The 57,380-nt window shown below is 42.0% G+C and overlaps 5 protein-coding genes and 1 long non-coding RNA gene across 6 annotated transcripts in view; 3 read left to right on the forward strand and 3 right to left on the reverse strand.

Annotated features, from left to right (window-relative positions):
• LOC134095271 (beta-2 adrenergic receptor-like) overlaps window positions 1–7,029 on the forward strand; it is an 8,227-nt gene extending 1,198 nt beyond the window's left edge. The window contains exons 2-3 of the mRNA XM_062548721.1: window positions 5,007–5,433; window positions 6,083–7,029. Coding sequence (XP_062404705.1) covers window positions 5,148–5,433; window positions 6,083–7,029 — 1,233 coding nt within the window. The 5' untranslated portion in view covers window positions 5,007–5,147. The remainder of the gene's footprint in view (window positions 1–5,006; window positions 5,434–6,082) is intronic.
• Window positions 7,030–16,330: 9,301 nt separating this feature from the next.
• On the reverse strand, window positions 16,331–25,043 carry dhodh (dihydroorotate dehydrogenase). The gene is made up of 9 exons (XM_062549806.1): window positions 24,955–25,043; window positions 24,033–24,245; window positions 22,793–22,992; window positions 20,056–20,138; window positions 19,476–19,663; window positions 18,794–18,907; window positions 18,019–18,172; window positions 17,503–17,662; window positions 16,331–17,339 (listed from the first exon to the last, which is right to left on the reverse strand). The coding sequence occupies exons 1-9, from the start codon at window positions 24,970–24,972 to the stop codon at window positions 17,183–17,185; spliced, it is 1,287 nt and encodes a 428-aa protein (XP_062405790.1). The 5' UTR covers window positions 24,973–25,043; the 3' UTR covers window positions 16,331–17,182.
• Window positions 25,044–26,181: 1,138 nt separating this feature from the next.
• On the forward strand, window positions 26,182–33,134 carry pkd1l3 (polycystic kidney disease 1-like 3). The gene is made up of 16 exons (XM_062548723.1): window positions 26,182–26,260; window positions 27,262–27,312; window positions 27,536–27,649; window positions 27,809–27,840; window positions 27,937–27,988; window positions 28,099–28,166; window positions 28,976–29,097; window positions 29,385–29,499; window positions 29,589–29,717; window positions 29,930–30,149; window positions 30,516–30,694; window positions 30,799–31,029; window positions 31,141–31,242; window positions 31,528–31,706; window positions 32,306–32,452; window positions 33,029–33,134. The coding sequence occupies exons 1-16, from the start codon at window positions 26,182–26,184 to the stop codon at window positions 33,132–33,134; spliced, it is 1,926 nt and encodes a 641-aa protein (XP_062404707.1).
• A 25-nt stretch (window positions 33,135–33,159) lies between these two features.
• LOC134096077 (polycystin-1-like protein 2) lies at window positions 33,160–36,903 on the forward strand. The gene is made up of 7 exons (XM_062549827.1): window positions 33,160–33,218; window positions 33,844–34,031; window positions 34,296–34,431; window positions 34,531–34,726; window positions 35,141–35,354; window positions 35,653–35,737; window positions 35,902–36,903. The coding sequence occupies exons 1-7, from the start codon at window positions 33,167–33,169 to the stop codon at window positions 35,946–35,948; spliced, it is 918 nt and encodes a 305-aa protein (XP_062405811.1). The 5' UTR covers window positions 33,160–33,166; the 3' UTR covers window positions 35,949–36,903.
• Window positions 36,904–38,435: 1,532 nt separating this feature from the next.
• Window positions 38,436–45,916, reverse strand: ist1 (IST1 factor associated with ESCRT-III). Its single transcript, XM_062548694.1, has 10 exons — window positions 45,792–45,916; window positions 44,783–44,893; window positions 44,516–44,696; window positions 44,311–44,398; window positions 44,090–44,173; window positions 43,877–43,987; window positions 43,223–43,432; window positions 43,026–43,136; window positions 42,423–42,468; window positions 38,436–40,839 (listed from the first exon to the last, which is right to left on the reverse strand). The coding sequence occupies exons 2-10, from the start codon at window positions 44,868–44,870 to the stop codon at window positions 40,673–40,675; spliced, it is 1,086 nt and encodes a 361-aa protein (XP_062404678.1). The 5' UTR covers window positions 44,871–44,893; window positions 45,792–45,916; the 3' UTR covers window positions 38,436–40,672.
• Window positions 45,917–52,469: 6,553 nt separating this feature from the next.
• On the reverse strand, window positions 52,470–54,958 carry LOC134096233 (uncharacterized). The gene is made up of 3 exons (XR_009940726.1): window positions 54,568–54,958; window positions 53,686–53,929; window positions 52,470–53,174 (listed from the first exon to the last, which is right to left on the reverse strand). It is a non-coding gene; the product is annotated as an uncharacterized LOC134096233 (long non-coding RNA).
• Between the last annotated feature and the right edge of the window lie 2,422 nt (window positions 54,959–57,380).

Here is a 57,380-nt window from a genome sequence, read left to right on the forward strand (position 1 = left end):
TTGTTGTCAAAAAAGCTGCTTTTGATCCGCTGCTCTCCATTAGTTGCCCTGTTTGATGTCCTACCCACTGGTCACTCGCTACCGTCCCACTTTTGGGAGCTTGTGGCCTTTCTCACATTGTTAGCAAGATGTATAATATTACTGCACTGGAAGAACCCCTGCGCTCCCTGGATAAGGGATGCTATCTATTTTATGATGCTGGAAAAAATCAAATACTCCCGCCGCAGGCGTCCTGCAGCACCTTGCCTAAGTCTGCTTTCCCAGTATAAGTAGCATGTAGCACAGCAGCTCTTTGATTTGAATACATTTGTTGTTGTACTGTAGTTGTTGTTTTGTCTGTCTTATTTAGGTTTTCTTGTATGTCCCTTGTGTGTTCCTTTTTATTATTATTATTATTATTATTATTATTCCTTTTATTTATTTTCTTTTTCTTGTCTTTTCTTTAAAAGGGGTAGGTGGGGTGGGTACATTTTATATTAGTAGTGCCTCACTGAAAATGAATTCCTGTATTTCCTTCCCTCCATATTTGAGAGGACCTTTCATATTTGTATATTGAAAATTTCACAAATAAATCATTAAAAAGGGGGGGGGGGGGCTGCTTTTGTGCAGGAAGGGAGAAATAGAGGGAGAGCGGGAGACAGAGTGAAAGAGTTAGAGAGAGAGAGAGCAGGGATAAAGAGAGCACGTGCAGGCCATGTTAGCGCAGTCACCCCAGGCTGAGGGGGACCCTGTGCTGTGTGGCATGTCCATTATTCCAGATGACCATTCGCTACTGCAAACAGCCCAACTCCAGAGTCTTGACCTAGCCCTCGGCTCACTCCCCCCGCCCCCCCCCCCCCCTCACCCTCTCTCTCTCTCTCTCTCTCTCTCTCTCTCGCTTTCTCTCTCTCTCTCTCTCTCTCTCTCTCACTTTCTCTCTTGTGTCCACCAGGGAGGAAGCCTGTAGCTCGTGTGGCCCCACTAGTGAGTGAAATGAGTGAAGCGTTCATGAGGTCCTCTCTCGGTTCATGTGTGGTTCGAGCGTGCTGCCCTGCTTCTTGTTGCTTGTAGCAGGCTTGGGCTATTTCAGGCTGCCTGGCGACCAGCTTCCATTTGTGACAGGGAAGATTCTTAGATCATCATCTCAGAATTAATTTGACTGAATTTCAGTTGCTATCGACTGCTTTTATTTGGGAGGATCCAGCAGGTAAACTGGTGGAGTTAAAACATGTGTCCAAGCACAGTACAGTGCATGCATCAGAAGTCGGGAGGAAGCATCTGGCTTCTTGAAATTATTCTATCACCACCAAGACATGCAAGCATGAATAAATAGATAAATAAATACATTATAATTAATATTAATTAAAGCATAAGCGAGATGCACTCTTGAGTCTTTTTACTTCTTTGGGGGAGAGCCGGGTCAATTGAAACACGGGACGAAAGTAACACAGCGATTTCCTCGAAAACCATGCACATCTGAAATGTCATATGTCGTCAGTTTGTTCAACACACAAGACTTGCCAACCACGGGAAATCTCGTGCCATGACGTCATCGAATTCAAACGCTATCCCCGCAAACCTGTTTTTGACACCGGCAAGTAAAATCTTATGTGCGGTAATTTTTTTGTGATCACAACTCGTGTTTATTGTTTCATGCAATGATCACATGACCATACGAGAGATGAATCATTACTGAAACATGTCTGAAAGTGTTAAATGTCAGCATTTTGAGGTTTAGAAGCAAAATATGTTTAAGTGTTAGTTAGCACTGTCGGGACGATTGAAACAGTTGTTTCAATCGTCCCACAATATCAATGCAAAAAAAAAAAAAATGTTTCAAAATAAAAGAGGAAGATCAATTGTGAATCCTTCAACAAGGCTTACAACAGGAAATAAGTAAATTAGATGGAAATGTAGTCATCAGCATGGTATAAAATGAAGAAATGTGAGTTTAATCGAAACGTGTATCTCGACATTGACGCACATGGAAAAATAATTTTTTTGACCTACTTATATTTTGAAGAATCAGGTGAAATTTTAGCCATGACAAGTACAGAAGTATGTTGTTAGGTATGTTTCATAAAAACTAGAGTGAAGTGAATGGTTTCTGTTTACAATATGCTGTTTCATTCGTCCCGCACATGTGTTTCAATTGACCCGACTGGGCGGGTCAATTGAAACAAATGACAACTTACGTTCAAAGTTAAAAAACAACGCGATCACTCAAGGTGTATATGAAATTACACTGGTAACTAAGAGAGGGCACATGTGAGTTGTTGATCATATGACAAAATTATTTGTATCCCTTTTACCTGTTTTGAAAAAGACGTTAAACTGAAAAGTGTTTCAATTGACCCTGCTCTCCCCTACTAGCAATTAAAAGCTCCAAATGTGGGCTTGGGTTTTCCTACTGTTTTTTTTTTTTTTTTTTGTATTGCCTTTCAAGCAACTGGGACCACTAATTGACAGTGCATGCAAAAAACATGATAATTAATTCGGTAGTGTCTGCTTCTGCACACGGCCTCGCTCAGTTGCTGCGTTTACATGAGAGCTTTAATTCCGAATAAAACCAAGTTAAATCGGAATAAAAGTTAATTCCGCTTTAAAAGAGACCATGTAAACGCTTATTCCGCTTGAAAATGATTATTCCGAATTAAACTTAATTCCGATTTAAGTGGTTGGTTTATTCCGATGTTAAAGCGGAATTAACTCCCCTCCTTGATCATGTAAACCTTTATTCCGATTAAAAGTTTATTCCGTTTGTTTGGCGCATGCTCGTACAAGGAGGAAGAAGAAGCGCATGCTCGTTTCATGGTTAATTAGGCTCCATCTTCTTCCCCCCTTCTCCGACAGTCTTCTCCTCCTCAGCTAGCAAACGTGAAGCTTGACAATATTCTCGAGCTGCTGGCTAAATAGTAGGCCTATTATCAGAGTTACTGTGAAACCCGTTTTCATTATGTTATTGTTCATGCTGTAACGTTAACCCGAGATGACAAAAAAGTTGCTAGCCAGCTAAAGTTTGTTTTCTTCCGGTAGACCTTATTAGGCTACGTTCATGCGCCGCCTGTCCAATCGGAACCCTTCCCGACCCCCAGACGTTCAGCAGAATACAATAAAGCGTAATTAACGTATGTTCCATGTAAACGCCAATTCGGAATTAATATTTCCATGTAAACTCGAAGGAGAATATTTTAATTCCGATCTATTTAATTCTGAATAAACTAATTCAGAATTAAAAACATCATGTAAACGTGGCCACTGATAACCCATATCTTATTCAGCCATGATTCCCAATCTGTATGCAAAGCTGCATGATGATGAGGAGGAGGATGCATCCGCATGGCTTTTTTTCTTTTTTCAAGTCTAATTAGTGGAGTTAGTGAATTAGTGTGTGTGTGTGTGTGTGTGTGTGTGTGTGTGTATCATTGTTCCACAGGGTGCTCTTTGGAAAAAGAAACATCCCATATGTCACAGTGTGCTTGTGTGGGTGTGTATGTGTGTGTGTTCGGTGGCTAGATGCAGGCCAAACTAAACATGCACTGCAGTCCCCAGGGCCCCTTGTGTGTGTATGTGTGTGTGTGTGTGTGTGTGTGTGTGTGTGTGTGTGTGTGTGTGTGGCTGTGGCTGTGCTGTGCTTGAGCCTAGCAGGTGCATTGATGCTCACTTGTTAAGGTGGGTCACCAGGAGAGATAACAGTTGAGGTGACAGCCGGGACTTAATGACTGAGGCATCACACGTTTCACTGCTCCTTCTCTCTCTCTCTCACAGTCACCTCTCTCATCAAATATCAATTAGGCCTGGTTCACACAACCACCTTACAACGAGTATGAAACATCATTTAGCAACCATTGGATGACACTGACAGATTTAAATTGGTTTTGTTAATTATTTTTCTTTTGCTTATATAAACTGTCAGGCCTTGCTGTTGAGCAACACATCTGGAGGCTTCAGATTAAAATGTGTCCAAGCTGTAACTGCTTGATCTATTTCTAATGTAATCCAATCCTTGTGTACCAGTACACAAATCCAAAGTAGATAAATAACTGCAGGCTTTTGGCCTCCTGTCTCTTCTCCCCCTGGGCCACTTCCTCCTAGTATCCCAATTTTCTGATATTTTAATCCCCCTTTAAAGCCTTTGTTTTTGGGTGCAGTTCCTGTTCCCTCTTCCTTCTCCCAAACATCCCCAAATGTGTCATGGCAGTCATAACGGCTAAATCCAGAGCTTTGGTTGTTCAGGTCTGTTGGCGTTCCTGCCAGTCGCCCTTATTTTTCTCGATGTCTGCCTCCTCGGGTTTGTCCTCGCATTCCAGTTGAGTGATTGCTCAAGGAGACTGAGAGGTGGACGCACCAGTTTGTCAGCTGAAGGAAAAGTTAAGTACAGGACCTTGATCGTGAGAATTTGGGACATTGGCATCACTCCGAATGCAAGCTAGAGAGACGTTAAGAGAGTGGCTAGCCAACCGAGAATGAATAAGGTCCAAGAGTTCTTTCGACAAAAACACCAACAATGTCTAGAGTCAAATGACCATCATATGATTCTATATTGTTTTCATAAATAATATGTTATTATTTTTGTGCATCAAAAGATTAACTCCATATTATTAAGTTCTAAAAACTTCAATTGTAGACACATCAGACAGGCCTTGTTAATTCTCGATTGGTGAACGTGCTCAAAGAGAATGTTGGAAACAGGGACATTTCATATGCCTGTCAAAGCCTGTAATTCTTACATCACCCCCATCCTGCAGCCATTACCTCTGATTGCCCATTCTCCCCCGAGCTGATGCAACGCTTTTGTTGTACTGAGGGGGATTCAATTTGAAATGTCTCCAGTCCACACACAAGCAGGCATTCACAGAAAACCACAGTTAAGCCACAATAGTCTTTCCTGGTTGGATTGAAACTGTCATTTGCTTTGTATTGTTTTTTTTTTTCTTCTTAATCATATTTAACGTTTAATATGGTCATATTTACGTTTTGCATATTTTTTCTCTCTCTTTCTCTCTCCTTTTCTGTCAACTTTACAGGGACATCATTTAGCTCTTCACAAGATGATACGGAGGAGACATACTTAGATTCCAATCCATCCTCCAACCCAAGCACACACACACCCCACAAGTTTTCCTCCAGTCAGCAGTGTGTGTGAGTGAGTGTGTGTGGGGGGGATCATGACGGCCCTCCTGGCCAACCTGAGCATGCCCTGGGGCACGGAGGCACTGATGGGCTCCACAGACAGCATCAACCTGACGGCTCCCGTGCCCGTGCCACCTGACCAGCGGGACGGGCAGTCCCAGGCGCCGCTCTGCACGCTCTGCTGCTGCGGCCTGCTCAACCGGACGCTGGCCGTGGTGTTCATGGTGAGCCTGGCGTTCGCCATCGTCGTGGGCAACGTGGTCACGCTCACCGTGTTCATGCAGACCCGCCAGTCACGCACTCCACAGGGCTACCTCAAAGGTAAGAGTGTCCAGACTGGACGCATAAGGTCTCTCAGGAGAGCATGTGTCAAATTCTGCCTCTTTGACTTTCCCATATCAATGCTGTATCTGTGAAATAAACAATGAATTTATTAATTTGCCAGTATTTGCCAAGTTGTAAAGTGTTTGTCAAGTTTTTTACCAAGTTTTAGTGAAGTGGTTAGAAAGGTAATTTTTTAGTCCAGGTGGCAGGTGCATTATAACCAAAAGAGCTAGTGTGGTTCGCTTGCTACATTTTTCAGTGTGTGAACCACAGCAGTCTTTTCCTCAAAGTTTTAATCAAGTGCAAGAATGTTGCAAAGTAAGATGGCATTGCTGGCCTTTGCTGAGCAGATTGAATGCCATAGCCTACCTCCATCCTTCAGAGTGCCATCAATGCCACCAGAGACATAATAGGCCTGATGGGGTTGTATGTAACTTGAAGGATTGTATGGAACCTCCTTAGTAATAGGACTAAATCAATACATGACCCATCATTTCGCCCTCATTGTTGATCTACTGAATAGAATCACTGGATCCCCAAGGTATCACTCAGCCTACTAAACTTGTAAAGCAGAAAAGTGATGGTAAGCTTGGCCTTGATAAGCTCCTATCCAACACATGCCCTACCCTCTCTTTTCTCCCAACAGTGTCTCTCGCCATTGCTGACATGTTGGTCGGCGTTTTGGTCGTGCCATTTTCCGTCTACACCGAGATCTCGCTCATGGTGACCAGCGCGCCCCCCGTGTGGTACCAGTCCGCCAGGGCGCCCGCGGACCTGGCGCCGCCCGCGCACACCAACCTGTCGGCGCCGTGGCAGCCGTGCATGCTGATCGGGCCGGTGTTCGCCGGCTGCACCTTCGTGTCCATCAGCACCATCTTCCTGATGACGGTGGAGCGCAGCATCGCCATCCTGCGGCCGCTGCACAAGGACACGCTGGTGACGCGGCGGCGCGCGCTCCTGCTCATCCTGCTGTCGTGGAGCGGCAGCTTCCTGCTGGCGGTGGCGCCGCTGGCGCTGAGCCGCAGCTTCACGCTGGAGTACAACGCGTGCAGCCGCATGTGCAACTACGCGCCGCTCTGGGACGTCTCTGGGACGGCGGGACCGCCGCGCGACGCCCACGTCATGCTCCTCTTCCCCGCCTTCGACTTCACGCTGCTCGGGGGCACGCTGGCCGTCAACATCATCTCCTTCACCAGCATCCGCCGCTACTCGCGCAAGCGCAAGCTGCTGGCGGAGGGCAGCCTGGGCGGGGAGAGCGGCGGAGGTGGAGGAGGTGGTGGAGGTGGTGGAGGAGGTGGAGGAAGCGGGGGCTGGTGTCAGCACCGGCCGTCCTTCTCCGACATCAAGGCGGCCAAGACCATCGGCATCCTGACGTTCGCCTTCACCGCGTCCTTCTCGCCCATCGCCGTGTTCGTGCTGGGCAACGTGGTGGGCTACGTCTGGTGCAACTTCTCCTTCTTCGCGTTCTGGATTCTGGCCGGCAACAGCTGCTGCAACGTGGTCATCTACAGCGTCAGGGACCAGCGCTTCCGTAAGGGAGTGACACTGCTCTTTCAGAGGGACCGCTCGATCCCCATGGGGGAAAAAAACTGAAACTACTCGACCAGAGACAAACCCCTTCCCTCCACTTTTCCCCCTAAACAAGACCATACACACACACACACACACACCCACACACACACACACACACACACCAGGTGCCCTTCCTCTGATCACATGGAGGATGGATAATCATTCTTAACTCAGTAGGGCTTTGAATACTATCTCAACTTCAGGGACCATTTGGAAAACTATGGATTGGTTGCACAGTTTTTGTGTTGACAGTTTTCTCTTGACATTTGAGGCACAACTATGACGGACTTCACCTTTGCTTCAGATATTACAGGGACAATCAAGAGCGATATTTTGCTGTGCACTTTACATTGATATGAAAATGGCTTCTTTTCCTTTCCAGAATCATGATCATGTTCATTTAATGTTGCATTTTTACACAACTACTGTGTATTTTTATAGTATTATTTTTGCTATGATTGTCACTCTAACAGTGATGTGATTTTGTTATCAACATAAACATAATTGAATGCACTAAATGGATTTTTCAACTTTTCGTACAGACTCACTTGCAGTAATCATGGTTCAGAATGACATTGCAACAGAGACAAGCTAAGATAATTGCCTTATTGTTCAAATCTTCATGCATACAGTACTGTATGTAAGCCTTCAAGAGAAAACCAACCTGTTCACAATACCAAATATGTTCCGCCATTCCTACCTATCCTTTTGACTCATTCTGTTGCATTTACTGTTGTCTGTCAAATGTGTAGATTTCTTTATGTGTTCAATGATGGGCAACATGTTGACATGCAAAAAATGAACAGGTCGTATGTAGATTAGGTATCAATGAATTTCTTTCGGTCTTTTATTCAGGAGACCTCTGTTCACAACTGCAAACATGTAAACATTTCCAGACCATGCTAACTGTGATGAAAACTTTCTTTTAAAAAGTAAATAGGATTTTGTTCTGTTGTTTTATCTCTGTCTGTCATGGTCAATACTCTTAACTGTGTAAACTTGTATTGCATTATTGATCAGATGATGACCTCAGATTTTTAAAAATAAACACCTCTGAAAATCATTGCTCTCTCTGACGCGGCGCAGCCACCGACACTAACACCAGCAGACAGCTCTGGATGTCTCTCGGAGCGGCACAGCTGAAAGTCTTAAGCTCAGCAGTCACAGTTGCGACAGACTCGCCATTAAAACACATTTCTCCCTCAAACCCATCTCACTGACTCTGTCTGGCCATAACCTCTCACTCCCTCCTTATGTAAGGCTGGTCGGGGGGGCTGGGAACTTGCTGATTTATACGGTAATTGTGTTTTGATGATTCGCGAGATTCAAGGCCTCCCGTTACCCCGAGAAAAAGCATGAATAATTAAAGTCAAAGCTGAAGTAGCAGTGACTGGGCACCAGCCGTGACGGTGATATTGGAGACGATATTGCCTGCAATTTCAACATTCTCATGTAACTAAATTATATTATAACTAAAGTGTTTATTGTGAGGGATTGTGCAGAAGACACAGGGACACAGGTAGAAGGGTTCAATAAAAAAGATGGGTTTATTTCCCAAAAATGAATAAAAAACAGAATTCATTTCTAAATAATGTTCTGGGCCCAAAATGAGGTTGACTTCAAAGAACTGTAAAACTTTCAAACAGAATAGACATTCTTCTCCAACACTAATTCCCAGACTGTATAATGCATGCATGTAGACAAGAATTCGTGCAAGTTGGAGGAGGCTACAATGCTCCTAACGTGGTGTTCAGTTGCACCATCATGTTTATGTTAAAGGAACACATAACATGCTGTTTTCAATCCATGCAACCCATGGGTCGCCAAAATTTTTTTCCCAAGAGATACGTTCTACTTTGATCAAGTGGACAATGGTTGAGAGCTTTTATGTTAGTAGTAGCATGCCGTGTATTCACATAGCTGATCTCCACATAGCACTTCAAGTGCTAGGTTATCAGATTTAAGAGCATCATCCTCAAACCTTTTGGAGAGCTACTTAGGAACAGGTGGGGAGCTAATGGTAGCTCATGAGCTACCTGTTGTAGACCCCTGATGTAGTCTATAATGTACAGGTATGAGAATGATTAGAAGAAGACATTGCCGACAGTGCATTCTGGGAAATACAAATTGAATATCACAGATTGAAAGAAATATTTCTTTACTGGCTTGTGAAAAGGTGTGATGTGATACCAGAGATTTCCTTGTCTTTAATAATCAGTAAAGGAAAAAAAATCCATCCACTCTGTTCCTGCAAACCAATATTGACGGTCTCTTCTTGAAAAGGATTCAGGAGAACCCAAGAACCCTGAAATGTTTCAAAGGAATACGGCATATGTTGGCTCATATTGGCTATGGTTGAGGAGATAGGAAGGAAGCAAAGCATATTCCTCCTGCAGCAGTCCAGATGAGATACATGATCTGACACATGGGCAGTCACATGATGCCAGTGCTGCACCGTGACAAGCAAAGTGCTAGATGATGGAGGAAAAAAAAGAGTTAAAGAGAAACTGAGAAAGAGAGACGATAGAGGGAGAGAATGAGAGAGAGCATATAATGCCATGCAATTATGCTTGGCTGATCGTTGTATGAGGAGCAACCAATGAAACTGATTGTTTGAATCTATGGTCAGGCTGTGGTTCACTGTGGAAGCCTCTCCTCATGTCAATATTTAATGGAGGCTTTTAGAAGCTTTTATTTCTTTTCAAATGAACATTGATGCAGGCATTCTTAGCAGCAGGCAGACAGAAAGAGCAGATAGTTGAGGGATTAAACCAAGATCGATATGGAACCAAAGCCCATGCATCTGGCAGACTATTTGTGTTAATTTGCTAGACCTTTGACAACAATCTTTATTCAATTTGCCTTTCCAAGAAGCATTTTGTTGTTCACCATAATGGATGGATTTTTATTACCGACTGAAAAGAACAATGCATCAGCTAGCAGGGAGAAAAGCTGCCTTAAACAACCTTTGAATATTTTGCTCAATTATACTTCTTCATGTTAGCATGCAAAAATAGAATAAGATGCTCACACAACTGATTTTCTCATGATAACTCTCTTCACTGTCCATGGAGCAGGGTGTTCTAACCTCTCGGTCCTATGTGTGTGTGATCATCAAAGCTCTTACCTGCTTGTAACACAGGTGTTCACCCCCTCAGCAAGCTGGGGTGAGAGCGGCACTCCGATTGATGTTCCCCCGGCACACAGACGCACTGTGGCGGCCGTGCCTATTATCTGCATGGTGGAGGACACTACAGCCTAACAGCCGCGGATAATTGCAGCCTCCTTCACTGCCCCTGGTTGTACCTTAGCAAGTATGTCCTCAGTGGCATCCACCTGATGAGATATGCATGCCATGCCAAGCAAAGTGCTCATTAAAGGAAGTGATCGTATCATTATTCTATCTGTAGACCGCCTGCATAAATGCATGCACTGGTTGCCAGGTTCATGGAATTGAGGAAATGCACTTGAAAAAAATAAACAAATACAAACCCGATGACCTCAATGACATTTGTTCCTCCTTCGGCATATGGGGGGGGGGGGGGGCATTCAAATTTAGCCGAAATAAAACAAAAAGTGAACAAAAAAAAATGTTCTGACTCATTGTATTTATCATGTAATATTATTGTATATATTATCTTATAGAGGTAATCACACAAAGCTATTAAGTACAATTGTGCAAATTGTGGTTGCTCCAAGATTTTATGTATTGTTCAACAGGAAAGTAAATGGTTTGGACGTGTTCCAGACTAACTTTCTCCCCTAAAGGTCTTGGGGAGGTTTTATTCAATCCTGGGAGAGATGACTTTGGACAGAAGCAATCCAAGCAATCCAACCTCAACACATATTCAATTTTCAGCAACCTTGACGAGCCAGCACACCTTGCATCCCTCACAACCTAGTCTCTTTCACACACACACACACACACACACACACACACACACACACACACACACACACACACACACACACACACACACACACACACACACACACACACACACACACACACACACACACACACACACACACACACACAGCTACAGGTAACAATTTGTCAAAGAATGAAAGAGTGAAATAAAAAAAATGCTATATGCTCCAGTAAGCTTGCTTAGGAACTCAACAAATAATATACAGAGTGAACAAGAATGACTGAGCCCCAGGGGTCAGACAAAGCTGCAACAGATGCTTTAGACAGAGAATCCTATGGCTATAGAGCTGGACAAATTGTAGAGGAATAAATGTGTTGAATGGCTGCTTTGAAATGAGCCGTGTTACCTGAGATGAATTCAGCTTTGGTCGCAAATGCACACGTCTTTGGTCTGACACAATTGTGAGCTGGCAGCAAAAATGGGAAGCTTTCCAAATAATGAGGCATAGCACTGTTTCTAAAACAAATGCTGCTCATAAACAAATAAACAGTCGAGGACGGTATTCAGAGAGATGACCTGCAATAGATTCCTAATTATTTTCCAAAGCCAATGGCTGCTTCACTCGTCTGATCTTCCCACTATCAATTCTGTGACATTCCTTAAGGACTGCCATTCATTAAAGACATTAAGTAGAATAGGCTGCTCTCTGCCCGTGTTTGTTTAAATAAACAACTGCAACAACAACAACAAAAAAACACAATTTCAATTTTGAATAAAAGACGCATCCCAGGGCACTGAGAGGGAACGCATTCCTCTGCTCCCTGATGTGAGGAGAATAAAAATCAGTTCTTTGAAAACGAGGTTGGGGGCAAGGACGGCGTCTAGGGCAGATTGCGAGGCCGCCTGCGTGATGAGTCAGGCGCGTGTATTTTTATTTCTTTGTGTCTTTTTTTGGGGCGGCGGGGGAAGGGGGAGGGGGAGGGGGGGTTGATGAGTTTTTAATTATTTAGGAAACCTCTCAGGGGGAAATGCTGTGTTTAGGGAACATCGTAAAGACAGCCACCTGTGGCCCTGCGCTGCATTTGGGCTCAGGGGGAGGAGAAGACTGATTTGCTCCTGGCTGATGACGAAGAGTTCTCCTGCTGTCTTTTTCAGAAATGAATTGCATAGCCATTGTGTGGTAGGCCTAAATATAAAAGCTCAGGGAAATTAGATTTTTTTTTGTTTCACCTTGTTCAAATCAAAAGGCAATGTGAGAAAACATTTTAAGCACTGTTTTGGTCTGTGAGGATTTTTTTTAACCACATAAGACACACGATAAATAAGAATTCTCTTCCTGATGAAGAATAACTAAGTACAAATGGGGAGTGAGCATATGGGCACTTCAACACTTATAAATTGTTTCTTGGCGCATGCAAGAAAATTGAGGGCTATTTCTTCACACAGTCTGGAATTATTTCACACTGTGACAGTCAACAACCTGGTGCTATTTAATACATTCTTTCAAAATAACACTCCTTTCTGTTTATGGACACGATAGCATCATCAGCAATAAACACAGTGAAGGTGCTTCAACAAACTTAAGACCTGAACCCATACACTGGCCTAGAGTAGGCACAAGAAGTACAGGCAGTAATGGCTAGTTAGGGTCAGTTAACTCATCAGACTAATTCTCTTCTACCTGAACACAATATGGCATCCCAAATCCAAATCTATCATCAACTCTAAAGTAAAAGTCTGTGAGTCTTTCTCTCTGTCAACATAGTACTCTTCAGGATTAGGGGAAAGCTGGTGATCTCAACGCTAGCCTAGGGTGCATCCAGAGGGAAAGCGAATCAGTTTGTGGGGTAGGGATGCTGTGGGTCACAGTCTGTGCCACCCACACCTGTCGCAGACTTAGACTGACACCATCTCCACGGCTCTCTGGAGTGCCATCTGGGCAAAGATCCCCAACGGGAGGCGCCTCAATCACACAATTTAATCCATTTGTGATGGATACTTAACGTTGGCGTGGTGTTTTGGTGGGAAGTTTGTTTACACTGCCTAAAACCACTCAAAAACAAAGTCACTGAGGGACAAAAAGTTTTCCTCAGAATCAGGAACTGACACTGTGCTAGCAGGCTGCCACTGAACATACTCCTCAGCGCAGTGGTTCTGTTGTGCCGATAGTGACGGCCATAGTCCATGATGTATAGTTTATTTAAGGTCCTTGTCTCTGCCAGCATCCAACTCAGTGCCAACCACAGAGCCAGCTGTCGTCATCAGCCTGTCCAGTCAAATGTCATCTCCCCAGCCCACCACAATAGGAATGCTGGCCAACTGGAGTAACATCAGCAGGAGTTATTGAGTGCCGCGGCGCAGCCTCCTCAGGAAACACAGCCGTCTCTGCCCCTTCCATGTTGAGAATATCAGTGTTTAATGATCCCAGTCTATCGTCCAGCTGCAGCTACAAGTACCTGACAACCTCCACATCAACCAACCCACTAACCGGTTGCAGACAGGGGCTCCAGAAATCCACAACCATCTGTTTGGTCTTCGAAATATTCAGCTGCGGTTAAGTAGTCAGATAAAGACATGATGTGTGTATCACACTTTGTTTTTTTTTTCTACTTTGGTCTTTCATAGTAGCGTTCACTTTTTAAATAAACATTTTCTATTTCACACATTTGTCAACATTGAATTCCCAATATTCCCAACGACGCAAAAGGAACGAGCCGTTTGGATGTGCAGTCTACCAAAGTGTCGGCTGCCTTTCACACCTGCAGTGTGGTGGGAACACTGGGGAACGGGCGGGGTGAGAAAACGACAGCTCGATGGGCCTCTCCGTACACCAGCCCCGCGTGGGTAGCCCACAGTAACCCGCCGGGGTCAGCGCTGTCACTTCTCATCCGCTCAGCCGGCCGCGGCAAATCCTGGACCCCCTCCGGGGTTGCCATGGGCACTGTGGATTATGTCATCTCGTCTCGCCGTCCCCGCGTCCCCCCGGTGAGCGCCTGCAGACCTGAGGCCGCGGCGGAGAGAGAGAGCGAGCGGGCGAGCGGTGGCGGGCACCCAGGGAGCAGGCACAAGGCCGCCTTAAATAGCCCAGGTGCCTGTTACATGTGCGGCGGCCGGCGCTGCCCGCTCAGAGCCACGCTTGGATTCAGCTCAGGTCTCAGGTGTTGATGAAGGGCTAGGGCAGGTGCACTTTTTATTGTCACTTTGTGTGTGTGTGAGTGTGTGTGAGTGTGCACAGATGAGGAAGATATCTTAATCTAGGAGCGGGCTTCAGTATATGGTTGACGAATCAATTTCTTGCAGAGTGCAAAGGGCAGAAATATTTCCGACTTCACAGTACAAATAAAAGTCGGAAGGTAAAAATTGGCAATCGGGTTGGCAATTATAGAGACCAATACACATTCTTGGAAGGAATTGATGCATTCAATAGAAACCATTTCCACCCCGATCATCACACCTCAATCAAGGTAGATCTGTCTTCTCTCTCTCGCCAGATTTTCCGAGAATAGCCCCAGTGGCCACTTACTGGGGACATTAAATCACAGAGACATGGCCTTTGTACAGCCCGGCATGCTCACCAACTGTCCGAGAGCATTTCTCAGGAAAGATCATGTATGAAGGATGAAGGCACATCGAGTTCTCTTGCCAGAGAGAACTGCCGAGGACCTATAAACGTCAAGTTTACTCTGCCTGCATTTTCACTGAGGATGGCGGTGAGGGTTAATGGTCTACCGCAAGCAATTTGAGCACAAAAAAGCGTGTGCGCACAGACACACACACGCACACACACGCACACACACACACACACACACACACACACACACACAAAGACTACTGTTGCCAGGAGCTGAGAGAGTTCCTTGAGGTAAGTGTAAACTGTGACGCAACATTTCCTGCTGTCAAGGGGAACACAGAGTGAGGGCCTTCCAGAGATAAGAAAACACATCCTCTCTTTGCTATTTATCGTCACAGTGATGGAGCTCAAATCTGGCCTGAGTTGCTGTTGGTGATTTACTTTTCAGTGCTGACTTCTGCAGGCAGGAAAGGTGGGAAGTGTGGCGTGTCTTTGGGGCAGAGATCTCTAAGACTGGCTTGACAGATTATTCTTGTGACGCAGAGAGAAAAGAACAGAAAGAGGCCAGACAGATAAATACAGAGAAAGTCTGGAGAGTCAATCTGGTTCACTCCACAGAGGATGAAGATCAATGCAGTGTAGAATCATTTGCAGTACTATGTGGCATATAGAGAATCCAAACAGAATTGTAATGATATGCTATGCTATTCTTGCTACTACTACTACTACTACTACTACTGAATTACTATACAAAAATATCTCTACTTTGTAGAGGAAATATATATTGCTAATATGATTGCTAATAAATGGGCATAATTACAGCCCTTGAGGATAAAAGAACACAATTAGCTAGACAGTTCTCTGATGGCAGATGAATGGCCAATTGATCTGCTGCTCCTTACCATTTGATAGCGATCGGAATCAGATGGTGCTGTAGCCTGGGGAGACCGGGAGGCCGTGGGCAACAACAACCGAAAAACTCCAAATCTATTCTGAGATCGTCACAGGCAGTTTGTTTGACATTCACCAAGTCACAAAGCAGGTCATGCCTCGAGGAAATATGTTAGTGTGCAATGGCACAAACACCCATTCACACATACAAAGAGAAACAAGAATAGTTACAAAATATCCTCAGGAGTTTGGTGGAGGCTCAGACCTACTTTTAGCAGCTGTCTACAGAGAAATACATGTAGTGACGTATCTCTTTCTCTCTCGCGCTCTCTCTCTCTCTCTCTCTCTCTCTCTCACACACACACACACACACGCATACGCACAAGCTCACACAAAAAGATACTTTAGACACTTTACTTTAGACAGACAATAGACTCAAAGGTTGTAAGGAGACAGACAATGTCCTTAGAAAGAAAGGAAATTTGAGGTGGATGTCTTTTGTCGGCTCTACAGTATTCCTACGGCAAGATGAATTGAACAGAACTGTTACCTCATGTAGCCTCAGATGTCTTTCATTATAGTGAGGCTGGCTAAATTCTTCTCTACCTAACCCTGTGGCCTCGTTTCATCATGAAACTTCACCTTCAGCAGTGATTCCAGCATTTCCTAACGGTGTTGCAAGCATTTCCATTTCCTGTCATTTTCCTTGAGGTCAAAGACCTTGAGGAGGACAGCACAAAGAAATGTGTTACGGGGAAGAATGTGTCAGTGTTAACAGAGTTTTAAAGGGACACTGAGATTTATGTAACATCAATGTATATCAAACAATTCACAATTACCTAAAAAAATCTGTCTGGACATTGTGTTATAGAATGATGATAAATCAGGGTAATCGGTCAGTGGAAGGGTACTACAGATAGTAGAAATAATTTAAAATTGAACAAATCACAAAGTTCTACAACTACATTAGTCACTTATCAACAAATACAACAAAGAAATATCCAAAATCAGGATCACATATAAATATGTTTAATCATGTGTTTCACTGACATTTCGCCATGAATTCAATTTAACTCGTTCCACTTCTTTTATGAACAACTCATTCAAGTAAATGGCATGAAACTGTACAAAGCTCAGCATGGTGATAAGCGGGTGTTCTATGAATACATGTCTATTTGCTAAAAAAACAGCACTGGTTGGTTTCCTCTCATAACTTACACAAAGGTCATCCCCACTCTGTGCTTGTTCAAAGCCTCTGCATAACTTAAATACATACTTAAATTAATGTTTTACACTAGGCTAATTAACTGTGCTCTGCACGAAGAATGATTCTTGCAAAGGCTTATTTGGTATTTGGCGAAACATGAAACCTCTAAAAGGTCATTGAAGGACTTTTTTAAAGGCAAAACTGAACAGCGGAAAGACTGCTCATTTAACAGTATATACTGAATTTTAACCCTAAATTTAAATCGTTCCTGTTGGGTGATTTTGCTCACGTTATCTTTTCTGCTATACACACTATGTCAATACATACTGCTGATAAATCCCATAATCATTCCAAAGATGTCATTAATCATATTGCACAGTGCAAGTGACACACATTCAGTGACTTACCATAAATCTAAACATACATCTATTGTCAATATTGTTGGACCAACATTATTTTACAATATGCACAATATTTGAAACATTTCAAGAGAGTCACTCTCTTACATAACCTACCATGAGCACCAAGAATACCTTGGTAGGTATACTGTTTTGTATGGACCAGTGAGACAATGGGACATCTGTATTGGCTTCAAGTAAGGACAGGACTTCAGATAAGGCTCTGCTTCCCCCTCTAACTGACCGCTGGATCAGAGGCGCCTGAGACTTGGTGAGCTTGCTCTCTGTCTAGATTATGTGCTAGTGCTGCCGTTGCATTTGCCGCTGTCGTACTGCTGGCCGGCCTGTGATCAGCTCCCACGGCTTCAGAGACACTCGCAAAGCCTTGTTCCCTAGAGACAGGAGAGAGAAGGGGGGGGGGGGGGGGGGACCAATATCAGAGTCTGTCATTTGCTATCATGTGTGTCTCTCTTATATGTGTCCCATCTGCGTCTCCTTCACACACATGAAAGCAGATATGCTATGCTATTATTTGATCCTTTTTAAAACACTCACTTTAAAAGCTGATCCAGTTCCCTTTTGATCTTGGTGATGACCGGAGGCCCTTGGTACACGAGCGCCGTGTACAGCTGGACCAGCGAGGCTCCGGCGCGGATCTTATCCAGGGCGTCCTGCCCGTTGGCTATGCCACCCACGCCAATGATGGGTATCTTCCCTGCGGGTAAACACATAGACACAACATTACACCCAAGCTTTTTTTTTTTTTTTTTTTTTTAAATAAAAAAAATTCAATCACAGCCATCCTTTCAATTAAGTTACTCCTCACCAAATAAAGTGGAAACTGGTCACTAGAAAGTGGCCACCTCTAGCTAATGCCAATCAACGACATCAAACATTATCACAAGACACGTGGCTCTGATCAAACCAAAGCTGGTGCAGTTGTGTCAGGGGGTTTCTGTAGCATTAACCCCGAGCAGCCCCAGCCCTGTGCTAGTGTTTGGCAGTAAACAGAGGGAGTACAGTATGTGTGTGTGTGCGTGTGTGTGTGTGGGGGGGGGGTCACCAGCCTACCTTCGGTCATGCGGTACATGTCCCGTACCACCTCAGTGGCCATGGTTTTGAGCGGCTGACCACTCAGACCGCCGACCTCTTTGCTCGAAGAGTCCTTCAGCGACTCGGGACGGGACACGGTTGTGTTGGAGACGATGATTCCATCTACACGGAGCTACATTGCAAAGAGGGAAAAAAATAAACTGTAAAGAAAGGAAGAAGCACATACATACAGTACATACAAAGAGTACATACACAAGATGGGAAGCATTCCTCTAGCCTGCTTGGAATGAAATCAGCATAGCAGACAGACATGCTACAATTACACATCACTTCCTGTGATGATATCCAAGGTTTACATTCAAACACTTGCCTCTGCCTGGTTTGACCTGCCGTGCTCTGGGTATTACATATGAATATCTGCACCTTCTCCCGTAATAATCGGAGATCAGAAACAGGCGGCCACATCTCCTACATGATTACATGGTTGGGATGCTTTCCTCTAATGCACTCCGCTTGTCATCTTCATTGAAATGACAAGGCTGCAATTGAAGGTCATTTCAGCACTAAGGCTGGAGAATAGCATGGAGACTACCATTATGCAATGCATTCCAATGCACGATTGCGCAAGGTGTGAGAATTATAGTCTGGCACCAGACAGAACAGAGCCAGTGACTATACACACACACACAAGCCCACACAACACATATACACACAGGGGCACCCACAAACACACATGCACCCATCCTCACACACACAAACCCCTGCAGGAATTGTGTGACCCTTTGGTACTGACCTCCCGGACGACATCAGCGATGTCCTGCTTGTCCTGAGCACAGAGGTCAGGAGCGATTTTGAGCAAAATGGGGACCTTCCTGCTTCCCTGCAGCAGGTCACGCTCCCTCAGCACCTGCGACACAAGAGAGGAACACACACACACACACACACACATACAAACAGACAACACACATGTACACAATTCACACACAAACACAATAATACCACAGAAGAACATCCCACACACACACATACACACACACAAAACATCATTAGGATGTGATGCAATCCTATGCTAGTGCAACTGTAGGCAAGCAATAGTTTAACTAATAGAGCACGCAATAGTTTAACTAATTCAAATGCAGAATATTTAATGTCATTCCTTCGTTAAGTGTGCAGATTAAGTGCAAGGTGGTTGCCTTCATTCATATGCATGACACAAATGCATCTATAGCATGATTCTGAGATAATGCTGTGAAGGTCGTCTTTCTCACACAAGCACACAGGCAAAGCATCATTACAAACAATCACAATCAAAATCACATACATTCAGAAATGTATACACACAGAAACACAAACAAAAACCCGTCATACAGATGTGATGCAACACTCAACTTGAGCTGTGCAAGGAGGTTGCATGCATATGCGACTCAAACATCTTCACATTAACGATGCTGTCAGTTTGTTTGTTTTTCTCTCACCTTAACCAGCAGGTGGCGCAATTCACCCTTAGCCTGCAAGTTCCTCAGACCTGGTGTGTTGGGGCTGCTGACGTTCACCACCAGGTAGTCCGCGAGCGGGCCCAGCGCCTGAATCCCCTCCAGGTAGTCGGCCACCGTGTCCTCGGTCAGCTTGTTCTTGCCCAGGTTGATGCCCAGAGGAAGGCCCACTAAAAGTGCATTCAACATAAAATGGTGGTGCCTATTTAGGTGGGTATCTTTCCTCTGCCCTCTACAATATATCCACACACACACACACACACACACACACACACACACACACACACACACACACACACACACACACACACACACACACACACACACACACACATGTATGTATGTATGGGTATGTATGCATGTGTAATACATGTGTATATTTGTATTTATTACAGTATGTATATAGACAATTATATTCTACAGGCTACTGTAACAAATGTTTCTCTAAAATGGGAAACGAATCAGATGGAAAGTCAGAATTGGAGGTGTCCAAAGCTATTGTGTTTTAAAGTGTTTTATTATTTTAATGTAAATGATTCTTACGGTCAGTCTGGACTGTTACCTTTTGTAAGCTCTGCTTGTTTTGTCTCCCTTGCTTTTAATCTCTCCAGAACTTCAGAGAGGCCACAACTGTTGAAGCCATACCTGTAACACAGACACAGACACAGACACAGACACAGACACAGACACAGACACAGACACACACACACACACACACACACACACACACACACACACACACACACACACACACACACACACACACACACACTGTAAGCCCTAGAAACAGTGGGATTCTTTTTTCAATAAACTCATGCTGTGAAAAGTAGAAAATGTACACATGCATGCCAACCATAACCATTTAACACACTATGAATGAGAATATTGACATGAAACTTGCAGCAAGCAGCAACTAATCGGATATGCTTGTTTAGCGGCTTACTTTAGCCTACACCCAAATGCATTTGTGTGTAAATGTAAAGGTGTTTACGTGTGTGTTTGGGGGGGGGGTTATGAAGCGGGGGGGGGGGGGGGTTGGGGGGGTTGTGAAGGCCAACCTCTTATCTGCATTTCCAAATATTCTGGAGGAGCAAGACAGTGGCTGTGCATTAACCCATCTCATTAAAACTTGTGTTTCCCATAGAAGTCCTTCCACTTCACTTGTTTATATCAAGTATTCTTCCCACAAATCAATACGCATGAAGAAAACAAACCAGTTCGTTTCATACCACTCATAAGCCTTTGATGCAAAAGCACTCAAATCAACATAAGTAGCTTTCAGGCAACTGACTACACGGAGGGACCATGAGGGGATTCACTCAGTCATTTAGAAAGTCAAGGGCACAGATCAACATTAAGATGTTTGGAGATGATTTTACGGGGCAGTGCAAGCTATTGAATATGCCGCCATCAGAAGAACTTAATGACCTTAACACCACATTACACAACCGCAAGACAAGACATCCACCTGCAAATGCAAAACTCAACCATAAAAATAACAAATCAAGCCACATACAGCAAGTCATAAAAGCAAAACTGCCTATGATAATTTTAAGGGCGCCACATTCTGCAAAACAACTCAGAATGTTCACTCCCTGACGAAGGCTTCCAGCCGAAACGCGTCGGAGTACGTTTTTAATCAATGAATTGCCAAGTAGAATAAAGGCTTTTTAACATTTCTACTAGATGAGTGCCTTGGTATCTTTCAATTTTTTGGACACTTATTAAGCCTTTGACCAATGAGCACCATCTAGCACCACATTTTCCAGGTAGCTCTCCAGCTCAACAATCTTTCTTTGACAACTCAGAATGTATTCAAATCGATTCTTCACCTTTCCCTCGCCTGCTCTACTTTGAGCATGGTACAGTAGGTCCACCGGGAATGTATGACAGCAAGTCTATCAGTTCAGTACATGAGGCCTGCCAAACACTAGGTGCTTGGTGGCACGTGGCATGAGGGCATCAGAGAAAAAAGAATAGAAGAATAGAATAGAATATATACTTTTTTGATCCCGTGAGGGAAATTCGTTTCTCTGCATTTAACCCAATTTAACCGAATTAGTGAACACACACAGCACACACAGTGAGGTGAATCACAGTGATTCACCTCACTGTGTGTGCTGTGTGTGTTCACTCGGGGAGCAGTGAGGGGTTAGGTGGGGTTAGGTGCCTTGCTCAAAGGCAAGGCTCAAGGGCACCTCAGCCGTGGTGGACTGGTCAGGGATCGAACCGACAACCCTCCGGTTACAAGCCCGAAGCCCTAAACAGTACACCACGGCTGCCCCAATAATAACAAAAATAACTTTATGGTAGAGTTGACTGTGTCTTCTACAGTAAAAAGGGTAGACGCGCAAGCCTATGACTTGGTACACATCACCGGCATTTAGGACTGAATTTGCTATTCAAACACATTGACGCAAAAAAAAACAAATCACGCTGCTTGAATTTGTGTGTGAAGACTCCAAAAAGCTTGCCTGATTCCCAGTACTTACAGTAGATAACTATACATACTGAATCTAAACCACTGGACTACAGTACGTAACATATCTGGAGTGCACTACCATTTAAAAGTGTTGGGGTGTAAGCAAATAAAGGATCCTTTTACTTAAGTACAGTTTATATGACCTAGTTATCAGTTGATTTCATTATTTCTAACCATGTCAATGATTGCAATTGTGTCAGCATAGTATCAATGCATTTTCCATTCATTTTGCTATATTTTCTCGACAACCCCAATCTCTGTATGTTGTAAAGTATGTATCTGTAGTGTAAAAATGTATCTTGATGACCAAACATTAAAACGGTAGTACAAGATGCAGTGGCCTTGTATTGTAAAGGTAAAATACTGTGTATAGCAGACACATTAACAAACACAAGAACATTTCCTCTCTCAATAAACCCTTGAACACTAAAGGACAATATTGACTGCATAGCAGAGAGCAGAGGAGAAAATTACAACAGAGCAAATGGCTAAGATGCAGAACAAAAATGCCACTTGTAACAATTTGGTAACAAAGGGCAACCGGGCAACCATTAATGTCGAGCCCTGATATCATGTAATGCTATGTGGCCTATACGAAGCTGACCACAAATAAAGGATACCCCGTTAACAAAGGTACCCAATGCAGAAACACTCACTGTCTATATCTATGTATTAGTAAGCAGACCAGTTTTGCTAAACACCTCCCACACTATGGTACACTAGTGTCTAATTCCAGATTTGCAATCTATGCCCCGCACATTGCAGGTAAAGGACCAGCATTTCTAAAGATTAATGAACCACATCATGAGATGCCCACCTGTTAATGACTGCTTGGTCGCTGGGCAGGCGGAACACACGTGGCTGAGGGTTTCCTTCCTGGGCCTTTGGGGTTACCGTGCCAACCTCCACAAACCCAAAGCCCAACTTGTACAGGCCATCCACTGCCTCTCCATGCTTGTCAAAGCCGGCTGCCATCCCAACAGGGTTTCTGAACCTCTGACCCATGATGTTCACTTCCTTAACACAGAAAAAAAAGGAAAACAATTCAGACAATCCACACAAGTATTTCCACAATTAGATTCTTTTTTTTTTTTAATGAGCATGAAATGACTGCAGATCATCCATCTATATCAGCTTTTTTTTTTTTTATCCCAAACATCCCAACACAGTTCAAAAGTTCTGATAAAAACAGGCAAGTTTATGAGTGTGGGTAAAGAAGTAACTGGAATTGAGTAAGAAAGCTTCCCTTTCAAACTGATATTTTTCATGAAGACCTGCAGTGGAATAACATTTTAGTGAGGAAAATCTCACAGAGGCTTCAAACAAGAGCCTTTTACTCTTTATGTGACACCTGTCCTTAGAGAAAAGCAAACAAACATAAAATACAAACAAACAACAAACAAACAAGCTTAAACAGCTTGCCCTTGCTCATGTGGATGAGAAAAGTAATATCTGCTGAAATATCTACCATTACATCCATAACTCTAAGAGTAAGCCTTATTATTAAAAATGTAAGCCGCTTGATACTGACATCCACATACACTGAAATCTCATGGAAAGAGTCCACCACAAAGACCGATTTGAGAGCTACATTTTGAAAGTAGAGTACTGACTGAAACAGCCGTGAGATGAAATATTCTATTACTTAACACAAATCTATTGTGCATGTCTCTGCAACGTAAGGTCATCAGGAAGTGTACAGTGAAATACTTTTGCTCCACAACAGCGAGATCTCCGTCCTTGAAAAACTATTTGTTTTCTGCTATATGAATACCTGAAACACTTTCCAAGCCAAGTTTTGGCTTAAAATATTTGTCATACTCTTTGGGGATTTTGAATAGAGTTTTTACTAGCCACAAAACTGACATGAAGTTCAAGGTAAGCCCCTTGGTAAGTCTACTTGGATGATTAACACACACAACATTTTTAATTGAAACAATTAGCCAGAGATGTAGAGTTTCATCTAAGCTTGATGAAAGATTGGCAAAACTCTTAAAGAAGAATCTGAAGACCATGCATGAGACTCATAACCCCCATCCCTTAGTTCACACACTAACCAGTGAGGTTGGATCCTGGTATCTGTTCAGAGGTACCAGACCCCATTTCAGGAGCCCCACCGACAGAACATGGGCTGTCTCAGGGCCGACCACCTTCTGAAGCAAGGGCATGAGATTGTTGGCATAAAAGCGCTCATCTCCAACAGCAGTGAGGTATGAGGCAAACATAAAACTGCCAGCCCCAATTATACCGGCGGCTTCCTTCAGTTGTTTCTGTGCAGGATAAAAACAAAATAGATAGATAGATAGTTTATTGATCCCCAAGGAGAAATTAAAGGTCCCATCAGCTTAAGACACCACACACAACATGCACTACAATGTAAACAGGATGATAAAATGTGATAGTTAGGATATGATGTAGCACATAGTTCAAAAGAGAATGTCCCCCTACACACACAACAATGCACACTCCTCAAAACAACTATGAGAGATGAAGACATTTACAACTAAGTCTGGTGATTTTTCAAGTTCCGTTTTATATGAAAATCTATATAACACATTTAAAACACAACGAACATACACTCAACATTAAACATTGCCTTTTGTCTATGTGGGTATGATACTTTGCTCAGTTTTCAGAGGATGCCAGTGAAGACAACTTCTTTCCTTGAAATTATTATTCTCCAGACATTTCAACACTCCATGCCATTTGACGATATGATAAATCAACACTTTATAACGTTATATCACAAAATTATTATATTACTCAAAAGTTACCTAACACAGCTAGCTGGTTAGCTATGTTAGCAACATAGGTTATCAGGTTATAAGTTATGTTAGCTCGCTCGCTAGGTTATCGATGTTCATTCAAGATACATCTATACTTCAATCAAATGGGCGAAGGGGATATGAATGAACATTTCAGGATAAATAGTGTTTAAGTCATGCCTTTACTATGATCATACAGTGATATTGTCATTACCTTCAGTTTGCCCGCCATACCATTATATCAGAGAGGCATGTTCACGTTGCACAACTTCAAAACATAGGATAGCAACTTCCGGGTGTTGATCTCGCGTTAGTCTGACTGGCCTGACGTCAACGTTTATAAACACAAATCTGTCCTGAACTTTCTTTTAGGTCTATGGTCCTGAAGAATGTTAGCCTACATTTCTTGTAAGCCTATTGTGGGTAAATGACAAAGAAATTCAGTTTCTTTGTCATTGTCTTTGTCAATTCAGTTTCAGTTTCTCAGCCTTCGGCTTCGTGCCTGCGGCGAACCACAGCCGTGGCGATATTGGCCAACAACACCACTCCCACTCGTGCGATAATGCTTAATTTTATTTTATTTTCTTGCTTGGGTCTCTCTTTTCACTCTGCATTAGGCTAATGATTCTGTTTTGTGGGGGCCTATATGGTCTGATCTTTGTTTTGAACTGGAAACATATAGATTAACCCTACAAACTTAGCTTAAGTAAAGCTACTTAAAGTTAAAGGGATGTAGGCCTAACAGTGTTTGTAGGCTATTACACATTTATTTGTAATATCCCCTTTTTTTGGTGGAAATGAACAGTTAGACATTAAAATGAACAGACATTTTCATATGTGTAATTACTTCAGTCAATAGCATAATTTGGTCCGATACCTCAAACATAGCACAGATCCTAAAAGGTTTTGGTATGCAGTCACTGTAGTCTTTCAGACACTCCATGGTCCTCTTTGGAATGGTGACTCTCTACCAGCGCTTGTTAAGTTTGTCTGGGATGGAGTGAGAAGAAAGTCCACTTTGCATGTTGTTTGAGTTTGCGTTGCTATTTTCCTAATCAAGTGATCTCACAGTCACTGTTTTTACTCACAGATTTACTTGTTTTGCATAAGTTGAGCTGGAGCAGACGTTTCCTCACTGTCTATTTTACTTGCTGATATACACAAGTGTGTTTGTTTTTGGTCTCTGTCAGAAATGTCCATTTTAATGGTTTTCTGTGTCTTTTTGTGGATCGACAGATGTTCATCTGCAGATGGAAATGCATGTGCTGAGCAGTCGAATGCCTCTACAGGAAAGCCAAGGACTGAATTCAATGATGTGGTTTACGAGTTCTCCACCAAGGCGATGCCCTGGACTAAGGCTAATGGTGCCTGTGAGAAGCGGGGAGGACGGCTTCTTTGGGCCCTGAGCTGTTCGATTAAAGATGTTCTGCAGGACATGACCATGGAAAGAGGTAGAAGATCAGAGGCCTGGTGGGTAGGCAAGAGCCTGATGGGCAGATATGAGGAAAATCCATTAAATGGTGAGTAAGGGTGGTGATCATAATGATGACAGTGATTATGATGATGATGATGATGATGATGATGATGGTGATCAGAATATTTTAACTTGTGTAACAAAAAATACTGTGTTGGTGTAGTTGGTTATGGTTAGTTTGTAGTTATAAATAGAATAGTTGAGAAATAAGGACAACATAAAGTGACTTGGCAGGTGGACGTCCTGACTATATAAATTGACTGACAGTGTTCATCACAAGCAGAGGACTTTTCTGGAGATGTGTGAGTGTTCACTGGACTACTCCATACTAGGATATAAACTACAGTTGTCATTTGTCAGGGTCACTTAGGGTGAGAAGGGGCGTCTGGACATATCAAAAGTGTTGTTTTTATGAGGCAAGGAAGAGGTGTGTTGTGATGGGCAGGTCACCACTGAACATTTCACGATCTGCAGGTTGGCTGTCAGACCAGTTTAGAGAAGAATGACTGGAATAATCATGACATTTCCCAGTCATTTTCACAGTCCTGCACATACTATGGACTGTATTTTGCACCACATGTCACACAGAAAAGATGATGATGATAAAGAAAGAGGATGTATATTTTGAACACACACAGACACACAGACACACACACAGACACACACACACACACACACACACACACACACAGTTTCAATTTATTGTGTTGCCACTTGGTAGGCCATTGTAACTATGTACCTACTTATTATTGTTGTTATTTGTATCAGTAATAATATTATTAGTATCATTGTTATTATAAGTCTAACAATAGCAACATACTATTCATAATGTGACCTTAACTACGGGCACTGGAATAGCTATTCAAACACTGCTCTACAGTTCTGTGAGTGTTCTAGTGCTTTCTGCATTCATCAGAATGCATTCATTACCTGTGCTACAAATCATGCTCTTTTTGTTGAAAATAATAAATAAAAATAAAAACTGTTTTCCCTTTAGGTTATTGACTTTTCTAAACAAATTGATTCCCTTTGTATTTGTTTAACTAGGTGAATCTACTGGAAAGAAAGTCTTGCGAGGGAGAGAGGAGGATGCACCTGGTAAGAAAATCACAGCAGCTGCAGTCTGACTCAGCTCCACATGCCTGAAGTAGAGGCAGAGCGTCTGATGCAAATGCATGGTCATCCATCCTCTCTCATGTGCTCCCATAAAATAACATTTCCTAAAATTTAAAAGCGGGTTTGAAAAAAATAAATACATCATAATATTTTCATATTGTGTGATTCAAGTTTAAAAAATCTTTTTTATATATACATATATCAGAGGTGAATACTTTGAACAAGACATCCTACTACTGCTCATACGTGGTCATGGATCCATTCAAACTGGCAACTACACAGTATTGCACCATGAACCTTTCTTACATCTGTCAACTAGGTAGGATATTTTCTGAATAATACTATTCTGTAATGTACCTCTGCACCAGATCTCACTTAACTCTTACAAAGCAACAAATGCTGAACTGACAAAAACATAAACATAGCAACATAATTCACAGAGAACATCTTTTTAAAAATTGTTTTGTTATTCACATAGATCTGAAACCTTCAACACAACTTCAGAGCACTGTGAGTTATATATTTATATATCATGCATTGCAGTTGTTGGTGATTTTGCTTTTACTGTACTATCAAGAACACACAAATCCCTGTTTATCCTTATAGAGCAACACTAATCAGACATCAACTCACAGAGCCAGGCGGAACACCGATAATGGTCAGTTGATGTCATTTAGCTTTTTTATTGAGAAATGTGTAGCCTACCATTTCTGCTTTGATTTTATTAAAGGTGAAACATTAATCCACCTCTTCTTTCTCTTTTGGCAGAAATTGACAGAATTTTGAATACAATGACAGAAGAACTAGAAAGGGATAACCATGATGCTTTCCTAAAGGTCAGATATCATTAAGACATTGTTACATCCTTTGTTGTTACTGCATGCATTACTGTCATATGAATGCCCTGTGCCATATTCCTGACAGGCAGCTGTTAACTTACTAGACACGCTAGAGACAATGACAGAAGGACCCCCACACATCAAGATGGTATGACATGGCCATTACATTGTTTCCCGTGTAAACTACTGTTGGCACATGGTGTTGGTGGATGGTGGCTAAGTAACATGTTCATTTCACACTGTCAGAAGCAATATATGGACCTTCTCCTCAAAGCGGCTGGCCAATCCAGTCCTCTAGAGGACAACCAAATCCAATTGCTCCTCAGCTGCACGGGAGGCATACTTTCCTACATGGTGACTCGATGTAATCACGGTGTAAGCTCAGGTGACGCTGTTCAGGAGGTAAACTAAAAATCATTTTGTGCGGTTCAGAGATGATATCCTGTATATAGAAAGCCTTTATTTTATATAGAGAGCATTTTGTGCTTTAGCAGGTGCAGGGAAATTATCTGTTGCTATTATGTTACTGGGTATAATAGCAACACCAAGTCATACAAAAGCAGCCAACCATGGGGTTTAGCCTGCTTGGCCTTCTGAAGTATTTTTCATGCAAAATTGGACAGTCTTAGACTGGTGTGTACAAGTTGATATTTTTTATTGTTCTTCAACATGTTTCTGCCTGCATTGAAGTTCAGTTTCAGAACAAGATAGGGAATCTTAAATCAAAATGGACACACTTGTGAAAGAACTGTTTCTTGATGAGGCCAACCAGTGATGAAGTTCTGTCTTTGTTGTGTCCCTCTCAGTATGATGACATATTGTCTTCGGTGTTGGGAATACATGGAGCTGTCACGCCTACAGGGGGCAGTAGTGGACCAAACAATCAAATTGTTATAAAGACTCCAACAGTCACCATTTATACCGGCAGGTTTGTAAGCACAAACTTAAAGTATCACCAATACTGAGGGCCCTAAATAATAATAATAATAATAATAACAGGCAAAGTGCAAATTAACCTGATGTCTTGAAGTGCATAAATGAAAGCTGTTGTTTGTGTTTAGAATCTTGGTCATGTCATTAAATATTTGGCCTCATTTTTAAATTGAGCTTTAGTTAGACTTCAAACCTTTAACTTTGGCTGTCACATAAATTAGGGGCCCATGTGTCATTTCTGTGGAAGGTTGCTACCTGTGTTCTCTATATTATGTTCTTTAGTCATAGCCCAGAAGAGTTGAAGAATAAGGTGCTTGGTTCAGAGACGGATGATGCGTACTTCAGGTTGCCCTCCTCACTTGGATTGCCGGACAAAAATGCCTCTGTCACAACTGAGGTTAGAGATCCACTGTGTTGTCATGATGGTGAAACCCTGTTCATGGTGCTTGCAAAAGGAAACTGATGGTCATGGCTGTTCGTTTTTAGATGTATAACTTCAAGGAAAACCCGTTCAAAGCGGAGTCAGTGGAACCTATCAGTGGGACTGTAAGCAGACTGGAGCTGAAGGGCGTCTCAGGCGAAATCAGTGTCAGTAATCTAGCTGAGCCTATTGAGGTACATGGTGGCTTTATTTTTCCATCTGAAGCGAGGAATTTGTTTCTGGCTGGTTCGTGCCACCCTAGCAGCACAGATAATATATGGATAATATACAATGCAACAGAAATGTAAAATTGGCCAAAAAACTAAATTCATGAATATATGAAATAAAATACAGTAGGCCATTTTGCTCACACTGTGGTTTAATGTTCATGTTCCCCCTGAAACAGTTCTTTCTGTCTCGTCCGGATGCATCAGTGCCTCCCACCACAGAAATGAACGTTGAGAATCACGTAGCCATCATCACATCATTCAATGTCACAGACCCAGACACAACAGTGGTCCTCACCATGAAGCCCAACAAGGATGTCATTCTGCGGCTCCTGTTAGCTGAGGGCTCCTCGCCTAACGACACAACATATATGGAGGAAACTTTCTTGACTTCCAGAGGTATGATGAAAATATGTGGTTAAAACTTAGGTAAAGGTAAATATCAAACAGCAAACCCTGCCCAAACGCTACAGTAATTCAGTAATAAATCAGTTCAGCAAATGTGGTGGTGTGTCTGTCCAGCCAACAAATTCATTGCACCGACCCACCCATGTTTGCACTTATTGCACTTGCTTATGGTATTACAGTATGTTGTCAAAATGATTTATATTATTTCAATTGGCCGTGTTATCAGATCAGGTTCATTGCACTGGTCAGGCTCTTTTAAAGTCCTACATATGCTACATACAGTATGCTACATATGCTATTTTTCATTATACCAGTTACTGCTTTATTTTCATGTTTGTTGGGTGTTTTGTCGACCAGATAACTATCGCTGGTTGGTGACTCCAGAGCTGCGCGGTGGGATTAACGGCACCTGGTTTGTGAATGCCAGCCTCAACTCCAGCTGGACCGAGGACCTCCAAGTCGCAGTCACCATCTTCACCACCAAGTGCATGTTCTGGGACAAGGACATTGCCGCATGGAGCACCTATGGATGCTCTGTAAATATTGTTTTGCATCATATGAACATGCTCTCTCTTTCATACGTCTTTACATATTTAGGGTTGCTGTGTGTGTGTGTGTGTGTGTGTGTGTGTGTGTCTAGGTGGGGCCGAACACAAAGCCTGAGTTGACCCAGTGCCTCTGTAATCACCTGACATTTTTCGGGAGTTCCTTCTTCGTGGCACCCAATTACATCGACCTGTCTCGCATAGACGAGTACTTTGCCACTGTGTCGGAGAACTACGTGGTTGTGGTCCTGCTGAGCTGTTTCTTTGGCCTGTATTTATTAACTCTACTCTGGGCCTGCTATGCAGACAGGCGGGCATTGAAGAAGGTATAGTGCTTCAACCCTGACCCCCCCCCCCCCCCCCCATTCCCCTTCACTAAAAATAGACACACTGAGGGATATTCAATGTCTGATGCGTGTCGGATTTGTGCTCCTCAGAGAAAGATGACACTTCTGGAAGACAACCATCCATGTGCCAACTATAATTACATTCTGCACATTCAGACGGGCTATCGTAGTGGGGCAGGCACCTCTGCCATGGTAAGTGGCAAGGGAGATGCAGGCTGAAAATCACAGATAAGCGGTGATTCTTTTATGTATTTTATTTGTGTCGTGTCGACAACAAAAATCCCCAATAAACTTGCCAGATTCAATGATGTGGTGACACCATGGAGTCAAAACAGTCACAGATTTTAGCAGGACATGCATTCAGCATGATTTTTTAGTATGAATATACAAGATGCTCTAGATTAGAAACCTAATAATTTCGCCATTAGGCACCATATTGCTTATGTTTCTTTATGTGTGTGATGACTTGTCTCCTAGGTGTCCATTGCTCTGCAAGGGACGGAAGGAGAGAGTGAGGCCCACCAACTCACTGACCCGGACAAGCCTGTGTTTGAGCGAGGCGGCGTGGATATGTTTGTGCTCTCCACGCCCTTCAGCCTGGGCGAGCTCCAGGGCATCCGGCTCTGGCATGACAACGCAGGAGGACACCCCGCCTGGTGAGGAGGAAACCCGAAGACCCCACTTTAGTCTCAGCCCCTGAGTTGAAAAGCCTCCAAAGTGTTCTACTTTTAATGACCTCTCAGCCAGGTTTCTAAAATCTTTTCTGACCGCCGTGAAGATAATGCTTCAAGTTAGATTAAATGTAAAAAAAAATTCTTTTCAATTATGATACATCTGTGATATGCTTCATAGTCTTAAAAGGTGGATTTTTTAGGGAGTGACATTATCTTGTCATTATCCACTCTCCAGAGAAGAACTTGGCCACTTTTTCATCTCAGACATTTCAAGACGGTGTTTAAACGTGACAGTGCTGACCTACCATTTCATTCATCCTTTTGTTCCGCTTACCCACACAGCTCCCTGCCTTTGTCTCGGCAGTAGCTTAGCGAGTGAATGAAGCTGATTGTATCTGCGCTCTGATGAAAGGTGTTTGCCACACACTAATGAGCAGTGTGGCTTAAGTGACTGCACAGAGGAGCAGAGTACATTATCGGCTCTCACAGCAGTGTGGTTCCGTTCCCCCCAGCTCGTCAAACCAAGCGCTGATGAGAAGCATTGCATTACAGTAATCAAAATATGTCTTTTCTCTTGTTAGGTATCTGAATAAAGTCACCATACAGGACCTGCAGACGCGTAAAGTCTGGCACTTCCTGTGTTACACTTGGTTGAGCTCAAACAAAGGAGATGAGCTCATCAAGAGGACCTTCACCCCAGCCAAGAAAAATGAGCTTGCCAGCTTCAGGTGGATACCCTCATTTTTTCTTTATAAATTATTGGGTTTCCCCAGCTCTGGCATTCACATAATTTACATAAAGTACATAAATTAAGATTAAAAAACAACAATACAACAATACTTAAAATAACAAAAGTGTTTTTGATGGATGAAATAGTGGATTAGATCTCATCAGCTGTCTCGTAAATAAATACAATAATAAATACATGCATGCACACATGGATACCCTCATTTTAACTAGCCAATGAGTCATGGTGTTCCATGGTTCACTGGTCTGGAATGTAACATTTATTAAATACCATACCTGTCATGTTATGAAGTAAGAGGTACAGTATTTTGATCATAATCTGTACAAAAGATATCATGTTTTCAAGGATATGTGGAGTGTATTTGCTCCACACATATGGTATTTTAACATACTATACAAATATTTTAGATGCCCATCAGGTGGATTTAAGAACTAAATGCAAATACACAAGTACTTTCTATTTAGTGGCAAAAAAGTTCACATTTAGTAAACATTTTAAACTGCCTTCACACTTTTAAATAATAGCCACTCTCATTCCTCTCAGCAACATCTTCCAGACACGCACTCTTACCGGGTTCAGGGACGAGCACATCTGGATGTCCATCGTGGACCCGCCGCGGCGCAGCCCGTTCACCCGTGCCCAGAGGGTCTCCTGCTGCATGAGCCTGCTGCTCTGCACCATGGCCATCAACATCATGTTCTGGAAGGCTCCGGTCGACGAGAACTCGCCCGTTATTGTCCAGATAGGTGAGTCGGCCTCTGCTTTGCTATGGTCAATGAGGTTCTTAGGTATTGTGTATTCTGACAGGACAATTACGAAAACTTGCCTGTTATTGTCCAGATACTGTAGGTGAGTCAGCCTCTGCTATGGCCAATATGGTTCTTAGGTATACTGTAGTCTGCCAGGACAATTACAAAAACTCGCCTGTATTGTCCAGATAGGTGAGTCAGCCTCTGCTATGGTCAATGAGGTTCTTAGGTATTCTGTATTCTGACAGGACAATTAAGTATCGGGTATAGGTGGACAGTACTATTGAAATGGTGCTGACTCCAGAAGACTGGGATTGAGCTATAAAATGAAGGGGTTTCATCATAATGGATCGTTCAAGGTTATTTTCATAACATTCACATAATAACACTTAACCATTCAAATAGGGGATTTAAGCCATAAGCCCCAAGAGGCCATCATTTACACTGATTTTAGAACAGCCAAGGGGCATTGTTAGGCACGACGCGCTAGCAGAGAGTTTTTTTTAATTGAAAACACTTCAGAACTGGCAGCAATGACGCGTGTTTGCTGATGTTGCCACGCCACGTGTTGCTGTAGCACACTGTCGCTGTAGCAGCGCATGATGTCCCTGTGACACCCCAGGTACGTTGAAGATCACCTGGGCGGAGGTCATCATCGGTGTGGAGAGCGGCCTCCTCATGTTCCCCATCAACATCCTCATAATCACCATCTTCCGCAGCATCAGGCCACGCCTCCAGCCACCAAAGGCCCCGCAGAGTGGCACACAGAACCAGAAGGCTGTGGCTGTTGCCATGCCAACTCTCCTCAAGGTCCGCTTTGAAATGATGGCCTGTGTGTGTGTGTGTGTGTGTGTGTGTGTGTGCGTGTGTGAGAGAGAGTGTCTCATGAAATCTTACAGCCTTGAGTCACTCTGCCGCTTCACTGTGATCTCCCCTTCTCTTTAGAACTGAATGTTCAATGCATGGCGTGTGTTTTTTTTCTGACATACCCTCCCTGGCTCTCAAGGCTTCAATACATATCTTAGAAATGCAACACCACTGAACAACTGAACAACCTTGCTGTCATTTGACCAGGAAATTGAGGAGGTGGTGAATATGCTCAGCAAAAGCCCCAAAAACCAAATCAAGCCGCTGGCAGGGACGTTGCAGTCTTCTGCAGACCTCTCCGCAGCTTTGGACGTCATTCATACGGTTATTCATGTGATGCAAGGTCTGCCATCCACACAGTTAACCCATACATTATTCATATACATTGATATGCTTATAGATACGCACTGCTACCCCTGAGTCCTTACCCTTGGTTCCTTAGGAGAGACTGAGAGCGATCACCATTGGGTCCACTGCAGCCATTTTGTGCTGTACTCTCTGGCCCGCCTGTCCGAGTCCCTGGAGCGGCTGGGCGCCGGGGCCTTCTCCTGCACAGAGGAATACCAATGCGTCAGGAGCATGATGGGATTGCTGCTGAAGAAGGCAGAGATGGTGGCCATGTGTCACACCACTCAGAGGTGGGACACAGGTGCACACACACACACACCCACACACACACACTCTCTCTCACACACACTCTCTCCCTCGCACACGCACCCTCACACACACACACACACTCTCTCTTGCACACGCACTCACAAACACAAACACACACACACACACACACACACACACACACACACACACACACACGCACACACAGACACACTTTTATTATTTTACTTAGCTTTTCCATTTGGATAAATTCTAGTGTAAGCATGTGAGCTTGCACGTGTGTGTGTGTGTGTGTGTGTGTGTGTGTGTGTGTGTGTGTGTGTGTGTGTGTGTGTGTGTGTGTGTGTGTGTGTGTGTGTGTGTGTGTGTGTGTGTGTAAACTTTCACCTGCCTGTGTTCCTCCACGTGAGCCTTCTTTCTTTGACCCTCTCCGTCAGGCCAGTGCTTGTGGTGCACAAGAAGAAGTCCAGCTGCTGGCTCCCCTGGTGGTTTGTGTTTGTGGGCTGGTTCCTGCTGTTCTCCATCAGTGGCGTGTCCACCTTCTTTACCCTGCTCTACGGTTTCGTCTACGGGAAGGAGATGTCCATTCAATGGGTCATCTCCCTCGGACTGTCACTTTTCCAAAGCATCTTTGTCCTGCAGCCACTCAAGGTATGACCTTCAGCTCAGTAGTCTGACAGTTATTTCCTGGAACGGTCACAGCTATCTTGCCGGGAAAGAACGGTAGAGTTAGGAGGAGGAGAACTCTCAAATACTCTCTTTTCACATCAGAAATACATTCTTCTCACTTGGGTATTCCTGCAATCAATATCCAGTTCAGATATTGTGGCAGTTAGGTTCTGTGAACTCAAATGAAGATGAGTATCATCATCATAATTCCCGGTGTCCCTCAGTTCAAAGGCGAGCGAGAGTGTTCCATGTGAAGCTAATCCTTATGGTAATGTTGCAGGTGATAGCCCTGGCAATCTTCTTTGCTCTGATCATGAGGCCAGTGGCTGTGGAGGAGAGCGAGGAGGTGGGGATTCTCCTGAAAGGTAATCTTTACCCAGCGCAACCTCGGCGCTGGATCAGTGAGAGCTATTGAGTGATTATGTGCTATGTGTTACGTGTTTGTGCGGCATGTGGGTTGTGTTGAAAGCTGTTCAAGAGGGTGCTTTAAGTCCTCTTTTCTTTTCTTTTTTCTTTTTCTTTTTCGCAGAGCAACAGAGGAGACGTGAGCAGTACACCGGGAGGACAGTGTCCTGATGGGAAACGGGACTGCAGGGGATGAACTAACCTGAGTGACCCAATCTGACATGTAAAATATATTTATTTTAGCTCAGACAGTTCACTGAAATAATGGCAATGGCATATATGTATCTTGCTTTCATTATGTCTTATTTCTCCTCATTGTCTTATTATGAACTTAATAATTAAACAGGCCAAAGAAATGGATATGCTAATATACAATTTTAGTAAGCACTGTGAAGTTTGTCTATTGAAAAAAAACCATTGTGGCCTATTGACTGTAAATCATAGAAGACTTGGCCATTATAGTTGCGTTAGTATGTGTTTATATCTTTCCAAATATAGTGTACTATTTCTTGCATTAACTTCTATCAGAACAATTGTCCCATGTCTCTTGAATTTACAAAGAATACAAGATGTTTTCTCTGACATCATTTAAATAAGGGAGTCAAGTCACTACATAATGATGTACACTAGCCTACTAACAGAGAGACGAAGACCACATTTGAGATTTAATCTCAGTTTCTAAAGATGATTTGGGTAATAACATCAAATAAAAATAAATTGTTTGACAAATATTGTATCGCATACTAAACTGAGGCTGACTACAAGCTCAGCAAGCTACATGTTCATCGCTTAATATTCTGTCCAAGAGCACTTATTCGTCTCTCTCTCTCTGAGCAGCCTATTGATTATATGGTGACAGTGACTGCTACAGTTAACACTCTCATGAAGACTATTTTTGTTACATAACAGGCATATTTCTCTAACATATGTCCACCACTTACACTTCCATCACTCAGAGATGAGGGAGGGCAACAGCATATTATTTGTGACTCATACTGTACTAACACTGAGAGACCATTTCTCTGTTTGAGCTTGTGTTCCTATTACATCTGATGACTTCCAAAATAAATCTGATAAATGTGCATTATTATATGGCCATTACTGTTAGGAACACCAGAGCACACACAATTTCCACTCAATTTTTGGTCTGTTCTCATTAAGCTTTTTGTCTGCACTGATTACAGCATGTACCGGGCCAATGCAACATGTTATATGACTAACTATAATACTATAAGACTTAATTTGTATTCAAGGAGATCTGTAAACCCAACACAAGATAGTAAATATGTTTGATACATTTGAATGACCCCTTTGTGTTAATCAGTTAATATTTATAATTGTCGTTAATCCATTTTTCTGGTGCTGAAGATATACCCTGGTTGACACCAAACCAATTTTGAAATTCAAATGAGCTCTGAGATTTGTCTGGTCTCAAGGCCACAAAAGATGGCAAGATGGAATGAGTTCAACTGTGAAGCAGGCTATATTAGTACTACTTTAATAGAAATTATTAAAAAAGAGTTTTAATTAGTGTTACAACGTCAAAATCACAGAATCAAACAAAGCTCTTGTTAATTAATTTGCGATGGCATAGCTGTGTCCAAAAATGAAAGGGATCTGGAAAATGTTCTGGTAGCATGTGACACTTTAAGAATAAGGTTGAAGCTCAATTTCTTTGTGAAGCCCAAGCTCTTCACCACTTCTAAATGGAAATGGGACGCTGAAAGAACAGTAATTCACCTGGGCATTTTAGAATTATGGATGGTCTGAACTGACATTATAGAAAGTGTCATGGCTGTACAGAATCCCTGCTGACAGACTGATTAAAGAGAATATTTTATTATGTGGGGGTGTTAAAGGATATCACCATGGCTGTAATTTGGCTGTAGGTACAGTACAGGTTCATTGTAATCCTTCACTTCATGAGTTATGTACCAGTAGTACCCATGAAGCAAGTCTGCCATCTACTGGCCATAATCAGATACTGCCTGCAAAACTTAGCAAAAATAGATATACTGTATGTATATCCAAGCCAAGGCACTCAAGTTTTGAATCAAAAAACCTCATTAGGCTAGTTCATTAAACACCGCCATCGCCAACACATTTCTGCCAAACATGACCCATCCCTGTTCTGCCCTGAAGGCCTTGTTTGGCCCGAAACATGTTAGTGGTGTTTTTATCGGTTCAATAATGAACGAGCCTAATTAATAAAGCTATCCAATTCCAAATCTTGAATTAAAGTGCCTTTGATCTACTTGTTTTTGTGAAGAATTAATCTTCTTTCACCAAAGAGCACTTTCGGATAAGTGAGTTTGCCCTTTTGAGCCCTCCTGCCCCGTGTCTTTAAGATTCTTGGTGTTTTAAGCCCCCCAACGTTGTCTTCAAGGCAGAGCTGCCTGGTAGGCGCTAGAATTTGGCATGGGTTAAGATTAGGGTTAATGCTAGGTGCCTTTAAGTTGACATGGCAGCGCTGCCTGGATGGCGTTGGGGCCTAAAACACCACCAAGCTGTCATTAAGCTGTTCATTTTAAAATCTCCAAACCGCAGTGGAGTCATTCTCACTTTCTGGGATCACATCAATACAGTACATTCAAATATTACATTTTCAAATTGATTTTTTTTTTTTTACCATAGACAGTGAGGAAAAATCAAGCGTCATCTTGGAAATGGGTCTTTATTAAACCATTGTTTTGGTTACAGGAGAGCTTTCTTAAAATGAAATAGTATGAATGAAGACAAAAATGAATAGCCATTCCTACATTTTCAACAAGACTTCATAAAATTATTCCCGACAAAACTGACAGGTTTGCTGTACAATAGTGTTATAATTATATTATAATATAATTATGTGAGTACATGGGAGGATTAGTTTACATTGCAAAAGGGCCGATTTTCCTAAATTATCTTCAATATGCTATACAAAGGGCTAAAATACAAAGCAGTGAAAACCGGAAGTTGTAACTGCACTTTTTCTTACGTTACCCAGTCTCTCCCACAAACAAAAAAATGGAGTGCCGTGAAAAAGGAAAGTGTTTCAGTAGTCTTGGTGGATGCATCATGGTGTAGCCTTTTAATTGTACCAGGGGACGACACAGTCATTTTGTCACTACAGGTAGAACAGAAACAGCAAGGCCACTGATAAAAGATGCAAACTAAGGCAAAGTCTTGGCCTGGGTGAATATCCATAATGCACCATTTCGGAGTAGGACTGCAAAATCAGAGTTTGGTTCAACCGGTTATAGGTGTTAGCCCAGATCTCATATTTGCTGGAGGCCACAAACTCAACCCAGACTTACGGTCGCAGTCTGTTTTGACTGCTTAATGAATAAAATCTTGATAAAATTCACGGTGCACGGTGCCCTCACATCTAATGACTGAGGAAATCAGACATGCTTGCCAACAAGATGAATACAGCTAATACACACAGAGAAGTCAGTTTAAACACAGGCTTGGAGCGGAGCCTTTAGCTAAAACAGTAACAAAAAACGGACAAACACTCAACAAAAAAACGTTCAACTTTATGTCCTAAGAAATTAATTTTCTGCTAAAGTGTCACTTAAAACCATTGTCTAACTCATTATATCGGTGGGAAAAACATGGCACAAACAGAAAACAGTGATGCAAATTTTTCTGTTGCTTTGGATATTCTGACAACTGTGCTAGCCATTCAAACTTCAGACAATGTCTAAATGGGGGAAGGGGGGGTTAAAATCAATTATTACACAGCACCATCTTGTCCATCTAACTCTTTATAGGATATAACAATCAACATTCACCATCACCATTGTGCAACAAACAATGTTCTGTAATGCACTGGAAGTGCAAAACATGGAGTACATTAAATAGGCTATATGACCGGAAAGCTTTCGGTTTTCAGAAAGGTTTCCTTCAAAAAAAACAAACAAACAAAAATATATATGGATAGCAAACCAAGAAGACCACATTAGAAAATAAAACAAGACCTCAGTGATGTAACTTTTTGTATTGATCATACATTTCCATGATGCAGATTCCCACTGCTTTCTGATTTCTATGATCGCCCCTTTGTCCCTCATTTTTAGTGACTGCTTCATTTCAGCTTGTAAATATTTGCCAAGCGAGAGAATGCGGTCAACAAACTACTCGGTTGGTGCACCTGTGCTGACATATCAGGAAGCACTGGGCACGAGTTCAACAAATGGCACCAAACGAATCCAGTCAGACAGGTTCTTCTCGTCTGATATGGTGATGATCGGAAAAAAGCTTTACGTAACCTTTTGGGTGTGACGTCTAAATGCGCTCATCTAGTAGGCATTCAAGAATGCAAATTTGGACCGTAAAGCAGAATGCTTGAAGCATTGCATTGCATTTCTGGACACAGCTCAGATTACTAACTGGAGGAAAACATTCACTACTTCCTTAGAGGAGATGGGATGGCAACATGGGGATATCCATGCATGCTGCATTATCTAAATTACAGACGCAGAACATTTATGTCAAAAAGGCCATACTGTATGTTCAAAGTGCTTCTGTAAAAACAGTTTATATATGCAGACTTAGAAAGGGCCTGGTTAAGTATAAAGTGTAGCTGTAGATATACAATTTACTTCCTGACAGTCTAAATTCACAGATAGCCTTGGTCAGTCAAATCCTTCAATTTGCATTTCGAAAGAGAAAAGATATATGAACCTTCACCAGAAATACACGGAAACGACGCCAAAGAGTGCTTGGATGAGGTATGTCTACACCCAGACCTGTGGATAGAGGACAGTGAGGAACATTGGGATCCGCAGATGAGGGTTTTCAGAAGGGGAACTGACCAGTTTTTTTTGTTTGTTTCATTTTGATTTGTGTTGTCTTGATGGCTGCGGTAACTCTGATTCGAGTGGAGTCACAGAGACACAAGAGCCTGGGGTTTAGGTCTTCTTCTTCAGCTCCTCGAAGCGGCGGGTCAGGTCATCGAAGTCGATGTCGTCTGAGGCGGCGGTGTTCCCGCCGAACGAAGTGGCGGGGAGTGTGTCGGGGACAGAGGGCAGCTCCGGGAGGGCGTTGTTGTCGTAGATCTGACTTGAGGGGCTGGGACCTACAGAGAGGTCAAAGACAATCAGAAACGAGTAAATGATGACTGACTTTACAAAACCTTGTTGCCTACAATGCTCAAAATTTAGGGGGAATAAAACAGTCAAAGAGGCACACTCAAAATAAATGTAATACAAATAAACATATTTTGTGGCTTTGCTTTTATTCAGATAGGGCAGTAAAGGATAGGGCTGAAAGTTGAAATGTAATCAATATTACATATTAATGCAATTAGCAAATGGCAAAGGCTGTAATTATTTGACTGTGACCCAATGGTCAATAATGTCAATAATGGCATTTAATTTTATGTGATCCTTGACAGAAAGTCGTGCTCATCAATCAGTAGTACCATGCTCTAGGTACTAACTAATCGCAAACCCAGGCGAACATGTTGGCAATTTGAATTTGCTCTACAGGTGTCTCTGGAAAGGATCTTATTGACGCCAGTTTCTAAACTTCCCTTACGATTTAGATAAACACCAGTGAGATTAACAATTTATATAAACACCAGTGAGATTAAATTTAAATTGTGCATTAAATTGGGGCAAACACATTTTTCTTGCAAAATAATGTTTTATATGCAGTTGTTGACTCAATTCAAAAGAAAATATGTATTCTTTGATTTCGAAATCGATGTCAATGGGCTCCTTTGCAGACCGACCTGACTTCTCTAACAGGTTCATCTAGGCTCACCCAGGCAAAGTGTAGCCCACTATGGCGAATTTGTTTGTATCCAACACATTTTTGTTATGATTGTCCCACCCGTCCACATTAGACCATCATAGCGGAGCAGTTTGGATCTGCTGGTGACTCCAGCTCGTGTTGCACCTGAGCCGTATTGGAAAAATCATTTCACGTGACCATGGCCATGCGGTGCCTTTCAAGAAGCAAAACATTTAGCCTATATGTATTCATTTGACGACTACAGTGAATGGTATCGGAGTAATAGCTTGACAGAGTGAATGGTTGTGAGATTTGCATGTAGGGATAATAATGTGGGCACACGTCGTATCTACTTCGAAACTGATACGGTGACTGGACGCGGAACGGATTTGTTCGTAAAATCTGTATTAAAACTGACTGGCGTAGTGAGGCCTTGCAGTCACACTTTTAAGAAATGTATATATATTTTTTGTTTTTTATCCTTGGATTGGTAGATAGCCGTTCATCTTTAGATGTAATCGTAATGCTTCGACACATGTTTTAAATGTATTACAAACTCAATCTTGAACTGAAACTTGATTTATAGTGCAATTAGATATTTTCCCCAAAGACAGATCAGGAGATGACTACGGCACCTGGACCCAAATGTGATGTGGACACAGCAGCCACTTACACCCCGAAAATCATCATACAATATTCACATGCAAGACGAGATGTGTACGAGGCTTATTGCAGTGGATAATCAATATATACATCTGCTTTTGAGGTAGAGGTATTTAGTCTAAATTACGATGGAACCAATGTTTTCAAATCACACCTCACATACTGTGATTACATTGAATTATGGTACCTACAACAACCTGTGGTTTGCACCACACTTCCTACAGTCAATAACAAAACCAGAAAGAGTTGAAAGACACTGACCTGTAGCCTGGGGTAGATCAGAGGGTTTGATAGACAATTCATCAATCTTCACAGAACACACAGGAAAGAACAAAGTTGTATTAGTGTTTGCTCAAATCTTCCTAAACTCAATATGATAAACACACAGATGACTGATGAGTTTGTGAGTTAGACAGTGTGAATTAGTTGGTTAATTAATGAAATTGCTTGCGTTTGGAGAAAAGGTGAAAATGGGTGATCTTCTCAAAGGCTTGCAGTGGTGTGTCAAGGCCAATGAGAAGAGTGGTTAGTGGTTAGTGTTCTTACCAGAGAGATTTTTAAAAAAAAAAGTTATTAGCAACACTACCATCCTGCCATGTTCTTACTGTTGTTACCCACTATCCCTGCAGGATTCACTCTAACGTTGTACATCCTGTATCTAAGTCACCACATGCACATTCCCCAAGTGCTTCTTCCACCTAGAAAAACAACTTCCACAGGCATTCCCTGAGGTGTAGCATCAGATAGCCCGAAAGCAAGAAATCAAGCTAGGGGGATATTATAAACAGCTCTTCCCTGAGAGTTGAGATTGTGGACTCCATCTGGCAGGTGGAATGGGGAGGGGTGGGGAACTCGTTCACTTACAGACTCGTAGGTGGGAGGGCAGCTGGGCAGCTGTGGGGGCTGCCCTCCTCTTCCCGGTGCCTGGAAGTTATTAAAGCCATCATAGGTACCAACAGGACCATTAAAGGGCTCCTATGGGAGAGGGTGGAGAGATATAAATACTCCCAAACACAACACATTTGCACTCGTAGGATCACAAACAAAATGGCTGGTCTTACAGCTCCTTTGGGAGGTGGGTAGCTGAACGCGGAGGGCATGGGCATGGGCATTGGCATAGGCATTTGCATAGCACCAGGGGGCACTGTGAATCCACCACCACCACCACCGCCGCCACCTCCTCCTCCACTGCCACCGCCTCCGAAGCCACCCTTCTTGAAGTCGCTGTCAACGTCAATAAGGTCAGCCTCCTCGCCTGGGGTCACCTCCGGCTACACGCAAATTGATAAGAGAAAAGAAAGATTTGCGACATTATGATACAAATTCTTTATGACTCATAAAAAACATATGCTTTGGGGTATTGGAAGCATAGTGGCTAAGGACCTGGGCTAGCATGCAGTAGCCTGAAAAGTTGTAGGTTCAATTAAGGGGGGTTCAACAGGAGGCTTCCACCGTTGTGCCATTGAGCAAGGCATTTAACACCGAGTAGTACCTTGTAATACAATTGGCATATGTGAATCGCTTTGTTTAAAAGCATCTGCTAAATTAATACATGTAGTGTAAATGTTCTGTCACGTCAAGATTTAGAGCAAGTGTGGCCTTTTAACTGTGCCATAAAACTCTTTAAAATGTATGTTGTATCTGAATGAAATGGTAGGTTTGAGAGTTGGCATCTCATCCCAGCCATTACATAGAATAGAGTAGCTGGTCCTCACCCTGACCATGGCATCAGGTTCATATGGGACATTGTAATTCTTGGCGATCTCTATGAGGTAGCGCTCCACAAGGATCTTTGGTGGGGCCTCTACACTCAGTTTATGCATGAGCTTCAATGGAAAAGGGAGGAAAGATACAGAGTGTTAATTTAACAACAACAACAGACATGTAAAACAACTTAAAAAATAGTATTTATAGCCTCTTCTTCTTACCCGGTCATTGACTGTCCCAATCTGGTTTGTTCTGCAGAGCTTACCATACTCTTTGCTGTATTTTGCACAAAGCTGGTCAGACACCTGGTATTAAAAAGACAACACAATTTGAATAGAACCATGAATAGAGCCACACATATGTATATACTATTAAGCCAATAGAAATAAAACATGTTTACTGTACTTTATCATAACTAAATGCAACTGTTGCATGTACTCACAATTTTGAGCTCTGAGACTTCTGACTGCAGTCGAGGAGCAGCCCAGATGAGAGTGGATACAGCCTCCTGCAGGCCCGGATCCAGCTCTCTGAGGTGGGAGAGATGGACATGATCAGTCCCTGATATCCAACCAAATACAGTATACACAACACACAGGTTCAAAAATATTCATGGGTCAATTTAGTATTGGTTTAGGCCAACTTACTTCATTGACTGAATGAGGCCAAAGCGGGCTAACAGTAAATCGCAGTACAGCTCCAAGATCTCCATGGCTTCCACCAGGTAGTCCTCTCTGATGATGTGCTCGACTCGGATTCGAGCTCGCTCATCTTTGCCTGCTGACAAGTAGTCTGCAATTTCCTTCCTAGCTTTCTGTGCCAATTCGGCTGTGGAATGAGATGTTGTGTTAAGAGGTATAGAAATGGATACTCAACACGGCATTACATTAAACACGTGACAGTGTAATACCCACTTTTCTTTTTCTCCAGTAGTTTAAGGCGGTTGATGACTAGTCGGAGATTTACTCGAAGTCTCTCCGCTTTGAATCCACCACCAAGCATGATGGATTGTGTGTTGTCTTGGTCTAAAGATAAACATCGGAAACAAAGTCAAAGTGGAATAAAGGATACTGCTAAAGGTAACGATAACGTCATGTGTTGAACGTTTCCTTGTGACTCAGGAAAAGTAAACACGCCCAAGCAGGACATCGAAATGTCGCTTCACATCAAAATGTTCTGCTGTGTCTTGCTAGCCGTCAAACTTCTAAATCTTCAATTTTAAGGATAACAAATGACAGTCAGCTGTCAGTCTGATACAAAGTCAACAAGTGAAGCATTCGGTCACTTCCGTGTTCAGCATGGGGATCCCCTGAACTGGCTAAGGAACTAGCTGGGCACAAGCGCAGCGCATTGAAAACAATCACCTACCGATTCCTAACCAACACATCTAACAGCTAACCAAGATACCATTGAATAATGCCCACCATCTCCATAATTATATATACACTGAAACATTATAGTACGTATACTATACTATAGTATAGTTATGTATGTTTAACCGCGAACTTCGATTCACCGAAACACAGCCTGTTACGTTCCAATTTGAACGCTGTTTTTCTGCTAGTTTTGCTTGCGCTATTCTTTCCCATGACCTAATAACGTTCAAAAGGATCAGCAAATCAAACCGTAGAATTAGCTAACGTTAACATCTTACATGTTTGATAAGTCATGAACCTCCTTATAATAACCGAAACATGACGACGTAAATGATTTGCTTAATCATACCAAGCTATCAAATGTTAGCTAGCAGCTACACGTAAAAAAATAGCCACGCTAAGAAGCTTTTAACCAGAGTTACAAATGTAAATTCTAGACATACACACTTAACACCATCACCACATCACACCGTGGTTAAAACACGCAAATAATCAATTAAGACAAGTGCCATCTGTCAATATTGCGTGAAAAGTTTGAGTTGCCTACCTTTGTGTTCGGGTTAGAAGTGGGCAAACACAGCTTCCTGACAAGCTAAAATGATAACAACTGTACAACTTCCGCGAAACGCAACGCTTTACGTATTACGTTTTGCGTGACGCATAAGTTCCATTAGGTACGGGCGTACCACAGTAGTGCCCTATATGTGGAGAGTATCGCCAGAGACGGTTTATAAAGCGAGACGATTCATATGAGGGTAAATTCTGGTTTCATTATGACGTAGGGTTCGGAACTGCCACACCCATTTAGGAGGCAAACGGGAGGTCCGTGTCTATGTATTCCTATGGAAGAAATAAACATCATCTCGGATAATGACTAATCCCTTAGCCCTACATTCAGCAATGCAAGTAACGAACCCATATTCCACAAGCCACATGTGTTTCTAACATTTCCACATTGAAATTGTTTTTTTCAGCGAAATAAATAAAGAGAAAAATGACTTTGTTCGTGATCTGTCTCTGTCTGTTTATGTCTCCGCTGAGCTCAGCGCTCGTGCAGGCTACCTGTTGACAACGGCACACCTGAGAATCGTTGACAAAATAACGAACTTTTGGTAGTACAACCAAATAGTATCTGCCTAGTATAACTAGATAATAGTAGCCTACCTTAAGAGTTATTGAATTGAAAATGCCGAAAGCTTGCTCGGCAATTGGTTGTTCGAACAGGAAGAATGTTTCTGTCTTCTCATTCCCAAAAGACGCAGAAAGGTGCGTAGTTACATTATGTAGGTTATTAAGTAGGCATACATATCGTTACACAGTTTAAGATCAGGTTCATAACACATGTTTTGTATGTGCATAACATGACACTTTTTAAATTATGCTATCAACTCAAATAAGTACCTGCTAGTTGTTAACATTAATTAAGTAAAGTTTACACATGTAGCCTAAGTGTGACCAATAACGCCAGCCAAACCTTAACGTTGGCTATATGGCAAAATGGCAACAAGTTACAGTGAGAAACTCAACCAACTCATACATACCATACAGCACAGCTTAGAGTATAGCAGGATTTTAAAGTGTGTATGTACATCAGCTCATTTTGAAAGAGTATTCCACATGCGTCTTGAATGATGCACAAAGACTAGTAAAAATTTCTTTATACCATTTTATTGAACTACTAGGAGAAAGAGGTGGCTTATTAATATCAGGCGAGCAGATCTGTCCATTCATCTGCCCCAAGCCACTCTCAGAAAAGGAGGTCATGGAGTCTGCGAAGTTCATTTTGAACCGAACATGATTATCCACATGGTACAGTCTCATTTGTTTGTCAACTACATCACAGTTCACCTAAATAACCACACAACAAATATTTGATTAAGGAAACAGGATATTTCTGATGGTAATGTATTTTGCAGCAACAAAGAAAGCGTTTAACTGACAATGCTGTGCCAACCCTGATTAACTGCCCTAACCCCCCTCCATCAAGTTGTGGCAGACGTCGTGTCTTGAGAAGGATTGAAAATACTGGTAGGTATTGCCCATATGTGTGGTTATATAGTATAAAATAGCGGCAGCTGAAGTGCAGGCCGTCTCTCCATTCTTCTAGGTATCGAAGGGCTAGTAGTGTCAACACCATCAGCCTCTGTAACATAAGAAACAAAAACAAAAGGTTTAATATAGGTCCAATCCAATAAACACATTCCTAAACTTTGTAGAAAGCCTTCCCAGAAGAGTTGAAGCGCCTATAACTACAATACTGGTGGTATATTAAACCACATGGAGTAAGAATGGGATGTAACTTGATACATAGATAGAATGATAGATAGATAGATATGACATGAGACAGTAACAAGTTAACATAATCTTTTAAAGGAGAGTATGAACAAGCAGATCAAATGAATGTCCGAATGGAAGAACACCTAGAAGAAATAGAAGAAATAGAAATGAATGTCCAAGTGGAAGAACACCTGGAAGAAATAGAAATAATTGAGGAAGAAGTGGTGGAAGTAAGGTGGTTTTAATAACTTAATAAGTAAATACTCAATCATGCAATGTAAAAGATTGACTGTTGATGATAGTATCACATAAAAGTCTAAATTCATATAGATAACACCAAATCACTTGGGTCAGCTTGAGGAAGAGCTGAGGCTGGAAAGGGAGAAAGTATTGGAGCTTGAGCAGAGACTTCGGAGAGAGAAGGAGAAAGGAAGACACCTATATTTACAGCTTAAGAGAGAGAAAGACAACAAAAGGAGACTGAAAAAAAGACTCCAAGCTCAAGTCAAAGAGCTCAGGTCTAAGTAGGTTTCCCTTGTATACAGACAAGACGGTGTACATATGTTGTGTGTTCTTCTGTCTTCTTCTGACCTAACCTAATAACTTTGGTTGACATTCAAGGTTAAAAACTGAAGAGGCTAAAGAAAAGCTGTGTGACGCCCTAAAAGTTCTCCCACCAGAGTCAGCAGACTTTTTGAGCCTCCAAGTAAAAAAAAATAGCCCGAAAGGAAGAGGGAGAAAATTCCCTGCCTCTGTGAAGCAGCTAGGTGTTCAAGTGTTCCACCACAGTCAGAATGCCTACAGGACGTTGAGGAGGCATTTTGTTCTTCCATCTCCTGCAACTCTGCAACGGTTTATAAACAAGAATGTGGGCCATATCCAAGTAAGAGATACAGCAGAATGTTATTTCAGATGTTTTTAAGATTCATTTTATTAATGAGCTAGTGTTCATCTGCTTTACAGCCAGGCTTCCTAGAGTCAATCCTGCAACAGATGGCACTGCTTGCACAAACTATGCAGCGATCGCAGTTAGTAGTGTCACTAGTATTTGATGAGATGGCTATCAAAAAACACCTGGACTACAACCGAGCCCTAGATCAGATAGATGGGCTGACCTCTAAAGGCGACGTGGCCAACCAGTCCATGGTGGTGATGGCGAGAGGTGTGGCCTCAAAGTGGAAACAAGTGAGGCTTTATGTTTAGTTTGCATGCCTAGTGGTTCTGTTCATATTAGACACCAATTAAAACTAATTACTGTCTCAACACACTTCCATCTACTCACTTCAGGCCATCGGATACTTCTTAGCCAAAACTGCTCTTTCCGCAGAAGAGACAGCTGACATTTTATCAATGGCTGTGAGACGACTTACACAGATCGGTTTCCATGTGAGTTTGAATACTGTAAAATTAGAATAAAGCAACTTATTGTCTGCACACATGAGATAAAGGTCAAGTTAACACACTGTCTCTTTTACGGCAGGTCATATCTGTGGTCTGTGATCAGTCAACAACTAATTTGAAAACACTGAAGCTATTAGGAGCCAGCCTTAACATCACAGACAGCACAACTGATGCCCACTGTATATCAGTGGACGGGACAAACATTCCCCTGATATTTGATGTGCCACATCTTGTAAAATCAGTGCGGAACAATCTTAAAAAACATGGCCTTACGGTTAGTGTTACAATCAAATTACACATAGTTTAACTTCTTAAAGCCCATTTCTCGATTCACAAGCAAAATATCTTTAATCACCTTTTACTGTCTGTTATGTTATGTTACAGATAGGATCAAAAAAAATCCAGTGGAAACACTTTGAAATGTTTTATGACATCGACAAACAGAACACTGTCCGGATGGCTCCTAAAATAACTTTGAAGCATGTGACCCTACCACCATTCACAAACATGCGCGTTCGACTGGCAACGCAAGTCTTCAGTCACACCGTGGCAGCTGGTGAACAACTTCTTATTGTCTTTAAATGCCATCGTTACACCAGTGCATGCTTGTGTTTTAAGTCATACCTGTCCCCTACCTACTAAATGACCTACTAACCTCCTTGAATTTCCCCTTGCGGATCAATAAAGTATCTATCTATCTATCTATCAATCTATCTAAATGTGATAATACTACTGCAACCACATAGGCATGAAGTCCATGGTGGATCTAAAACGTCTTCCAGTTGAGGTGCTAACAACAGCTAACTTTTTTGAAGATATAAATAAGCTGTTTGACATATTGAATTCACGGTAAAAATCTCTCTCCACATGTATTCCACTCACAACATTGTTAATATTAGTCAAATTGTTATACAGTAACTGATTGGAAACACAAACACTTACCTCTCAGAAGCTGCGTTGATTCCAATCCGTGGCGACGACCTCTAGGTCCAGGAAGCAGGGCACAGATGGACTACCTCAGGCAAAGTCTGCAGGAGATTTCATCTTGGACCTTCAGGTTGGCAAGAAAACAGTACATCAGGGTTCCCACTCTAAGTCAGACTTCACAATCATTACTATAATAGATCATTGTCTTCTCTGTTTAATGCTACAGACCGAAATTCATTCCTCCTTGTCAGCGTGGGCTGATCCTCACCATCCGCAGCATAATGCTGCTTGTCAGCCAACTGAGGGTGGAAATACCTGAACTGAAATTTATCTGCACGGCTAAATTAAACCAGGACTGCCTGGAGGTAATAGCCTTACACACATACAGTACATACGACCACAGAAGCTATCCAATCTCATATCTGACATACTGTATATCACTCACCCTCTCTTCAAAAGAATCTGTTCTCCGTGATCCGTGGCAAAGGAGGCCACAGGTTCAACCCGACCAGCAGGGAGTTTGCGGCAGCCATCAAGAGTGCCTCCATTGCTGAATTAACAACTGGCATGGGGTCCAACTGTTTAACAGACAATAACAACAGTCTAATCAGTGAAATCAGCAATAGGCCGACTACAACTGGCAACCACCCCTCTGAAATTCCCACAACATCAAACTCTCAGGCAAGAGCAAGCAAATGGTGATCTGACACTATACACTATTTTTTCACTGCCTAGCTGAATAGCTGAATAGAGGGTGCATTAACCGTATGTTATTTGCACACATGAAGTAGATCCAATTTGTTTTATTAATAATAAAAGTTACTCGCAATCTACACTTCAGTGTATGTTACCATCATACCCTGTCTGTGGGCTATCATGAAAATCATAATGAACTAGCACATACTCACAGAGAATGTTATGTAGTCTGTTTCAGAATGGGAGGACATCTCGGAGGAGGCTGAGATACTGGAAGTGATGGAGGTCACCTCAGACTGCGTTGAGGAGGAAGTGCTAACCTACATCTCTGGGTGGCTCGTAAGAGAGATAAAATCAGACCCTCTACTCTCCTCCTGCACTGATTGTGAAGAGCTCCTGGTCCACATCCCACACACCGACCACAACTACACCACCACACTGACCGATTCGGCTACATTTCTAAAAAGAAAAAGATACACACACAGCGCAAATTTAATACAGCCATCACAATTAATGACAGACACCATCATCAAAATGGAGTCCAAATTAGCTCCTCTAATTAAAAGGCACTGGGCAGACCGTGACCTTGGCAAAAAATTAAAAGAACACATAGAGTTGTCAGACGTGTTCAACAACATGTCACGTCGACATCCAGAGCACAGCTTTGCTCTACAGAAAAAAATCCTACAAAAATACACAATGTGTAGAATCGGTGCCGAGCTACGGAAGGAAAACCGCCGAATGCAAGAGGAGGGAACACGGGCGAAGAGAAAACTTCAGTGCTTCACTGGCACAAAATGACAAGAATAAAAGCATAGTTCAACACGAACTAAAAAAAAACCCGTCCTCTTGTGTACATACATTTTCCAATCATTTTCCAATCGTGTGTTATCTTGTTAAAAATATTTTACTGAACGTAAATCAAGATAGCATGTAGCTAATTTACCTCAGATAGATCACCCGAAGATTAACGTTAGCTCATTTGCGTTTCTTCATTATTATTAATGTGAAAATCATAGCTGCACTAGGCTACCTATACAAATAGACTAACATATTTCTAACTAAATAATAAACCTAGCGCACACACACATACAACATCTTGACATTAGTTTGTGAAACGGAACTGTAAACTTACCTGGACAACAACAGCCTTTTCTTTTTGGCACGAATCACTTCTTCTTCGAACAACCAACGTCGAACTTCGTCACTGACACCAGAGCCCGTCTGATTATGTCGTCACTGAACACGCCCCTTTAGGAGGCAGGAAGTGCTGCTATTTCGTTCCATTGAAAAACCCCTTTATGATTCATCTTAGTTACTATACGATCTTTGGTATCGCCAACTCAAATCATGGGCGCCATCTTTACGACCAGAAGTGACGTCACATACGTTCGTCTCAATGATGGTCAATAGGGCGAATATGACATGTTGAAACAAATAGCTTAACATCGTCATAAACAAGCCTATAAATGTTATAATATGCATCACTATTCATTAAGATGTAAATGCTGTTGCAAATACGCTGCATTATACATTTTGAAAAAAATAGCAAAGACCAGATAAATAGTGATAAACGTTGCCTAGTTGGAGCCAGCTAGCTCTGAAAACGCCTACGAGGCGAACTTCGTTTATCCAATTTCTTACAGCAGTTAAATATTAGTCTGAGGAAACAACTTGAAATAAAGCAGTAAGAGAAAGCTGAAAGCTTCATTTTGGTGAAATAAGCCTGTTTAGGGCACAATGAATAACATCTTACCTTACTTAAGCCAGCAATCCCTACATGTTGCAGCAACTCTTTGAATCACTGTTAGATATGACGTCAGACCTCCAGATTCAGGCATACAATGTATTTCGACCGTGCATGAGGCAAGACTAAAATATGCTATTTATTTTCTTTTTTATCAATAAGTATGTTGTTTCAATAGACTCTGGGACAGTAAAAGAAAATAGTTTTAATTGAACACATGTTATTTAAAAAATATATTATTATCATAAAGTTAGGCTATTATTATATAAAGTTATTATTATTACAAAAGCTACATGGAGGTCACCATTAGTTTGACCTCAAACTTTTCCGTTAAATAATAACTTACCCTTATGCACAAAACCTGCCAGACAATAATCACATTTTTCCCACTGCCATCACTCAATCTATTGGTAGGTGCCTTATGTATATTGTGGTGCTCTATAGTATGCATCTTCTGACTGCATACTACTGTATGTCTAATTGTTCCAACAGCTAATGCCAGTCAAATTCCTTGTAGATATACTTGGTCAATACAAGCTCATTCTGATACTAAAACACACAAACTTGCTAGGTTTTCAAAAATATTTTTCAATAAAATATATTTCCATTTATTATAATCAAATTAAATAATCAAAGACAACAATTTCTGACTTGTGTAACAAACATTTACAAGACCATCAGAATCTAGGCCTATATGAAATGCAATATAAGCATGAGGGATGAGGATGAGAGATCTCCATGTACTCTTTTCGGGTGTCACATTGTTGTCCTCCACCAAGTCCATCCCTTCATGGTCCTTTACATGGCCTGATTAGATGACATGGAGTTGATCAGCTGTCTGCGGTGTCCTCCCCTCAGACCAATTGTACCTTTGTTCTCGTCCTGCATGTAAAATAATGAAACTCTTGTCATTAAATGGGTAGATGTACATAAAAATACCACTATTTCTACCACTGTAGTAAGGACTGCTCTTCTAAAAAATCTGAAATGTGCACAGGTTGTCATTAAATGTGTATGCTTCTACACCACACTCGTTATCTGTCGCGCACTCTCTCACACACACCCACAAAACATGGGACACAAAGGGAGCAGACCGTGAATCTCCTCTCTCAGCCTCAGACTTGGATAATACAAGGCAGTGCCATTTAACACCACACACGCTACATCCTCCTAATAATTTTACTAATGACATCATAGCAAAGTGTACCTGAGAAACTGCAACTAAGTGCCTTAATTAACCAAAAATATAAACATAATAATGTTAATGGTAGAACACGATGAAGAAAGGAAGCTGTTGTTTATCTTGACTTAAATTGATCCAGCTGAGGAAAGTACTTGTTCTTTGGAAGGAATTTCAATTTGTCTGAATGCAATATTGACACCGATCACATACCCTGTCTGTGTATAGTGTATTGTGCACACTGTGGTGGAGACTTGGGTCCATGTTGGGTCCATGTTGACTGGGCTGATTTGGTGATGAGGGGTGTCAGGCATCAGGGGAAAGTTGCTGAAGCAAGGAGCAGCAGCAGTAGCCTACAGGATCTTGAGGATGTTGAGGCGACGGGGCAGGGACCTTGAATCAGCAGACAGCTGTATCCCTCTTACTTCACCAGCCACTGACTCTTCTCTACCTTCATCTAAAATAATGAAAAAGACAAAGAGGGAGCATATTATTTACTATGATATAATACAGACATAATTCATCACCTTAAACCATGATTCAATAAAGCATGGCACACTCATTAGAGGGCTGACAGATTGAAGTATAGCCTACACAACCAGTGTAGAGCTGAAGTCTGTATTGACACCACTTAATAATTCGTGATTAGCACACCACCTACCAAGTTTGACAGATAGCTAGCAAACCATATCTTCAAACTATGCTGTGTATTTCAACAGATTTATTTGGACAATACTGTGCCTAGGCTACTGGTAAAGTTTCTAACAACGTTGATAGAAAGACTAGCTAACTTGCAAACTGCAATTATCCGACCAGCTATTTCAGTCAAGCAGGAGGACATTCTTAAAATAGGCAAACAAGACGTTGTCTTATTTTGCTCGACAAGAAAGAAAATGCAAAACTAACAAGTTTATCAATGATTACAGATCGCTATGTTACCTGCTAAGCAGCTGTAGCACTATTATTAACACACACGACACAACACTACGTACTGGCTGCTTGTCTTAATAGCCACTTTAGTGCTTCAAAAACGCAAAAATGCAAGGAAATTAAGACCATAAATGATAACAGTATGAGATGAAAAACCTTATTTACCAGAGTTGTTCCAACCGTTTTCCTTTTAGACAAGGTTAAGACGAACGATGTATGATGTATTCGCTGCTCCTCCAGAAGTGGCATCTCTCCGGGTAGTTAGAAACAAAATCCGTGCTGCAAATGTCTTAACAAGTCTTATCACTAACAATGCTTATGACGTAAACGTTATAATGTTAACGTTATCAGAAAAGTTTCCAGTGAGAAAATGGGTCGCTGTATGGTGAAGATATTAAGACTTAATGCCAACGATACTCAAACACTGCCATCTGAAAGCATTAGAAAGCATTCTAGTCAAAAGTGCTTTTGGTAGTAAAAATGGCGTCCATAAAACACGTGACCACCTCTGAACCAATCCTTGGCAGAACTGCTCTGAACATTCCAAACACAGTTGGCGGTACTCTCCACATATAGGGCACTATACCACAGTAGAGACGTTTAGCCTAGCGGATGGGCTCTGGTACTGTCAAAGAGGTGAATATACAGTAGGTCTATATAATACTTTTTCAAGGTTTTATTCTTCGGCATTGAGGGGGGAAATCAGTGTGGTGAAGGATTCTAATGCGTTACATTTATATTCTAATGCGTTATATAAGAGGAATCTGAAGGCATATTTAGGCTATTCAATATGCATTTGGTCTATTAATGTTCTTATGGTTAAGTTTGTATCTGTAAGCGTTGTTTTGTTACCATTATTGATTAAATTGACATTAAATTGACATTGTTTTATTATTGTTTTTTATTGTATAGTTATTGTTATTGTAATTGATTGAATGACTTTGATTGATTGAATTATTGTTTAACTACTATTCTCCCATTTAGTCATTGTTTTATTTTCATTGCATTGCTTATATTGACACTATTTATTGTTAAGTAGCTATTCTCTTTAGTCAACAGTATGATCAACTGCTAAATTTAATAACTGTGTTTTTTTGTTTGTATGTCGCTTTGGACAAAAGCGTCTGCTAAGCACCACTACCATAACCATAACCATAACCATATATTTTAACATGCATCAAACGTCCATTCTCAGTATAGAAACATCATAAAAAAATGTATGAGTTAGTGGCTAGCCTAATGAAAAACAAAACTTGCTGGGCTTGTGAGGCATGGAATTAGATGATGTGGTGAGCCAACTAATGGGCCCTGGCCCTGGATAAAATTATCCTGCCATTGCACATAGAGTGACATAACCTAGAATGTGTGTGCCATATGCAAGTCATTAAATAATAATGGGATTTCTCTCAAAACACAAATTGTGATTACAATCTTCAAGCTGAGGAAACTAGGCTCTAGCTTGCTCTGGTAGGGCACCCATACAGTAGGGCCTATTTGTTAGTGGAACCTGTATGAATTTATGTAGGCTAATGGTTATTGTTTTTTCCATCTTGTGTTGACATATTTTCCATCTTGTTCCATGGAAATCAGTTGTAGCATCAATTAGGCTACATGACTGGGACCATATACCTGGCCACACTGATGATTGAAAGAAGTAAACGGGGAAACCCGTTCACAGGTCTTACTACTTTCACTGCTTGAAGAGAGTCTAGGCAGTGGGTGCTCACAATTGGGAAATGTTTCCAACCCTAGCATCGTAATGGACATCGATTTTGCGTTAACTGAACCTAACAATGATCAGGGATTCCTACATTACATCTTACCTTGCCTTAACTTTTTCAAACTGATAACTACACCGTAACACACAAACAATGCACCGGTACATTAATTTCCAGACTTTACCTAGGCCTATACAGTAGGTTTATACTTTGATTTTTCACATTTTCTTCAGGTAGCTTCTATGAGTAGACAGGGCTGGCTGGGAATGCAATTCTTCTTTATGATTAAAGCATGTTCTGAATCTAATTCATTGGGCTGCTGGGCACTGAGGTTAACACGCAGGTGAGTTCAATACATTTTTTATTATCATTATTATCCCTATATTTGCACAAAACACTGTCCTGCGTTTTATACACAATGTTGCTAATACATGGGAAATTACTGTATTTACCTTTGCAGTATAAATTTACCCATTCTTTCCAACTGCTTTTTTGTTGTTGTTTGCAGATGTTGCACTACTGCTCACCACGTCCACTTTCCATTTCAAAACTATGTCAACCCCCCTCATCACTGATTGGCCACTGATTGGCTGAGGGAAACGTAAACACATTGAGAGGAGCCAGACTTGAATCTCAGTAAAATGAAAATGAGCTAAGATAGCCGGGTGGGGCCAGGGCCAGGCTAGGGAAATTAACCTTTTGTCACCACAGTAAATGAGGCTAATACGTTGAAAGTAATCCTCAGGCTGAAACAGTCTGGCAATTGGGCTGAAACTATGTGCTGATACCCTGGGTGAGGCATCATGCGATCCGTTTGTGCAAGCTGATGGCTTGTGACAACTTGTAACTTGTGAAATGATGCAACGTCCTTGTCACAAGAACTCGCTGTGAATTGGGGGTCCTTTGACGTATACGAGATCACTTCTCGTCAGACGAGTTTAGGGGGTGTGCCATCGCATCATTTTGCATAACTTTTTTTCATACAACTTGCTTCTCGTAGACAACCACATTGGACAAATGGATCACACCATCAGAGGTGGTGCAAAGTTTATTGTCTGTGAGTGACACAGATTGGGAGGCTGGATGATATGCAGGCCCTATTTCCACCAACAGATGGAGACAAAGACATCATTGGAGAAAGCACATTTTATTTGTATTTTACAGTGTCTATAAAATGTATTAATTAATAATAATGTATTGAACTTGTTGTGATATAGAAAAAAAACATAATGTAAATAATCAGCTGTGGAAGTTTTATGG

This window comes from Sardina pilchardus, chromosome 11, assembly GCF_963854185.1.
Source record: "Sardina pilchardus chromosome 11, fSarPil1.1, whole genome shotgun sequence".
In the NCBI taxonomy this organism is placed as follows: Eukaryota; Metazoa; Chordata; class Actinopteri; order Clupeiformes; family Clupeidae; genus Sardina; species Sardina pilchardus.

Excerpts from the sequence above, each read along its gene's own strand:
- dhodh (XM_062549806.1), bottom strand. Across the intron at positions 18,908-19,475 it reads TGCGCCACCTGCTGGTTAAG|GTGCTGAGGGAGCGTGACCT; the intron begins GTGAGAGAAAAA and ends CTTGTGTCGCAG. Across the intron at positions 17,340-17,502 it reads GAACTGGATCAGCTTTTAAA|GGAACAAGGCTTTGCGAGTG; the intron begins GTGAGTGTTTTA and ends TCCTGTCTCTAG.
- pkd1l3 (XM_062548723.1), top strand. The coding sequence starts at position 26,182 with ATGGAAAGAGGTAGAAGATCAGAGGCCTGGTGGGTAGGCAAGAGCCTG. Across the intron at positions 30,695-30,798 it reads GGAGCACCTATGGATGCTCT|GTGGGGCCGAACACAAAGCC; the intron begins GTAAATATTGTT and ends GTGTGTGTCTAG. Across the intron at positions 32,453-33,028 it reads AATGAGCTTGCCAGCTTCAG|ACACGCACTCTTACCGGGTT; the intron begins GTGGATACCCTC and ends AACATCTTCCAG.
- LOC134096077 (XM_062549827.1), top strand. The coding sequence starts at position 33,167 with ATGTTCTGGAAGGCTCCGGTCGACGAGAACTCGCCCGTTATTGTCCAG. Across the intron at positions 34,727-35,140 it reads ATGTGTCACACCACTCAGAG|GCCAGTGCTTGTGGTGCACA; the intron begins GTGGGACACAGG and ends CCTCTCCGTCAG. Across the intron at positions 35,355-35,652 it reads TTGTCCTGCAGCCACTCAAG|GTGATAGCCCTGGCAATCTT; the intron begins GTATGACCTTCA and ends GTAATGTTGCAG.
- ist1 (XM_062548694.1), bottom strand. The coding sequence starts at position 44,870 with ATGCTTGGTGGTGGATTCAAAGCGGAGAGACTTCGAGTAAATCTCCGA. Across the intron at positions 44,174-44,310 it reads AAGTCTCAGAGCTCAAAATT|GTGTCTGACCAGCTTTGTGC; the intron begins GTGAGTACATGC and ends TTTTAATACCAG. Across the intron at positions 42,469-43,025 it reads GCCCTCCCACCTACGAGTCT|ATTGATGAATTGTCTATCAA; the intron begins GTAAGTGAACGA and ends TGTTCTGTGAAG.